Source organism: Lycium ferocissimum, chromosome 6 (genome assembly GCF_029784015.1).
Source record: "Lycium ferocissimum isolate CSIRO_LF1 chromosome 6, AGI_CSIRO_Lferr_CH_V1, whole genome shotgun sequence".
Lineage (NCBI taxonomy): Eukaryota > Viridiplantae > Streptophyta > Magnoliopsida > Solanales > Solanaceae > Lycium > Lycium ferocissimum.
The window spans coordinates 22836048-22908136 of record NC_081347.1 but is presented as its reverse complement, the minus strand read 5'-3'; the positions used below and the strand labels follow the sequence as shown (position 1 = coordinate 22908136).

At 36.9% G+C, this 72089-nt stretch overlaps 2 protein-coding genes, 2 long non-coding RNA genes and 1 pseudogene across 6 annotated transcripts; 1 reads left to right on the top strand and 4 right to left on the bottom strand.

Annotated features, from left to right (window-relative positions):
- Window positions 1-24368, top strand: part of LOC132059522 (F-box/FBD/LRR-repeat protein At1g13570-like) — a 27943-nt pseudogene extending 3575 nt beyond the window's left edge.
- Window positions 24369-30087: 5719 nt separating this feature from the next.
- Window positions 30088-34841, bottom strand: LOC132059521 (uncharacterized). Its single transcript, XR_009415614.1, has 3 exons — window positions 34696-34841; window positions 30428-30656; window positions 30088-30344 (listed from the first exon to the last, which is right to left on the bottom strand). It is a non-coding gene; the product is annotated as an uncharacterized LOC132059521 (long non-coding RNA).
- A 2963-nt stretch (window positions 34842-37804) lies between these two features.
- Window positions 37805-38380, bottom strand: LOC132061215 (uncharacterized). Its single transcript, XM_059454067.1, has one exon. The coding sequence runs from the start codon at window positions 38378-38380 to the stop codon at window positions 37805-37807; it is 576 nt and encodes a 191-aa protein (XP_059310050.1).
- A 5948-nt stretch (window positions 38381-44328) lies between these two features.
- LOC132059520 (protein CHROMATIN REMODELING 25) lies at window positions 44329-56606 on the bottom strand. The gene is made up of 21 exons (XM_059452149.1): window positions 56312-56606; window positions 54207-54587; window positions 53654-53740; window positions 53311-53551; window positions 53117-53242; window positions 52965-53021; window positions 52784-52870; window positions 52463-52558; window positions 51974-52024; window positions 51299-51373; window positions 51106-51192; window positions 50007-50098; window positions 49784-49916; window positions 48635-48754; window positions 48445-48558; window positions 48271-48354; window positions 48114-48188; window positions 47988-48046; window positions 45901-46075; window positions 45729-45827; window positions 44329-45349 (listed from the first exon to the last, which is right to left on the bottom strand). The coding sequence occupies exons 1-21, from the start codon at window positions 56461-56463 to the stop codon at window positions 44798-44800; spliced, it is 2943 nt and encodes a 980-aa protein (XP_059308132.1). The 5' UTR covers window positions 56464-56606; the 3' UTR covers window positions 44329-44797.
- A 461-nt stretch (window positions 56607-57067) lies between these two features.
- On the bottom strand, window positions 57068-62069 carry LOC132059519 (uncharacterized). Of its 3 annotated transcripts, none has more exons than XR_009415612.1 (4): window positions 59044-62069; window positions 58783-58929; window positions 58522-58661; window positions 57068-58028 (listed from the first exon to the last, which is right to left on the bottom strand). It is a non-coding gene; the product is annotated as an uncharacterized LOC132059519 (long non-coding RNA). The 3 variants fall into 3 exon arrangements; XR_009415613.1 differs by lacking the exon at window positions 57068-58028 and having other exon boundaries at window positions 58363-58661; window positions 59044-60403; window positions 60548-62069; XR_009415611.1 differs by lacking the exon at window positions 57068-58028 and having other exon boundaries at window positions 58363-58661.
- Between the last annotated feature and the right edge of the window lie 10020 nt (window positions 62070-72089).

The following is a 72089-nucleotide window of genomic DNA, read 5'->3' as shown; positions in this document are numbered from 1 at the left end:
TTGTGTTCTTGATATTCCATTTTGGTTATTGAGAATCTATCTGTAATCCATGAAACCCATAGGTTTCATTCCATGGGTTCCTACATGCAAGTTATAAATCATTATGTTATTTTCAAGAAAACACTCCACATGCTTTACACGTTTTCATGCAAGTATATTATGTAACTATATTGTTCAAACCCGTGTTTTACAAGCTATTTGATATGAAACCGTGTTTGTGTTATATCATTTCAAAACATGCCTACAAGTTATTTCATGAAATCATGTTTACAAGTTATTTCATGAAATCATGATTACAAGTTATTCACAAGTTATTTCACAAAAATCATGGGCTTCTTAGCCAACTATATCAAGTTCATGTTTTTGGGAGTTGCACAAATTACCGAGAAGGCTCAGATAGCCTGAAACTACGTTAGCCATCGTAGGATAAGGATTGCTTATGTTGTATTGATTGGATCCTTTCATGTTATGTTTTCATCTCATACCCCTGGCAAGGTGTGGGAGCTCTGCTGGTCCAGCTAGGTACCAAACTCCACATACCCACGTGGTGATATCATGTTGTTGGTTTATGCAATGCTCTCCCTACTTAATATATTTTACTATATATATCATGCTCATGTCCAGGTTTTCAATTTTTACTTCTTAGTCATGTTATTTCATGTCCCATATCATTTCATTCAATTGCTTTACATACCAGTACATTCAACGTGCTAACATCCCTTTTTATTGCTCGGAGGCCTGCATTTCATGATGCAGGTACTGATTTACAGGACGATGCATCTTCTTAGTAGGACTTCGCACTTATTAGCTTGTTGGTGAGCCCCATCTCCTCCGGAGCTTAGACATTTATTATTTATTTATTTTCATGACAAGATATGCATTTAAAGATATGCTGGGGGCCTTGTCCTAGTGAGTATGTTTTCATGTTCAGACTTATGTTAGAGGCTTCATAGACTAGGCTAATCAGTCATGTCATGTCAGATGTTCAGAGTCGGATAGCCATTTTGGTTCATTTACGATATTTTCGCATTTGTGTTTTAAATCAGTATTTTATTAATGTTATGATTCGCATGTTTTATAAAAGTTCATCACATTCATGTTATATTTCCGCTCATGTATGCCTCATGATGATTCAGCAAGCCATGTGGTTCGCTCGGTCACATGTAGTATGGCACCGAGTGCCATGTTTCGCCCAAGCCATGGTTCGGGGCGTGACAAAGCTTGGTATCAGAGCCCTAGGTTCAAGTGTCTTAGGGAGTCTATGAAACTGTGTCTAGTGTGGTCCCTTTTATATGTGTGAGTGCCCCACACATATAAACAGTTGACCACAAAGACATTCAGGATTGTCTCACTTCTTTCATACTCTAGATCATATAGTTAGAGCAGTACTTGTGACGGTTCACTTTTTCATGCGGGTTTAGTGCGTAAAAAGGCTACTACGAAAGAGCGAAAAAGAGACGCCACCTAATTTTTAGGAAATTAGGAAAATCGGTTTTGAAGGGTTTATTTAAATACCGTGAAAAAACCTTCGTAATCCAGAGTTCTAGGTAAGGGTTCTGATGATCCCCTGGGGAAGGTATTAGGCACCCCAGTATTAAGGATCCATACTATACGGTTGACCTTCGAATTCCAGTGTATGAGTATTTTTTTAAACTACTTATTTTGTGTTTGTTTTCCCGTAAAAAGAACTGTCATAGAGAGGTTTTTGCATATCACATTTTTTTGGAAGAATTTGAGTATATCCCCTTTATTTACAGGGTATCATAGTTTTGGATTTATTATATCTGAGTGTAAATAGTTTCCTTTTATATATATAAGGAATAAGTATAAGTTTATAAAGAAGAGCAAAAGAAAAGCTATTATTTTATAAGTTATTTATTTTGTACTCATACACTGGGGCTTGGGTTGACTCATATTGGTACGTCTCAGTCTTATTCGGAACTTTATATTATGCGTAGGTTCTTTTAACGTTTATAAAAGGGTTTTATATTTGAACGAATATATCCCACCTGAAAATATAAGCTAATTTGGGCCGACTTTGGGCCAAAATAGTGTTTGTGCTAAAAATCCTTCACTTGTTTTCTGTTTTCCAGAAATGAGTTTTCATATCTTGGTAGGAAAAATCTGGTTTTTGTTTGAGTTAAAAACTTGATCCAATATTTTCAAAAAAAGATTTGCCACTTATTAATACAAGTTAAAGCCAATTGCTTCACATTATTCTACTAAAAACAAAACTCATTTTTTTTGGAAATTCAGTCATTAAGTTAATTAACTCATCTTTTGTGAAAGTACTTCTATTATATAAGAACGGGATTGCCATTCAAACTTAGAAATTAATGGTGATTCATTTTTCTTTGAAGGCAGTTTTGAAAAGACCTTGATTTTATACTTTAGTTGTAAAAGGCATTATGTTTGAGACCGTGGTTTTCGAAAGTTGCGTACGGGGACCTAAAGTCGACTAAAGGGCATATGAACTCTTGTCCTAAGGTGTCTAATTCCAATCATAAGTATTTTCCAGTATAATATGAGTTGAATACACATAATTACATACACATAGGATCATACATATATGGAAATAAATTTAAACATGGGGCGTACCAAGCCCCTAGTGCCATTTTCACCCATGGTTGGGCCTTCTGTGTGCCTTGGTATTATTATTTTTTTCCTTCTCGAACTCGATCTTAATTGCATAGAGATCTTATTGGGCCTTTGGCCCAACAGGAGGCTGGTCTTGACCCGAATGGCCATGCAAGTAGAGGAGGGAAAAGAAAAAAGGGACCCGATTAGTTTATAAACACTGAACTTATCACTAAAATAATAAAGACTATGCATGGTATATATGAAAACACAAAAGGTACCCACATTGTTCTATACTTGCCCCCTTCTCCTTGAATGGGTTTGCATTAGTTGGGAATTTCGCAATGGCATGGGGACTGAGTCCAGGTCTTTTACCCTTGATGTCGCACAAGTTCCAAGGGGCTTCTAAGAACCCCAGGCATGGCTAACACCAAGAAGGCCTGGACGACTCCAAACTACCATAGCTTAGCTCCAACCAGTGCCTCTAAACAAGAGGAAAAGGGAGTATGGAACTTGGGAGCAGCAACTTATTTCAAGCAAACTCATATAAAAAAAACAGCTAAATGCCACACTCTAAAGGGAGACATTGATACAAAAATAGTAACAGCACATTAAATGAGACTAGATAACCAGCAAATATAAGCGAAAACGAGGGAAAATCCAGCTCCATAATTAATGTTAATGTATACAACTGCCATAAAAGGAACACAAATGGTGATCTCTCAAGACCATGGGCTAGTTAAGGTAATCACAAAGAAAAGAAGGAATAAACTAAAACACTCCAGATATGCCAAAACAGGTTCAAGGGATTTTATAGCCAAACAGCAACTGGTCTCTTTCTAGTCAATCACTCCATCCAGGACTTCTCATAAATGGGGAAAATAGGTCCCAGATTTCCATGTTAAGGAAGCCTACCCTACTTGTTTATTAAGGTTCAAAGACCAACTGCCCAGAGGAGACAACAGTTGATCACACTAGTTCAATTGAGAGCATTCACCTGGAGTCCGGTAATAACATTATGAAACTGAACCCATATGACAGAAAGCAAAAGCAGCGGGTACGTCTGTTCGGGTTCATTCATGTCTAATAAACTTCAAACAAAAGGAGATTCGGGTATCAGAGATGAGCGGACAGGCGACGAGAGGATGGGAGGAAGAGTAAAGACAAGACGAAAGCAAGAGTTCCGGCATCTTACTTTACTAGTTTCATTTCCGTATAGTCACCCCTTTCTTCTTCGCTCCTTTCTCGATAAAGCAAAGTGAGCTGCTTCTTTCTTTGCCACGCGCCGCCATACCACAAAGAAGTCTAATAGCTGCGCTTACTTCTTCCTTCAACCCTGAAAAGAGCATATGCATCCCAAGATTCACTCCATCTCAGAAGTGGATTCCCCTGCAATGGTACTTGAGTACGACTACGGCTATGAAAAGCTTCTCGAAAGAGGAGGAAAGAGCGTAAACTCGACTCTAAAAGTTTCTCGATTGGCTCCTTTCTTTAATGGAGGGCATTCCTCTTTACGGCGGAGACGCTGGAAGTGGTGTTAGCTCTTCGACAGAACTAAGCCTTCCCGCGACTGAAGAAGAGCCGGGGGGATCGGTCCGAGACCGGAAGAGCCTTGGATCAACTTGAATTGGCCAAGGTTCAAGAACAAAAAAATCGCTTGGCCAATAGATTAGCCCCCGATTGAATCGGAGAAGGCACGCCTCGTTCGAAGGTTGTGGCACCGCAACTTGGGTGACCTCCCATCACCAAGTGAGATGGTCGAAATTCTTATTGAACGCTTCGCCAACAAAGGCGCCTATAATGCCAACAAACCCAATGCCCCCAGGGTGCATTATAGGCACTTGAAGGCTTAGTTGACACGAGCACAACAATCGGCGAAGCACGATGGGGCGAGGGATATGAGTATCCAAAATCATAGTTCTTCCATAATTGAAGGATATTTCAAGTAGAAGAGCTGACTTATTGTTTCACATTTGAATTTCTCTTACATTCTACGTTCCCGAAATGGATCCTATCAAATATTTCACATTTTCTATGATTATCTCTATTTTAGGTATTCGGGGAATCCTCCTTCATAGACGAAATATTCCTATTATGTCAATGCCAATTGAATCAATGTTATTAGCTGTGAATTTGAACTTTTTGGTATTTTCTGTTTCGTCGAATGATATGATGGTCAATCATTTGCTTCATTGGTTCCAACGGTGGCACTCAATCAACATAGTTTCCACTCATTCCTTCTCGACCGCCTCTTTTCTAGTCACTTTTTAGCAAATCTTTCTTGTGATTTTCTATTCTCTTATGAGAAATGGTTTGCTTTGTTTGAGCCGTCGTCGCTTAATGCATGTAGGGGGGCTGGGGCTTTTCCCCCACGACCCCTTTTAAAGGAGAACCAGAAGAACAACAATGGACTCAAAGCTAATGAAGGAGATCCGCAACTTGAATAAGGTAGACGGGATCTTTCCTACCCCTTTCTATTTCGACTTCTTTGAAAGGTGAAAGAGTAAGAAGCTAGACCGACTTGCTCAATAATTAAAAGCAGCAAGAGGATTTTCTCCGCAAGAACAATCTTGACTTTCTTTAGACTTTATAATATAAGGCCCTTTAAACGATCGTAAATGGCCTGAATTGTAACGATCTATGAGAGAAGGGTTTTTAGAAAAGAAAGCGTACCAATCCGGCAAACAAAGAAAAACAACGGCTCCTACATAAATACAATAGAATGGAAATGTTGTCACTAGAACGGACCATACAAATAACATCTTTCTAGCTCCTAAAGGAAGTATTCAAAGATAAGATAAGGCTATGCGCACACAAGCTAACTTCAGGTATGCAGTTAGTTCTCAAGCGATTCCTTCGGATCTTAGGTGCGACCTTAGGGAGCTTGTTTTGGCAGCTACTCTCTTATAGTTGTGTCCTGGTTTCCGAGTTCTAGTTCAAGGAGCGGGCAGGACGGGACTCACGTGGGTTGGGGGGAGCCTTCCCCCAGGGAAAACCTAATAAGACTCATTCTAATACTTGCTCTCAAACAAGTACATAATCAAAAAACTCAGTTTTTTTAGAGGAGCGAAAGAGAAAAAAATCCAGAAGGACCCCATAGATGGCCCAAGGCTCATCGCCAACTTTAAAACTTTTTAGAATATATATTCAGAGCTGGCACCCCTTAATACTACTCCTCTTTGTTAACACAACACAGACTGATACATAAAGCTAAAAACCTGAATTAATAGACAAGTGAACTTTGAAAGAACTTTACTAAGGGGAGGGAAATCTCAATGGACAAGCCAATGTAAACAATCTGTCAATAACTCTGATTCCTAAAAAGAGAGGCGTTCCTTTAACATATTTTAGACTAATCCAAAGTTTTCCCAAATAACAGAAGAGGGAGAAGGGAAAAGCAAGAAATGAATTGATAGTGTGATCACAATTTTGGCAAAATAAAGAGACCAAATATCATACAAGGGACAAACCTAACCCAAACATACCAAGTGGCAAGTTTTAAACATCAGTCAGAAATGAAGTAAATTAGAAAAATAGACAAGGGCATATAGCCAACAGCAAAGCAAATGACATACACGTAGCACATTTGGCTTCCAATTCCTCACAAATGAACTCAGGCTTACATAACCATCATCCCTATTTCCTTTTTCACACAACCAATTTCAAACAAACAAGGCTCAGGAACCTACAAACCTTTCAGACAAAAAGGATTTCAAAGAAAAGAGCAAGGTAGGGAACACATGACACTCAGACTTGGCAAGTATTTGCAGTAGCTTATTTGGTTCTAGGTGTATCTTTCCTTCCCTATTAGATATGGTTAAGTTGTTCTCCCCTACCTGAGGCCTTTGTGAGTCCCAGGATCATGAGGGGAAGGTCCAAGAAAATGGAAGTAAGAGTTTCAGGCTCCTGAAAGGGAAACAGGATAGGGTGGGGTCATCACCTCCCCATCTCCTTTTCCTGAGTCTCCTTTTAGCAAAAAGGGATCTTGGGCCCCACTGGTCACTACCTCCAGTTCATGCCCAGGTTCACTTTTTCCTCTCCTAAAACCCTTTCCCCCATCCTAATGCCCTTACCTTAATCGTCCAAAGAACAATACCAGGGGCCCTAGGCAGATTCACAAACATCTAACCCTATCATAACTTCCCTTTAACAAACTCATGCAGCTCTGGTCCAAGTCTAAAGACTCTTTGTGGTCAAAGTTATAAATACTGGGAACATGCCTCTCATAAATACACACCAAGCAATAGCAAACTAACTGATTCATGAGGACTAGGTTCAAGTTTTAGAGACCTTTGTTATCAAATCCAAATGCTAATACTGGGAAAAGACCCCCTTTATAACATGAAGCACACAATAACTGGTTGGTTAAATCCTAAGACTATGTCCAGGTTATATAAGTAACCTTGGTTATCAAGTTAAGACACGATGCACTGGGAACAAGTATTTCATAGACATACGACAGATGGGAACAGACTAGTTTTCCCTAACAACTTCAAACTAAACCCAAGATTATAGAGAAAATCCTTTGTTTTGATCACCTCACAGTTCAAAGGAAAAAGCATACACCTTCTGTTTATCAAGATCAAACAACACAAGGAAACAATCAACAAATTTCCCCACTACAATTGAGCCTTATTACCACTTTCTTTAAAGGAAACTCACCTCTTAATGTCAAGGAAAACACCACAGTTTCCAGGAACAGACCTCACAAGGACAAGTTTAGGCAACATTTGCAACAAAAATACCAGAGATCTTATCATCCTTCTTTCTTTTATCTTTTATATAAACTATCATTGTAACTAGGTGGCAAGTTCTTAAAGAAAAGGTTTTCCTGCACATAGACCTGGCTCATGGACCCCACACATGCATACATTCCTAGCCAACACCATCAACACTAAAATCCTTTCTATGTCTCTTTTATCAAAAGCCCTATTCCATCTGCTAGGTGAGAACAAGCACATAATGATTACTCCCCTGAGCCAACCTGTTGGACTAGGTGATTTGCCTCCCCTACTTTAACTTAAACATAGGCCACTTAAAGTTGTCCTGAACCTAGCTTGATATACCAACCTTTATAAAAATCTTTTAGACTTAATCACATCATAGCCACTCAACCCACATGTCCGACTCAGGAGCAGTCTAATAGATTTCCATATTTTTACCATAAATAGAAACAACCAAATATAAGTTACAACCAAGTGAGACATCTTGTTCAATTTAAAGCTCTTCACCCCAGAATCAGCCCCATTTTAAAACCTTTGTTTCAATATACATTACAGCCCCAAAATGCCAAGTTTTATCAAATAGATAGGGTTTAGGTGAGACAACGAGAATCAGGCCAAACAAATTGCCAAGTACAATAAGTAGGAATCCACAAAGAGACAGGACATTTACCAGTTTTGGAATTAAAACACCATTAGAGAACAAACATGGTCTGACCAGGTCCAGCACATGACTACTTCAAGCTTTCAAACTAACCAAATCATTTGAGGGAAGGCAATGTGATACCTAGACTGAGCCCAATTCTACTTAGACTTTTCAACCTCTCCAACAAGTATATGACCACGTAGGACATTAGCAAACAGGCTGAGGCTCAACATGATGAGTCTTTACCATTTTTTGACACATAACCACATTAAACAAGCAAAGAATCATGTTCGGTTCACACATAGGTAAGCTTAACTTTCTAATGACACTTGTGATTAAGCAGGATAGACCATGATCCACTGGTTCAAGTCATCAAACTCCTAGCTAACATATAATCACACAGATCAAACAATAAGCAAACTTGACTCAGCCTAGCAAGCTTCTGACATGATAGGACCTCACTCATCCCATGACACATGTGATCAAGCAAGACAAATTATGACCAACTGGGTTCAAGCTATCAAACTCCCAACCAACATATTACCACATAAGACAAGCAATCACCAGATTGGGTAACCTACTTCGTACAAACCTCTTGGCCCTTCCCCTTATCAATCCCCACCAGACAAACTCTCACTGAGAAATAACAGGACACAAGGCAAATCAGGTTACTTAATGAGCTTGTGACTTCAAACTAGCCTCATGAAGCTAATTTATTAGATGGGATACACAGGACCAGACCATTCATGCCTTTATCAGACCCATCTTGACCTTAATTCACAACACAGAACTTGCACTAAGCAATACACTAGCATGAGCCACAACCTAGACCCTTACATGGAACAATTGAAAGTATTTAGACAGTTATGATAAGATATGAAAATCCAAAAAAAAAAAAAATCCACATTAGACAAACTCTCTTAACTCAGACTATGGTCTCAAAATACCTTCAAAGGTCTTTAATCAAAACTGAACAGCCAAGGGCACAAGTAGGGAAACTAAATGGAAATATAAATGAGGCAGGTTCATTAGCTTAGTATTCTAGCGCATGTTAGGTGCTAGAAAAAAGGAATACACTAGTTGCGCAAAGCATGAACAAAGATCCAGACTAAGAAGTTAAGTCAAAGCAATCTAATCAGATTAGAAATTATTCTATAACTCATATGAGACTCCCTAATTGAGTAAAAATGCAGACAAGATCAAAGGGAAATCTCAACAAGTACATCAGGTTTGACCTGTTTTAAACCACATGCAATTACATGGACTAGGCACAATGTGGACACCAAGACTAAGAAGAAAAGGAGTGAACCAAACATATTGACTTGGACATCTTATCCTAGACCATACACACACCTTAACCAGATATTGTGCAAGCAGAACCAAGATATATAAAGGATCACTAGCTAATACACTAACTCACACTCATAGACCACACAATTATGCTACCTAAATATCACATCAAACAGGAACTAAGCATACAGAATCATAACTACTTAACCTTCATGACAAACTCTCACATACATATCAACATAAGCAAGATTCAAGCAAGGAAAACAATGAAACTAAAATGCCACCTTGAACAGAATCTTCATTAACTAAACTACTAAGCTAAACACAACATAAAAAAATAAATTAAAGCACTACCCTAACTAGAATCTTATGACATAATAGGTATTTACCTTTTGTGGGTGCAACCGGGGCACAAGCGATGGGTTAGGAAGCCTTTATGCTACAACTCCCAACTCAAAGCCAAAGACAAACACCAACAACAATAAAAAACGGGAATTTTAGAACTCGAAACTTAAAGAAATTTAAGATTAGAAAGAAATTTTTTGACTTTGGAACTCTCAAGACTAAAAATGGCAAATTTTCAGTCTATATATGGCTTCCCACCCCTTACTCGAATGAATGGGGGTTTCTATTTATAAAACCCCAGAATGGCTTTGAAAACTATGACTACCAATGTGGGACTTGCAAATTTATGCAAGTCCTACTCACAAACTCAAACCTACGGCCCAGATCTTGTGGTACAACAACGATATCAACGGCTTACAAGCTCTCCATACCAACATTAATGGTAAAAATAAAAGGAAGGAGTCGTACCTTTAAGGATTCGTTTGGCCCAATTCTGTGGAGAGAAAGACGAAGCATTGAATTTTATGCCTTCTCTCTTTACGCCACCAGTTGTTTGAGATGGGATGGGACTATAAAAGGGGCGGGGCATAGGTGGTAAATAGGAGGCGGCGCTAGGGTTTTGCTCCCTAGCCGCCTCCCTTCTCTTTTACAAACGTATCCCTGTGGTCTTTTTTTTGTGGACGGAGGGGGAGAGTGTAATGCTCCCCCATTTTAACTCCTTATTGACCGGGTCTCCAACTGGGCTAGGCTCCGTCCTTATTTTCCGAAAAGCGAGCCGGGCCACTAATTCTTTATATATATATATATATATATATATATATATATATATATATATATATATATATATATATATATATATATGCATAAAAGGTCAGGGGGGAATAAACTAGTAAATAAATAAGTAAAGAAAAAACTAATTATTAGTCCATTGGGACTTAAAATAATTTAAACATGACTCATAAGTAAAAATAAAAATCATTTTGCAGATACTGCTTTGAATTAATTAACTAGATAAACGAGAAATTAATCAACTACACAAACGCACACAGAATCAAGATTTAAAGGGTAAAACTAGTCAATTCTTTCAATTACTCAAAATACCTTGGACAGTAATATGGAATAAAATCATCTGTTAATCTAATTTTTCCTTGATTTAATTAATGAGACAAGTGATTGTCAAAGAGGGTTTTCTTGCCCCTTTAATTAATTTCAATAATAAAAGAGAATTCTTCGAATATAATTAATTTCTAAAAAATTTAAAATTGTCGTGGAGACTTCTTTATCAATTTAAACGGGTGAGATATTATCCCAAATAATTTCATAAAAAATTACCCCGACCCTTTAGGGTACGCAGCTGATTTTATTTACTACCCTAGGACTCCGAGCACTTAAAATAAATTACGGGAGATCAAAAATTAGGTGTCAACAACCACCCCTTTGGTGTTCGGGGATGGCGGGACCATCCCTGACCAACGAAATTTGACTAACCCTAATTTTTGACCGATCCGGCTCATCTTGCCTTCAAACTTCAAGAAATTCACATATGTGTGGTCGGACCCTGGCTTTCGGGTTTCCTACATATCTTGAGGCGTACGAGAACCTGTGCCACCGTAGTTCAACTCGATCAAAGACTTTGCGTGATTGAGCAGAAAATCCCGAGACTTTGCTTTTGTGATCGGGGTTTCCCTAGACAAGGAGTGAGTGCGGCCAACTCTTGGGTTTGAGTTTGCCCACACATCCCCGGCCTCCAACCGGTGCCTACGTAGTTCGACTTGCTGAGAAGAGCACCCGCTTTTGTCAATCATCCTTCGCATTTTACCTCTGGTGTACCCGACCGGTCGTCGTTTTTTTTTTCGTTAGTAAAAGGGAAAGATGGTGACTGAGTCTGAGATCGGGCGGCTTCCATGTCACGGCCCATTTAGCCTAGGTCGTGCGGGCACTTACCTTCCCAAAGAGGAGATATTATAATGCCTCGTACCTTTAAACTAGGTTACGTTCATGATTTGAGACTTAGAAGACCAGATGAGAAGTGTGAGAAATAAATTGCATCTCAACAAAATCCATTTATACGACCAGTTATACGATCGTGTATTATTATAGGATCGTATAACTGTATCGTATAACACAGTGGAAAATTTCTCAGTCAGCTAAGTTCTAAAACATTATATTGCATCGTATTTGTGCCTTATAATGTTATACGGACCGTATATTCAGTCTGTGAAACTCATTCGGGAAATTCCAGTTTCTAGAATTTTGATCATGGTCAAATACGGCTAAGTTATATGGACCGTATAACTTTATACGGACTGTATAAGTTGAAAGTATAAATTCCCAATGCAGTTATGTATAAATACATCTTGTTCAGTTCTTTTTCCATTTTTCACATTCCCCAAACCCTAAAACGAAGGTGTTCTTCTCCCAACAATTCAAAACACCAAGGTAAGTCAATCCATGCCCTTTCAAATCAATTCTAACATGTGTTCTCATAATCTAACAATGAAATCATTGTTCTTATCATAGGGTTTCCAAGAAAACCCACTTAAATGACTCAAGCCTTAAACTTTGGAATTCTCCTTCCATAAATCAGATTGTTATTACAAGTTTGGAGCATTACCAAGTATATACGATTACTATCTACGTGTAGAAAAATCTTTGTTTTTCCCGACGCCACCTCTTTCATAAAGCATGAAGTTATACGAAAACTAGGGTTTTAGCCATACTCATGATAACCCTAAGTTCACGTGCCATGATATACCATGTTGCTTTAATAGTTCATTATTGTATTCTTGATATTCCATTTTGGTTATTGAGAATCTGTCCGTAATCCATGAAACCCATACTTTGCATTCCATGGGTTCCTACATGAAGTTATAAATCATTATGTTATTTTCAAGAAAACATTCCACATGCTTTACAAGTTTTCATGCAAGTATATTATGTAACTATATTGTTCAAACCCGTGTTTTACAAGCTATTTGATATGAAACCGTGTTTGTGTTATATCATTTCAAAACATGCCTACAAGTTATTTCATGAAACCATGTTTACAAGTTATTTCATGAAACCATGTTTACAAGTTATTTCGTGAAATCATGATTACAATTTATTTGAAATAACATAAGTTATTTCATGAAAATCATGGGCTTCTTAGCCAACTATATCATGTTCATGTTTTTGGGAGTTGCACAAATTATCGAGAAGGCCCAATAGCCTAAAACTATGTTAGCCACCGTAGGATAAGGATCGCTCCGCCCAGTTAGGACGATTCCTTCATGTTATGTTGATTGGATCCTTTCATGTCATGTTTTCATCTCATACCCCCGGCAAGGTGTGGGAGCTCGTTGTTCTCGAGGTACCAACCACACGTACCCACGCGGTGATATCACGTTGTCGCCATTATAATGCTTCTCCCTACTTAATATGTTACTATATATATATATATATATTTTCGCCACTATCATATTATTTCATTTTGTTTTATATACTAGTACATTCAACATGTTGATGTCCCCTTGATTGCTCAGTGGGCTCGCATTTCAATGCAAGTACCGATTCACACAGACGACGCATTCCGCTAGTAGGACTTCACACTTATCAGCTTGTTGGTGAGCCCCATCTCTTCCGGGGCTTAGACATTTATTATTTATTTATTTTCATGACAAGATATGCATTCAAATGTATGCTAGGGGCCTTGTCCCAGCGAGTATGTTCTCATGTTCAGACTTATGTTAGAGGTTTCATAGACTAGGCTAGTCAGTCATGTCATGTCAGATGTTCAGAGTCGAATAGCCATTTTGGTTCATTTACGATATTTCCGCATTTGTGCTTTAAATCAGTATTATTCGCATGTTTTATAAAAGCCCATCACATTCATGTTATATTTTCACTCATGTATGCCTCATGATGATTCAGCAAGCCATGTGGTTCGCTCGGTCACATGCAGTATGGCACCGAGTGTCGTGTTTCGCCCAGGCCATGGTTCGGGGCGTGACAAATGGTTTCATAAAACATGGAGGAATCTTGATAGATTTTCCATTAGAGGACTACTACGATTAAGGGTGTGTTTTGTATGGAGGAAAACATTGTCTCTAGAAAAATAAATTTCTTAAAAATGAGGAAAATGACTTCCATAATAAAAATAAGAAAATAAGTTTTATAAGTGTCATTTCAAGTTTATTGTCTCCTCCCACCCCAACATGCTCAAACCCACTTCCTACCCCATCCCACCTCTATACTATTTTGCTACATTACATATCATTGCCCTTGGATAATATTTTTTTGTTTACTTACTAAACACTAGAAATGAGTAAAAAAACTCACTTAATTTTCAACAAACTAATTTCTAGCATTTCCTTCATACCAAACACACTCTGTATCATCGTCGAGGCGCCTTGATCTGAAGATGCAGGGTTTGTTGACAAACCCAATGATGGAATTAGTCTCCACCAACCCCCCCACCCCACCCCACCCCCCCACCCCCGCACCCCAATTTAACTACACCCTACACTGTTTTGTACTTCTCTCTTCCCCTTAATTTAAGTACCACCTCTTTTTTACGAATATAAAGTACTGTGGCAATTCGTCTCTGATGAACCTAAAATATTGAGCATTACTGGATGGATTGTTGATTAGTTTGCTAGGTGATAGACATTGTCACTCCGTGTTAAAAGTATTTTTACATTAATCGATGTTGTTGTGTAAGTTTCTTTTTATTAGTAATCAATTGTGTTAGTTAAATGTTATTTCTGATATTTAGTAGCCCTTTGGTCATAAAAATTGCTCACTTTTTTTTTCCGTAATGTTTTTATTTTATCTTATTTGAAAATCAGAGTTTGGCCATGAAAATTTCAAAAGTTGAGAAACACCTCAAAACCTCTTTTTACTTTTTTCCATCTAACTTTTTTAACACTTTTTTTCCATCTAACTTTTTTAATTTTCTTTTTACAAATTTTGCCCTAATTTATATTTTTATAAAAAAGACCCCATTTCAATTTGATCAAGTGTGCCATCGGTTTGAGTTTTGGATTGGGTCGGATCGGATCTTCTTAGTTGAGTTTTTATAATTAGAAGATTAAAAGAATATGACATTATCTAATTTTTGAAAGAAAAAAAAAAACTCAATCAAGAAGATCCGAAAATATTTTTTCAAAAATTACATTTTTCATTAAAAGAGAGAAACTGTCTTCATCACTCATGGAGATCTCATTTTCTCTATATCAATTGTAAGGTCATATTCTCTTGCTCCAACGAGTACATAGGTGTTATTTTTATCCATTTCAATACTAAATATTTTCATCACAATAGTCTATTTCTAACATTATTATTAATCTTTAGTAAAGATTTGCTAGAAATAATTTTGCACTACCAACCAAACACCAAATACATACCCAATTAAAAGAGGTCAATCCGACCCAATAACTCTAGTACAGTAACATTTTCTCTTACATTCAAAATATAAGTGGGCAACTCCTCCTTGACGCCCGAAAACAATAGAAATAACACCAATTCTAAACTACGGCACGCGAAGAAATGGCCGCACGAATTAATAGATTTTCCATTAGGGGACTACAACGATTATGGAGTATGTGTTTTGTATCGAGGAGAATATTTCCTTTGGAAAAATAAGTTTTTTAAAAATGAGGAAATGACTTCCTTAATAGAAGTAGGAAAAACAAGTTTCATAAATAACATTCCAAGTTTATTGTCTGCCCCCACCCCGACACCCCCGAACCCCCACTTTTACCCCATCCCACCTCTACAATATTTTTCTAGATTACATATAAATGCTCTAGGGATAATAATTTTTACTTACTTAACAAACACAAGAAATAAGTAAGAAACCCATTTTTTTTTCAAAAATACATTTTCTACCATTTTCCTTCATACCAAACACACCCTATATCATCGTCGAGACGCCTCAGTCTGAACATGATAGGTTGGTTGACAAACCCAATGATTGAGGCTAGCCAGAAAGGGTACCTCCTTTCCGAGCTTTTATCGGAAACAAGCTCTCTACTCTCTTTTTTTTTTCCTTTGTATTGCAGTGATGAACTTGCTAAATTATGTCTGGAATTAGGGGGAAAAAAATTTGGTAATAGAACACAAAACAAATTGACCTGACATACGTCATATTTAGGCAACTCTATAATTTTAGCGTCTAGCGTGTACTGTAACAAAGTTTCTCTCTTTCTCTGTTGTCTTGCTTGTGCATCTCTTCTCGTTGTCATCGCCATCTTGGAGAAACTCGAAATCAAGCGAAAAATTAGACATTAAGGGTGAATCATTTTAGATTATCATAGATTTATGGGCCAGTGAAAATATAGAGAACTTATAATATTATCGTACTATCATTTTACTCTTATTTTTATTCGGTATAATGATGTTACGAGATAAGGTTAAATGGAGAAACATGGTCAGTGATGATTCATATAGCCGACCCCCATTTGTTTTGATCTGAGGCGTCGTAGTTGTTGTTAATCCACATATGTATTTATGAAGTATTGGCGAAAGGTGTCCTTGCTATAAGAATGGAATTAATGGATATTATGATATATTACATGGATTTGTTTATAGGTACACATCCAAGTCGTTATCGTACCATATGGGTATCTCAAGGCAAATTATAATATCTTTATAACATAGATATTAAGAGGAGATAGTTGATTGATTTCAACTAGATTGCACCTTTATTTCTTCTGTTAGTTTGACCATGTGAATAACCGATCTGCTCCGATGGTTTTGACACTCCTTGCTTCGTATTATTGTTTACTAACTACAGGTTCTTGGTGATTATTGTTGGAAATGTTCAATTCGTTTTTATGTTGATTTGAAAATGTGAATAGCAATTTTGTCCCAATAATTTGGAGATTCCTTACTTCGTATTATTGCTTATTTTCTACAGCGTCTTAGTGATTATTGTTATATGATACCTCCTCAGGGGAGAGTGTAGCACCCCCTTTGGGAGGATGCTACTTACGAAACAAAAGCAAATTTCATACCTCAACATTCAGAAGAAATTTATTTGATAAGATATTCACAATAATTTAGTAGCGGTAGAGGCCCATGTAAACAAGTTTCAAAAGTGCATACCTAAGTGTGTCACGTGGATCACGTACAAGTCCCCAAAAGTATGCAAAATGAACATGCTCATGCAAATGTGATCTTCATCTAAGCTTCCAAATAGTCTACCTCAATTGGTCATCCTTAAGTCTCCCTCGGACCATCACCATAAAAAGGAGGAGTAGTGCTTCATATTGAGCATAATCTTCAATAATTTTAGAGAAGTATACAACAGAAGGAAAAGGTTGCGTGGTAACCATATGATAGAAGAGAGTAAGGGCATCATCCAAACACTTGACATACTCAAAATTGATATTCGCCCCAAATTTACCCTTTACTGAAATGGGTTTATTACTATAGCATGAATAATAAGCCCCCAATAATTGAAGTTGTTGAACAAGAAGGGGAAATATGAAAGAAAGAGATGAAAAGATGTCTCTTTTTTTTTTTCAAGACATCCAAATAAAAAGAGGTGGAGAAGGATGGAGTAACTTCTAGAAAAAGAGAGTGACTTCATCTAGTGCTAGAAAAATCTCATGGACCCAATGACTAGGATATAAAGGCTATTTTCTTAAAATTGCACATAACACCTCCTTAATTTAAACTCTATAGAGAATAAACCCTTTGTCTCTCAATTATATAATTGGCTCAAGAAGATATTTATAAGAAAAAATGTAATCAATTGTAATGCACATAATAGATCCAGAAAACTCGGGGTGTTACAAAGAGTGTTAACAACTGAATTTGGAGATGAAATGAAGCACTTATATATTGATAATCAACACCAACAACATCGTTGTTTTAGAGAGAGAAAGTAAACTGACATTCTTCTGATAACTTGACTAACTAAGTACAATAAATGAATTGATATAATAAAAAATACTAAGTCTAATTTTGAAGTGGGTCGGGTCACGTAGGGGCCTCAATAGGCCCAACACCTGATTGTTGTGGAAGCAGCCCAATATCTCCAGCAATCCCCCTTAAGTTGGAGGGTGAAACAACTCCTAACTTGCAAAGAATCCCATGATAACCAGCACCAGACAAAGGCTTGGTGAATACATCCACAAGCTGGGAAGAGGTGGGAACATGAGACAGTTGAATGAGACCATCATGAAGCTTGGTGCGCACAAAATGAAAGTCCAATTCTATATGTTTAGTACGCTCATGAAAGACAGGGTTCTTGGCAATGTGGAGAGCAGCCTGATTGTCACAAAGAAGAGGAACTTATAAAGGAGGATTAAGACCAAAATCAGATAGAAGCCTGGCAATCCAGGTAAGTTCTGCAACTGCCTTACTCATAGCCTTATACTCAGCTTCTATAGAGGATAAGGACACAATAGGCTGCTTCTTGGATTTCCAAACCACTAAATTTCCACCTAGTAAGACACAATACCCACTAACGGACCTTCTAGAATCCGGACAAGCACCCCAATCACTGTCACAATAGACAGTTAAAGACAAATCAGGAGAATCATTGAAGCAAATATCAAAATCAGCAGTACCATTGAGATATCTCAGCAGGTGAAGAGCAGCCTTCATATGTGGCAAGCAAGGCTTTTGCATGAACTGAGAAAGGTGTTGGACAACAAAGGCTATATCAGGCCTGGTGTGGGTTAAAAAATTGAGCTTGCCTACAAGGCACCTGTACCTCTCAGGTTGAGGAAGAGGGTCACCAAAGGTCCAACTTCAATTTGCTTCCAATGTCAAGAGGACAGACTACTGGTGATACATCAATGGAACTGAATTTTACAAGCATGTCATGTAGAAACTTCTTCTGGTGAAGTAAAAGTCCAGAGGGTGTTCTGAGAACCTCAATGCCAAGAAAGTAATTAAGAATACCAAGATCCTTAATCTTAAATTCATCATGAAGAGAAGATTTCAAAGCTGTTAACTCACCCACATCAGTACCAGTCAATATGATATCATCTACATATACTGCAAGAATGCTAGTAGAACTAGGAGAAGATTTGATAAAAACAGAATAATCATTTAATGAGTGATGAAAACCCAAAGAAGACAGAAACTGAGGTAACCTAGCATACCATTGTCTGGATGCTTGTCTCAGACCATAAAGGGATTTTAGCAACTTGCAAACTAGAGGGGCAGAACCAGAGGAAGAAACAGACAAGCCTAGTGGAAGCTTCATGTAAACCTCTTCTTCCAAGTCACCATGCAAAAATGCATTGTTGACATCCAACTGCAACAAAGGCCATTTCTTTTTCAAAGCTATAGCAACGAGAATTTTGATAGAAGACATTTTCACAACAGGAGAAAAAGTTTCCTGAAACTCTAAACCCTCTACTTGAGTATCCCCCCTTACCACTAATCTAGCTTTATACCTCTCGATTGACCCATCAGCTTTGTACTTAACCTTATAAACCCATTAACAATCAATGGGCTTCTTACCATGGGGAAATTCAACAATTTGCTAAGTATTATTGGCTTGAAAGGCTGCAAACTCTACCTTCATGGCAAGCTGCCAATCAGGATTAGTCACTGTTTGAGCATAAGTATGTGGTTCAAAAACATGCTGCTGAGACAAAGTAGACACAGAAGTATGAGATACTGAGGCAGAATGAGATGAAGTAGATGGTAAGGAGTGGATATAGCCTTGAAGATATGTAGGTGTTTTATGGAATCTAGAAGACTTTTACGGTGGCAGCTGGAATGATAGGAGTAGGATTAGGAGGAAGAGGTGGCACAGGAGCAGAGGTAAAATCAGGAGAAGGAAATGGTGGTGTAGGATCACTGAAGGATGAAGGAAGATCAGTAGGTAGTCGTACATGAACAGGAGATGGGGGAACAACAAGGGGTGTATCAAGAGAAACAGAAAGAGGAAAAGAATCAAAGATAGAAAAAGGCAAGGGGCACCCAGATGGGGAAGGAGTAGAGGACTTGTGAGTATTGAGTGCAAAGGGAAAAATGTGTTCAAGGAAGGACACATCTCTGGAAATAAAGCAAGTCTTGGTAGTAAGAGAATACAACTTGTATCCCTTTTTAGCAAAGGGAAATCCAAGAAAAACACAAGGCATTGACCTAGGCTGCAGTTTGTCTCTATTAATCTTAGGGATAGTAGAGTAACAAAGGCACCCAAATTCCTTGAGATGAGAGTAAGAGGGTGGCTTGTGATAAAGAAGTTCAAAAGGAGTTTTGTTATTCAATAAGGTGGAAGGAAACCTATTGATTAGGGAAGGAAACCTATTAATTAGGTAAGTTTCAGTAAGAAGGCAATCCCCCCAAAACTTGAGTGGCAAACTAGATTGAAATAAAAGAGCCCTGGCAGTTTCAAGTAAATGCCTATTTTTTCTCTCAACCATACCTTTTTGTTGTGGTGTGTGAGCACATGAGGTTTGATGAATAATGCCTTTAGCAGAGAAGAAAGAAACACCACTAGAACTGGAACCTAATTCCAAAGCATTATCACTTCTAATGATTTGGACAGTGGTGTGGAACTGTGTTTCTACCATGGAAATAAAAGCTTTTAGTAAGTCAAAGGCATTGCTCTTAGATCCCATGAGGTGGGTCCAAGTAGCTCTTGTAAAATCATCAACTAAGGTTAGAAAATATCTTGATCCATTTGTAGGTGTATGGTATAGTCCCCAAGTATCTAAGTGGACAAGTTGAAAAGGTTTTGTAGTTTGTATGGTGCTATCAAGAAAGGGGAGTCTGGTTTGCCTAGCTAATGGGCATACAGGGCAAGAAATGATTGTTTGGGGGAAAGTAAAGGAGAATTATCAGAGATACACTTCATTTTAGAAAAAGGTGCATGACAAAGTTTGTAATGCCACATAACATCAAGTTTATGCTTGTCATTTAAACCAACAGTATCAATACAAGTACCAGTGTTATTAGAAGTAGGTGCAACATGATCAGGAATTGAAGTTGGAGGAAAAGGAAAAGCATTTGTAGCACCATTACTACAACTAAAAACAGGTGGAACAAAGTTGTTAAAAACAGATGAAACAAAGTTGTTAAAACAGATGAAATAGAGGTGTCATTCAAGAGTGTGACTATAGGAGCGGAATAGAACTTGTAGAGTCCATTGTCTACATTACCCAGCACCAGTGGCTTCTTCATAGAAGGGCCCTGAAAGATGCACACAGTACTGGTAAACAAGACAATACAGTGAAGTTGAGTAATGAGTTTGTTAACAGATATCAAATTAAAATGAAATGTGGGAACATAAAGGACATGATGAAGTGTTATGTCAGATGAAAAGGTCAAGGAACCAATGTTATTAACTTTAACCTTGTAGCCATTAGGTAAAGAGACTAGATAAGGAATTGGGAGTGTTTGAATGTTGAACAGGAGGGATTTATTAGATGTCATATGGTCGGAAGCCCCAGAGTCAATAATCCACACAGACTTATCTACATGTGACAGCATACAAGCTTTGAAAGACATATTAGGTGAAAGCAGCTTACCTACGAAGTTGGCAGAAGCATGAAGGGCAGCAGGTGCAGTATTAGATCCATCACTATCAAAGAGATTAGTATGTTGAAGCAACATCACAAGTTGTGAACGTTGTTCTTTGGTCAGTCCATGAATTGGAGTAACATACTCATGAGAAAACTCATTATGCATTTGTCCCCCAGAATAACCAACAGAGTCTGATGCCTGTCCCCTAGAATAACCAATAGAGTTTGATTTTTGGCCTTTTACTTCAACATTAGCAGCAATTTTCTTAGAATTATTCTTTGTGAACTTAAAGTTTGGAGGGTAACCATGCAATCTATGGCATTTTTCCATCACATGACCTGACCTTTTGCAATATTTGCAAAAGAGATTGCTATTGCTAGTTTTCTATGGATCAAAATTCACCCTAGACTGAAAATTTTAAAAATTCTAGGAATTCTGTCTAGACACTCCTGCATATGTGTTCTGAAAATTCTGTCTAGACACTCCTGCATTTGTGTTCTGAAAATTATGTCTAGACACTCCAACCTGAAATGAAGCACTATTGGAGGGAAATTGAGTGGAACTGGACATTTGCCTTTGCTTATCATCAGATAGCAAAATGTTGTACACTGCTCCAATGGATGGAAATGGCTTCATCATCAAAATGTTGCTTCTGTTCTGAGTGTAGGTATCGTTTAAACCCATCAAAAATTGGTATACTTTTTGCACATCCTCAGCCTTTTGATAGTCAGACCTTGCTCCACAAGAACATGACCTAATTTGAGTGACTGATATGGAATTTATTTCATCCCAGAGCTGCTTGATCCTGTTGAAGTATGAAGTTATGTCTAATGACCCTTGGGAAATGTGTGCCAACTCCTTTTCAACTCATACACTCTACCAGCATCAGCTTTGCCATATCTATCTTCTAACTCATCCCAAATATTTTTGGCAAGTTCAGAATATTGAACACTACGTGATATCTCTTTTGTACATGAATTTGTTAACCATGCTACTAATAGATCATTACATCTCTGCCACTGCCTAAGTAAAGGCGATCCTTCATTTGGCTTAGTAGAAGGGTCACGGATGAAATCTAGCTTATTTCTTACTGAAAGTGCAACTAATATATTCCTCCTCCAACTGTTGTAACCATTCCCATCAAAAAGCTCGAGGAAAAGGGATGAACCCAATACATCAGATAGGTGGACATATAATGGATGACAAGGATGATTATAATCATCCTCGTGATAATGGATGATTTACAAGGATGATTATAATCATTGTTCCTCATTTTTGAAAGACTAGAAACCTCAAAAAATAAATGAATCGATTGATATGGTACCGAGATTATCGGAATTGTTTGATTTAACCCTAAGCCTAGAAAATCAAAGTTTCTCGAAATCAAACACGACTACAATCAATTCTCTACATTAGATGAAATAAAGAAGTAGATAATCAACACCAACTACATCGTTGTTTTACGAATTCTTTTGATAACGACTAACTAAGGATAACTAAAATTTTGAAGGGGTTCACGTCCTCGAGACCCAATATCTCTACAATTAAATCCTCGACGTCTTTAGCAGATTGATATTATCAATGTCATTCTAATGCGTTTGCCTTGGAAAGATGCTGTCAGGACAAGCATCTTATCAAAGAAATGGTGGTATCACTGGTGTAGACTTACAAAGTGACGATTGACGAATCTCGTTGGATAACAAAAGAGGATTTCCTAGACCCCACAATTAAATTGATGGAGATTATCTACCAGTGTCCTACCCTTCATGAAGGACCCATTACTAAGTTTACCCTCGACATTACTAATCTGGATATTTCTCCTGAGATTGACAACTTCGTATATTTCCTATCTAAGAATGACATTCAACATCTTGCTCTTCACCTTCCAGAGGATAGCAAATTGTCTTCTTGACTTTTCGCATGTTCGCATCTGAGACATCTAACTCTTAGTAATTGCTTAATACATCCTCCATCGGTCTTTCAAAGATTTGATAGGTTAATTAGCCTAGAACTATATAATGTCACAATCTCTTCTGAATTGCTCGGAAGTTTAATATCTCATTGCCCATTGCTTAAGCAGTTGGTGCTGGAAATCTCAGAAACTTCAAATTTTATAGAAATTAATGCCCCCAAGCTGAGATCCTTTGATTTCACGGACAGTATAAATTCTATCTTTCTAATGAATGTCCCTCTTCTAGCAAAAGTATCTCTAGCATGTTATGATAAGGCAGATGATCTTGATTTTGCAAAGGTTTTCAAGGCTTGTTCTGCTATCGAGCACCTGCGCTGGGACTTCTCTACTACCTAGGTAAATGCTGCTTCATGACTTCATTGTTATGCACTTCAGCATACGAAACTTCTTTTGGGTTGACTCGTCTTAAATTTTGGTATTTTTTCCTAGATCATTGAAGAAGCTTATGAAGAACCAACAAGGTTTCACTTTGATCTTAAAAGTGTCAAACGATTTTACCTGTCCGAGATTATGCTGGTGGAATCGTATAACCTCTCATATGCTCTTTGCTTGATAAGAAGCTTCCCATATTTAGAATATATTGAAATTGAGATTCTTAGTGGTTTGACTTTTTTCTTCTTTTCTTTCTTAGTTGGTGGCTTTTTTTTCCCTTACTTCTTAAATCCTCAATAATATGAGAGTTGACTTCTTGTTATCTTTATTAGGTTCATAGTGAAGATGAAGAGGATGGTCATATTCTAGAATCCCTTGAGCTAGAACATTTCTCAGGCATGACATTTAATTACCTTAGGGAAGTTGAGCTAGAATACTTTGGAGGAACAACGCCTGAGATGCAGTTTATCAAGCTTTTGTTAGTCAAGTTCCCGGCGTTGGTGAGAATGCTAATCAATCGACGATTTCTAGATCCTCGACCTCTTGACACAAGATTAAAAATATTCGCCGAGGTATCAAATTTTCTTGAGCCGAGGGTCTTTCGGAAACAACCTCCCTATCTTTCGAGATAGGGGTAAGGTCTGCGTACACTTTACGCTCCCCAGACCCCACATTGTGGGATTTCGCTGGATATGTTGTTGTTGTTGTTGCCGAGGTATCAAATTTTCGGCGTGCATCACCTAAAGCAGAAGTAGTCTACATAGATTGAATCAGATCACGTTCTTTGGCTAGAAGTTAAAATTGAAGAGAGATAAACAAATGTTGATGTAGCGGTATAACACTGTGTTTTGCTTTGCCATAACGTCTGCTTCAGAACATGAGCATTGCTAGATGGATGTTTTAATTAGTTTGTTTTGTAATAACATTGCCATTACATGTTTAAGGATTTTTACATTTACTGCCTGCACACGAATGTGTCATCGTATGTGACTTACACATGAATTGGCACCGTGGTGGTTTATTTCAATGTTATGTTGTGGGATCGCAGTGTGTGAATTCTCTACTTGATCAATTGCTTATATATGGCATAGCTTGAAGGTAATTAAGAGGTTGTGCTTTCATTTTGTATCTTCAATCACATATTTTAAGTGGTTAACTTATATACGTAATGAGTACTTGAGAACACATGCATAAATTTTTTCACAATTTGAGCCGAAAATATCTAGTAGAATTACTTTATCATGTGTTCAGGTACTCAATCAAACCATGACATAATTTGAATATCTAAATAAAATTTACTAACAAATTTAAGGGTTTGTCCATATATTCCGTCTTCTTCTTTTGTCCAGTTTTGGAGGGACTGAGAAACCCACACAGTCGTCAGAATTATTTCTTTACAACTTAACCAAACAAAAGAAGTATACACTCTTTTATTGGTAAAAACTTATCTGCATCGGACGTCTACATCGGACTAATAGATACATTAAAATGAAGGTTAGTTGTTACCCTACAAATCCCTTAATTTGAAACTTCTGAAAATTTCGAGTATTACAATTTTTGAAATGTCATTTTTGTGCCGTGAATGTTTAATATTTTTCGTACACACTAAACAATTTCATATTTGATAAAATTACCTTTACCATTGAGCAATATACACAAGACGACTAACCAACCAAGAACAGTACCAACCAAAAAAAAGATACACAAGACGACTAACTAGCACTAGAACAGAAGTTAACATATCTCTGTGTAACCAGACCATGTATACATTTTCATCTTGAATTGGGATGTCTGCATCAAAGATCACAATTCATAAACAATGCAAGAAAAAATAAGGAAATACATCAATTTTGTTGTTAAACCATCGGTGGTCTGGTATCCACTAGTCCGACTAATCATAATTGGTAAAAAATACTTACTTGTGTCCAGCGTTTACACCAAATTAGTTAAACTTACTATGATTAAGTGATTTACTAATGCGGGTCGCGTAACTTACTATGAGTGAAATTGAGATCTCAATCTTGTTGGAGACAAGGACCAAGTTCAATAAGCAGTAACTTGCCTTGCTGGTGTTGCCGATATTAGTTGTATCAGTTGCATTTCTATATCAGCGAATGGTACTGTATTGACATATATTAGTACAGCATGGTCACATTTTATTACTTATCTCATAAATTATACACACGAATATAAGTTACAGTTCTTACAGAACTAACTGATACGGACCTCTAAAGAACTTGCATAGTTGTGTCAATGACCTGTTGAATCTGCTTGGCAGAATTCCCAACAGATTCTGCACAGCCGCGTATATCTATTAGCTCAATTGTGGTAATTTCTGAAAAATCTTGAGGGATCGAATCCAAGCACCGACAACCTATGACGAATAGTCTCTATTAGCTCAAGTGTGGTAATTTCTGAAAAATCTTGAGGGATCGAATCCAAGCACCAACAACCTATGACGAATAATCATTCAAGGCATGAAAAGTGATCACTACTGTCTCTCCAGTACTTGAGATATAGGAACCCCGCTATCAAGAACTTCAAGTTCCGAAATCCTTATTCAACTAATTCGCACTCTCACCTTTGAAGGCATTATCTTCTAGTTTGAGGATCTTGAGTTTGGTCAACTTACAAATAACGCTTAAATCCTTCCACGGCAAGCAGAAATCTCGGCTAAAAGCCAACTTCTTAAGGTTCTTCAGAAAAGCAATTAGTCACGCGTCTCTTGGATAAATTGAAGAAATTGAATCATCATATTATAAGTAAAGAAAACTAAAAACTTCAAGCCAATTTGGGGGAAAATTGAAATTGAATAGGATAACAAGTGTTTTTTTAAAAATCGGCTTGGCCAAACCGCCTTGCGACCGTTTGTCCGCGTAGATCTCGAAAAAATACGCAAGATCAAAAAAAAATCGCGTAAAACGGACATCCCAGCGCAAAGTTATGACCATCTAAATTTTGACCACTTTACAACTAGTTTTTCACCCTATATTTTTTAGAATTGGATTTATATTCAAAATAAAGTATGTCTTGATTAAAAAATAACACGCTTAAATTAAAACCTTAAAAAATAAAACATTTAAACCTAAAGTTTCCAAACAAAACTTACTTCGGGTACCTTTTCAACCCCTGAAATGACGATCCGAACGTTTACGAATCCTTGATATATTGAGCCTACATTATAGTACGCAGAAAAAAATATCAGGTTCTATATAAAATATTGACGTTTCGGAATCTTGACACACGACTAATCATTGGTCAAAGTATGGAAAAAAACACTAAGTGTTGCAAAAAATAAAGTTGGCCAATTTTTTTTTTACTGTTTCTATAACGCAGTAAAATACTGCGTTATAGAAAAAAATTACTGGGTTCTATAACGCAGTATTTTACTGCGTTAAAGGACTTAACCGCGCCGTTACGGTTAAGTCCTTTAGCGCAGTAAATTACTGCGCTAAAGGTACTTATGTCACCTTTTTTTTTTTTTGTTGGGGTATTTTGGTTCAAAAGGTTTTTTTTGGGGTCATTTTGGTTCCGGACTCTCTCTTTCCCACCCACCTAACGCCCCCAATGCCCACTCCCTGACCATCCCACCCCCACCCATAGTGTTTTGTTAGTTACATATAAATGTTATTGAAATAATTTTTTTTTTATTTTTTATTTTTTTACTTACTTACCAAACACTAGAAAAAAAGTAAAAAGCTCACTTGTTTCCCAAGAAAACATTGTCATGGAAAACATTTTCCCTTCATACCAAACACACCCTATGAGTTGATCGAAGTCCTCCATTCTCCCAATCTAGGCAAACTTCTTGCTGAACCTTTTCAAAAGAAATGTATTGAAATGACTGGTAAAATTCACAGTGAATATTCAGAAACATTCGAAAAATGTGAAAAAAAATTTAAAATCAAATTATGAGGACAATACGTTCTAATCCCAAATCCAAAACTTTTGCCATACAAATGAATAAGGGCAATGCCCCATTACACAACTTAGCAACAATGGCTTAGGTAGTAATCTCCCAATTCCTTTTCGTGTGGCTTTATCCCCATCAACAATTTCTTGTTATATGTTTCTAGCATCACAAAGCCTATTTGTATACAATCTGCTCTTTATTTCTTGCCATTCACCAAATCTCATGCCAAACAAAAGAGACAGTCATGAATAACTATGCTTTAAAATGTTGACTTATGATTAAGTCGTATTAGAAACACATTAGCTAAGCAGATTAGCTACCTTCACAATATCTGTAAAATGGAGGAGGTATACACAAGCCCAGAAAAGTCGACAGTAGAAACAAATTATATACGACCTACTGTTTCAAATCTATGATACTAAGTTGACATTGATCTTTTTAAGATGCAGAGTAATGTCATTTCATATTAATATCAACTTTAGCTCCTCTCCTCCTCAAAGCAAAGGTAACAATCAGGAAGAGTGCATTTTTACAGCTTTATTGTGTTCTCTGGTCCTTCTAGCTGGCCACTCTATCAAGAGTCAAGTCTAAGACTCATTGATGGCAGATCAAATATCACTCAATTAAGCCTCAACATGTATATGACAAGAATGTGATGTATGGTAGAATGAGGCCACGACTCTTACAAAGCATATAATCCATGGTAAGACAAAGATAGGCAGCTTTAGGCTACTACATGGTCTCGACATTACAATTCATTTTCAGCAGCTCCGAAGACTGTCAATGGAGCATGTCAAATGTGAATACACGAGTTGAAAAATAACTCGAGCAAAATTTCAAAGAGCTAAGATGAAAGACTAGTGACAAAACTATCTTTCTCCACGTCTTGATAACTATGAATGGCAATAACTATGAATGGGAAGAAGAGTCTGGCTACTGAGGTTGATGAAGTTCTTTCCTTCCTAAAGCACATGTGATGCACAGTGTTTTAAAAGGCGAGGGCGTAAGCGGGACGTTTTAAGCCCCATGGGTATTTAATTTTAAATATTTCATAAAATAATATAATTACAATAAATACTTTTAAATAGGTAAAATTACATTAAAAAAAAAAAATATATATATATATATATATATATAATGCTTGATCCTCAGAAAAAAACTAATCAAAGTAATCCATTATACGCCACTTACAACTTGTAATTATATATAATATAATTTTACAAGTATAAACAATACAATGAAATAAAAGTTATTATGAAATGCAAATCAACTATAACATCTTAACTTTCAAACAATGACAAAATCACAATTTCTTAAAACAATATTGCTATCATACCATTCATCTTATCTCAGTATTATAATTAAAACGTAACTCCTTCATGAATAAAAATAAAATCATTTTCAAATAGCGAAATAATAAAATATGATAATTTTGATACATAGGATAAAAGACCAATGACAATTAAAAATGTACAATTCGGTTATGTATTTTTAAAAGAAATATAAAGTGATATTCACCCTCACGATGTTCTCAAATGTATGCAATACTATGACTTGTTATTTGAGTTACACCCAATCTTCTTATTTCTATAGATGAAAAACTATTAAGTATCATTCATTTGTTAAAGAATTATAAGGGTCAACGATTCTAATTAAGGAATTTAACATATAATTTGTGTAAGAACTGTTAGGCGAGCCCCGAGCGTTGAGCGTTAGGCGTGTTTAGGGCGTACAGTTGGGCGCTTGAGGCGTAAGCCTCACAGGAACTAAGCCCCACACGTGAGCCCCAGGGCATTTGCTAGTGCCCCGCCTCGGGGCTCGAAACTGCCTTTGAAAACACTAGTGATGGACATGCATGAGTTTACCTGATTGATGAATGCAGTGACAAGTTCTTCCCAGTAACAATGAATTTTTCATATGCATTTGGCCATCTAAAGCAACTATATTTTGTCATAAGGGTCTAGAGTCACAAACTTATTGCCTTAAGTTATTGTGCTGGACATTGATGTTCTCACCATATGGTTCAGAGCCAACCTCTGTTATGTCTTACTGTCAATAAATCCGCACTGATATTCCCTTTTGAATTCCGAAACTCCACCTATTGCCCTAAAATTTTGGATTGGATGATTGAGATTCTTTCACAAAATATGAAAGCCATCAACTTTAGAAAGCACTACCAAAATACAAGGAGAAAGCAGAACTTCGGAAACTACACTTGCTCATGAAAGAAGTGCTAAAAATGAAGTCGAGCATAACTTCTCAACTAAGGCCATCGACTAATTTGCTGGTTCTACTTTGTACAACATTCAGGGTGTGTTTGTTACGAAGGAAAATGTTTTCCTAGAAAACCTTTTCTTGGAAAACAAGTAGTTTCTTGGAAAATTCACAGTGAATATTCAGAAACATTCGAAAAATATGAATGGTAGCTCTAATCTCCCAATTCCAGAACTTGTGATAAAAGAAAAAACATACTATTAGAACATTTACATATAATCTAGCAAAACACTATGACAGTGAGATGGGGTAGGAAGGAAATAATTAACTGGAAATGCCATTTATGAAACTTGTTTTCTCTACTTTCGTGAGGAAAAGTCATTTTTCTCATTTTTAGACTAGCTTTCCTAGAGAAAATATTTTTCGAAATATTTTAACCAACCAAACATAAGAAAATCTGAAAACATCTCTGGAAAACGTCTTCCTCCATACCAAAACACACCCTCAAACAAAGATGGTGAAGATACAAATCTTGCAAAATGAGAAAAAGACTAAAGGGTAACCAAGAAACAGCTGAAAAGAGTCAAATAATTCCGAATTCTGTAAAGTAACAATTAAAATCATCATTCAGACAATTCATCAAACACTTAGCATACAATAAAAACATTCTTCACCCTTTCTCCTCCTGAATGAAATCCTCAGAATTCAATGATTGATGATCTTGATCATTGTCAATAGGTGGAGGTGTTTGTTGCTGAGCATTCATGAACTGCTCCATATCCCGCATTCTGGTCCTCACAACACTAGTTACTAAAACTGCAATAAAGAAGAAGAACAAAGTGAATTTTGGGCAAAAAGTGTATTACACTTAGAAAACTGGAGAAGAAGGAAGTGTATACTGCCAGCAGTTCCAATGGCCCAAAGCCAAAGGATCTTCACTCCTGGTCCTCTGTCTTTCCACATTTTCCTCTTTCTACTACTCAGTATTCCACTATTCTGTTGGTTCTGGCAGCTAAAGTGACACTCAATTTGCCTGCTCCTCTGCTCGAGTTATGGAAAAAGCGGCGGATTCGGGTCGGCCCGCAATGGACGGAAAAAATGGGCAAATAACCACCTTTTTAATACCTGCTAACAAATACTCCTGCAGAGGCGGACCCAGGATTTTAAAACAGCGGGACATCATTATCTTAACATAAACGCTAACAAAAATTTTAATGACTACTGAGGGATAATACCGTATTGGACCATCACTAATAGCGTAGCAATAGCGAAAATACAAGTATATAGGACAAATATGTCTAATAAATAAAATTTAACATAATGAAACAAATGAAAGAGATAGGCAGTGGCTAAGGCTGTGCAATATGTGTTGACAGTGCAGATTTGAATCTGGGCGAGCTCATTTAATGCTTATTGTTTTCCTAAAAATAAGCTCAAAAAATAATTAAAAGTGATATTCGAGTTCGATCCGGGGTGACATGTAAGAGAAGCAGGAGTTGCAACCAACTTGCCTCAAAGGCACTTTTTTTTGTTAGAGTGCACAATTAAATATATACTAATTTCTCAAGGTATATACACATATATATACATAATTTTTGCCGAAGCTAACGAGTGCACCTGATCTCCCACCCTTACATTGGGTCCGCCTCTGCTCCCTCACGTTAACCAAAAACACGGATATTAAGAACTGAAAAGGGTCAAATATACCCGTGTACTATTAAAAAATGGTCAAATACTCGTTATACTTTAGGTCCAAATATACCCTACCGTTATATTCTGGGCATAAATATACCTCTCCACTGTTAAAGTTGACCAAAGTGACATGTAGCATTGACATTTGGGTGAGGTGGACGCCACGTGGTAATGCCACCTCACAATCCCCTTCACGTCTTCACTACAACTGTCCACGATGCCCCTTAAATTATCTTCACCATCTTCGCCGGCACTACGACCCATCTCCACCGTTAACCCATCCAATCTACTTTCTTGTATTGGCATTTAGCACCCTCTAACTTTCTTCTTTTCTTTTCATTTTGTTCTCTTTATTAGATAGGGATGCTCCTACTTTAACAAATATATAACCAAACTCCTAACGACTCCAGGATACAAGAGTAGTTGCAGAAGAGAGAGAGAAAAGAAACAAATCTCAAGAAGAAAACAAGGAGAATTTGAAGGGGTTTGCAGGAAAACTTGAAATTTTAGGCTTAAAGAATCAAGAATGAATGGGTCCCGGTTCATAAAGTGTGTCATCGTGGGAGATGGAGCAGTGGGTAAAACTTGTCTACTCATTTCATATACCAGATAAGTATTGGATGGGTTAACGGTGGCAGCGACGGTTGTGATTGTACGGCAGAGATGGGTGGTAGTGCCGGCGGAGATGGTGAAGATAATTTGAGGGGTGTCGTGATAGTGGTAGTGAAGATGTGAAGGGGTAAGGTGACATGCCACGTGGCGTCTACCTCATCGAAATGTCAATGCCACATGTCCACTTTCGTCAACTCTAACATTCGAGGGGTATATTTGTGTCCAAAGTATAACGGTAGAGGTATATTTGGACCCAAAGTATAACGAGGGGTATATTTGGCTCTTTTTCGATAGTACAGGGATATATTTGACCCTTTTCCGTTTTAAGAAATCAATAATGTAATGTAATACTAAACTACCCTTATATAATAAAAATAAATTACTTTTACCTCTTGATTAAAGCAAGCATGAAAAGTTCTTTTGACATTGGGAATGCAATAATATCAAGTTACTATATGCCTTTTTGTGTTGAATACATAAACTTGATACTTTTTGTCTAAGGATAGAGTTGGAAAAAACTAATCAATTTATGTCTTGGGTTAATAAAGTGACACTTATTATAGAATAAATCTTTTTGGCTAAGGTGACACTTACTATGGGACGGAGGGAGTATTAACTATCTAGCATTTTTAAAAGTTATTATTTCTTCTGTCCCAATTTATATGATATAGTTTGACTAGGAGCCCGTTTGGATTGGCTTATATAAGCTGTTTTCAGCCTTTTTGAGTGTTTGGCTGGCCAACTTAAAGTTATTTTGTGCTTGAAATAAGCCCAAAAAATAATTAGGGCAGTTTGGCTTAGCTTATCTAAACTAGCTTATAAGCTGTTTTTTTTTAAGCCCATCCAAACAGGCTCTAGGCACAGAGTTTAAGAAAGAAAGGAAATTTTTTGAAATTTGTGGTTCAAAACAAGTCTTACATATTTGTGTGGCTGTAAATCATCTCATAAAGTTAAATTGTTTTAAATATAGAGAGACGGTCTTCTTTTTGGAACAGACTAAAAAAGGAAAGTCTGCCACATAAATTGGGACAGAAAGAGTAACATCTATCCACTCTTTTGACACGATTTTTTCTTTTTTGAATAAAAATACGTTCTACTAAAGCACGGAACAACTCCAGCAAATAGTGTTGGAGTTTGAAGTTTTGACAAGTGGAGCGACAGTAACATATGTTGGAGTTCCCAACACCATGAATTATCATGTAATCCAAACCTTTATAAGTTCAAATTCCCATAATGTTTCATGGATTCAAACTATTACGATCTAAGTGAGAAAATTGTATAATTTAAGGGCATCCTATTTGATTGTCCCCATTTAATATGTAGCCACTTTTATCAAAAAGTTTAATTAGTACTAGTGTAGTAACTTTGGAATCCAAACCTTTATAAGTTCAAATTCCCATAATGTTTCATGGATTCAAACTATTACGATCTAAGTGAGAAAATTGTATAATTTAAGGGCATCCTATTTGATTGTCCCCATTTAATATGTAGCCACTTTTATCAAAAAGTTTAAGTAGTACTAGTGTAGTAACTTCAGAGAACATTGCCTCTTCTGTTCTTCTTCTTCTCCTTCTCTTCCTTCTCTTCTTCTTAGTTGTTATACAATATTGTTTTTAAAATTTATAACAATAAATATATAATGCTTTGAAGAAGTGGGCTTGAATTTTGAATATGAAAAATGAGTTTAAATTAAAAGGGTGTTATTGGAAAATCTTGAAAATATTCGCAAATCACAATTGTTGCAATTGAGTTTGTTAGATTTATGAAAATATTCGCAAATCACAATTGTTGCAATTGAGTTTGTTAGATTTATCATTGTTTATTAAATTGATGATTGGGGTTTGTTCTACTCCCTCCGTTTCAATTTATATGAACCCATTTGACTGGGCACGACATTTAAGAAAGAGGGAAGACTTTTGAAACTTGTGGTTCAAAATAAGCCTTGAAAATGCAACGTATTGTAAATCATTCATAAAGTGAATTTGTTTCCAAATTAGCAAAGAGGTCATTCATTTTGGTACGGACTAAAAAGGAAATAGGTTCAAACAAATTGAAACAGAGGGAGTATATGATTTTTAATCTTATATTTTAAATTTGAGCTCATTTGGAGTAGTTCGAGTGTTGAATCATGTGTTAGATTATTAAAATTCATAGAACAAGTTGTTGTTGCAAGGCAAATTTTTTCAAGCTAAGCTTCGTTAAAAAATGTTTGAAGTTCAGCATTATATGCCTGAACTCAAATTTGCTTGCATGTTTTCCCAAACTTCATGTAAAATGTATGAAGTTGGCCTTGTCAAGCCGGACCAAACTTCAGGCAAAAATGTTCTGAGTTCGGCTACACAAGGTGATGCAGGCTATGCGTCCACCAAATAATGTATGAGGGACCTGGTTGTGGACCAGTTTCCTTATGCAATGCAGTATATAAAGGACACAGAATGTTACCGTGGAAAACTCCTTGCGCAAAGGATTAAAAATCACGACCTACCCCAGTAGGATTTCAACTCCACGACACAGCAACTTCAGGTTACAACTCTATCGTAAGCTAGGAACTAACTCTCATAATCCCTTACCCTTACAATAACGCTTATGCAACCTAGGAACTAACCCCTTTAGTCCCTCTACACTTGCAATACTCCGATCGCAAGCACCTCCACTTGACTAACTCTAGCCAAGGACCACTAATACACCTAGACTAACTCTAGCCTAGTGTACCACTCAAAGGCTTGCAGAAACACACTTCCAGCAAGCTGACTTTGAGACTTTTGATCTACATACAAATAGCTTCCTTTCAAGAGAAGAGTAGGTACAATTGAAGCGCAAACGAACAAAAACTCACAACAGTATAAAGAACTTAGACTAAAACTTGTGTCTGGATCAGGTTCTTCAACTTGTAAGTGACTTTGTTCTTGAGAGATCTTGAGAATTTGTGTTGGTAGTTGTGCACGATTTAGATTAGGTTTTCAAGTCTACGAAATATGTTTCCATCATGTTGTATATATAGTGGGAGCATGTGGGGTGAAAAGAGACCACTGTTCAATTTTGACCTAAAGCATGGGCCAACCCACAGCTGTACTTATGTGCAGTAAGTGGCTCGGCTTTACAGTTGTCTCTATCGACAGTGCAAGGTACACAGAGAGCAGATTACAGGCCAAGTCTCTATCTGGTTCTGAAATAGTTTGACAATCATCAAAACACAAATGCACTTGGAACTATCAATTTCCCCTTTTTTGATGATGAAAACTCATAGACAATGTTCCCCTTGAGAACCAGCTTCCCACTTGTTATCCCTACGAAGCAGACCATCATTGTCAAGGCACCTGCAACATGTTAGCAATATAATACCAATTTCAACTGGAAGACAAAAATTGTCACAATATCATCACATAACAATCTTCCAGTTCTTCTCCCTTGCTCAGCATATCTTCCCCCTTAATCACCGCATGTTCAGCTCTTCACTTTTACCTCACAATTATATCTTCCCCCTTTTGGAATCATCAAAAATATTAAAGCATAGCCAACAAGAAGTTCAGATATATTAACTCAGAGCCACAGGGGCAACAAATCATGAGTAATGTAGAGGAAACCAAGCTAGCAATAATGCACAAGAACACAGCAATATGCCACTAGAAAGATCAACACAAGTGTAGATAGTAATCAATTCAGTATACACAAATGATAGTTAAACTGCAAGTCTATCAAAATTCAGGAAAAGGTGACTTCAATTTATGCAAAAGGGATGGGGGCTAGGAAGATTTTTCTAGACAATAGAGAGACTTGAAGGGGCTGAGCAAGTATAGGTCAATTTCTATGGGCTTGGCGATCCTTCATCATCTCATCTCTGAGTGCGTTAACTTGAGTTCTCAACTAATCCCTATCTGTCCGAAGCTTCTCAATCTCTTCTTCTGCTTCTCGATCGGAACCTGATTCTTTCGGTCATTCAGCCAACTGGGCTCTTAGAAGGGCATTTTCCTCCTTGAGTTGTTTGATTTCTGCATTTGCCGCTTCTTGGGGTTCAATTAGAATTGAAATAGTGGATGGACTTCCAGCACTTGGTCCCTGTGGGACAAACTCACACTCCTTCAGAATGGCCAGAGAACACATAGTCCTTAGTTTCCAAGGAGGCTCTACCAATTCTTACATTAAGGTGCGCAAGGACTTTCGTTAAGAAAAATCCATACGGGAGACCAGGTCCTCTTTGCACAATTCACGCCACCTTACTCATTCTCTCCATCATGATAGCAGGCAAGTTGATTGGTTCAAAAGATGTAAGAGCTTTCATTAGAACCAGGTCTGCAACCGTGACGATAGTTCGTTCCTCCATCCTTGGCAAAAGCACTTTGCTGACAAACTCGAAGACTAGTTGATACTCAGGCTTAAGCTCATTCTTACAGAGACTAGCTTTTGTTGCTGACCTTGAAACTTTGACGATGACCTTTTTCAAATATGGAGATCTCTTGTCTACTACAGCTCTCAGTTCCGCTGTACTCCCAAGATTTCCCCAAGTATCGATTTAGTGAGCACAAACTCTGTCAGATTCACTGTTAGGGCCAGAGCATTATCATTTATACAGAGCAAATACTCATAGGATTCAGCCACTTCGGCTTCATATACACATGATGGTGGTTGAGTAAAGAGATGGCTCCACTTCTAGAACTCCACTATTTCCATCAAGTCTTTCATGCCAGGCTCCTCTTTCAGATTGACATCAAAGATTCTTCCAAAGAGAACCTTTTGATTTTGTAGGTTCTATTTATACTTTCTTCTTTCTACTTCACTGCTTCTCCTCTTGGAGGAACCTTCTCTCCCTTGTACTCATCTTTCTTTTCTTAAGTAATAATAGGGCACTTGGTTCCTCTTCTCTCTTCTCTTCTCTGCTTTAAAGACCCATACTCAAATCACCTTCCAACTTTGGGTCAGACAAATGCTTATTTTCATTCACTATTTTTTTCTTTGAATTTTTTCGTATCAAAGGTGTCTCCACTTCATCTTCAGAATCCTTAACGCTTGGCATTTCTACAGTACAGCGAGAGCTTGAGTCATCGGATCTAGTTAAATCACTACCGAGTGACCTTAATTTCCTTTTCTCAGCCCATTGCTTTCCTGAATCATAGTTTCCCCCTTTTGTTTTCACTGATTTTCCATTCTTGCCATCCATGTGATCATATGTTTCCTTTTGATCAAAGATAGTCGATAGGGATGCAAATTTCCTAGTCATTCTACGCTTGCTGGGTTTTAAAGGAATGGGTATAACAAAGGATGAAGTTGCTTCATTTATGCCATGATAAGAGGAAGTTGAGTGCTTTGAGGGTGATGATTTGGACTCCATTTGCTCAGGCTTGACAAGGATTGGTGATGTTTGATAAGCACTTGGTGACAAGACAGAAAAGTGAAAAGTTTAGGCGAGTATTGTGCTAGAGATATGTACAAAAGAAGTCCTAATGTTCAAGATTTGGGAAGGTAATGAGAGAGAAGGATGAGGAGGAATTTCTTTAAAGAGATAGAGGTAGCGCTTTAGGATAGGTGCAAAAGGGAACAACTGATTTGTTCAAGAAAGAAGTGACGATTTAGTATAGACATTCTTTTGAAATTTCTTGGAAGAGGAAAAGACACCATCATGGACAAGTCCCCTTTGTCATTTTCGTCCTCAGACTCACTTGAGGAGTCTCCCCAGGCTACAAGTGCTTGCTTCACAATCTCACTAGCGGCCTCTTTTCTTCTGAAACTCCTGTCAGGGACCTGGTTCCTTTTGGCAGTTTTGTCATAATTGTCCTGCCTGGTTTGAGGACAATCCTTTGTGAAATAACTAGGTTTCCCACACTTGTGACAGGAATAGTCGTTTCTGCTAGGGTTTTCTGTTTTGGGGAACATGCCTTTTTTCTTTATCATCTTATGAAACCTGTGTGTGAGATAAGCCATTTCGGAGTCGTCATCACTAGACTATCCTTTTGCGAGACAGACTCTTCTCGCTTGCTTCATTCTTTTCTTTCTACCTTCTTCGTAGTCATCTTCATCTTATACGTCTTGAAGTTTCCAATAAGCTCATCGACAGTCAACGTGTCTAGATCTTTGGCTTCAGAGATAGAATTTACCTTGCTATCACAGGAGTTAGGTAATACACCAAGCATCTTCTTTTCCAGCTTAGTAGTTGTGATGACTACTTCGAGAGAATGGAGCTCATTGATTATGGAGGTGAATCTGGTGTGCATCTCATGAATAGATTCACTCTCTTTCATTTTGAACATCTTATAATCAGTGGTGAGCATGTCGATCTTAGAGTTTTTTACCTGAGTTGTTCCTTTATGAGCAGTTTGGAGAGCTTCCCAGATCTCTTTTGCTGATGAACAAGCTGAGACTCGATTGTACTCATCCGGTCCTATTCCACACACAAGAATCTTCTTGGCTTTATAGTTCTTCTCCACTTTCTTCCTGTCAGCTTCATTGTATTCTTTTCTTGTTTTGACAGTGGTCTTTTTACCATCTTCACTTGTGTGAACTGGGATATAGGGACCATCACAGATGATATCCCAAAGCTCTGAATCTTCGGCCATGATGAAGTCGTGCATTCTTGTCTTCTACCACCCATGATATTTTCCGTTAAATCTGGGTGGCCAGGTGAAAGATTGACCTTCTTCCATATTTGGTGGGGCTACCATTTTATAGATTCTTTCTAGGTGTTAACCTTTTGGAAAGCACCTGTTCTGATACTAGTTGATGCAGGCTATGCGTCTACCAAATAATGTATGAGGGACCTGGTTGTGTACCAGTTCCCTTATGCAATGCAGTATGTAAAGAACACTGGATGTTACCGTGAAAAACTCATTGCTCAAGGGATTAAAAATCACGACCTACCCCAGTAGGATTTCAGCTCCACTACACGAGCAACTTCAGGTTACAACCCTATCGTAAGCTAGGAACTAACTCCTATAATTCTTCGCCCTTACAATAATGCTTATGCAACCTAAGAACTAACCCTCATAGTCCCTCCACACTTGCAATACTCCGATTGCAAGCACCTCCACTTGACTAACTCTAGACAAGGACCACTAATATACCTAGACTAACTGTAGCCTAGTGTACCACTCAAAGGCTTGCAGAAACACACTTCTAACAAGCTGACTTCGAGATTTTTGATCTACCTACAAACAACTTCCTTTAAAGAGAAGAATAGGTTTAAAATTTAAGCATAAACGAACAAAGACTCACAACAGTATAAAGAACTTAGACTAAAGCTTATATATGGATCAGGTTCTTCAACTTGTAAGTGACTTTGTTCTTGATAGATCTTGAGAACTTGTGTCGGCAGCTAGAAGCAGGTTCTTCAACTTGTAAGTGACTTTGTTCTTGATAGATCTTGAGAACTTCTGTCGGCAGCTTTGCACGATTTAGATTGGGTTTTCAAGTCTACCAAATATGTTGCCATTATGTTGTATATATAGTGGGAGCATGTGGGCTGAAAAGAACCACTGTTCAATTTTGACCTAAAGCATGGGCCAATGGGCCAACTCATAGTTGTACTTGTGTGTAGCAAGTGGTTCGGCTTTACAGTTGTCTCTTCCTACAATGCAAGGTGCACAGAGAGCATATTACAGACCAGGTCTCTAACTGATTCTGAAACAGTTTGACAATCATCAAAACACGAATGCAGTTGGAACTATCACAAGGTCATACTTGAAGCAAAAATTATTCAAAGTTTGCCAAAATTAAGATACAAATTTTTGCAATTTCAATTCCGTATGTCTGAAGTTGTTTCGAAGTGGATGAATTTGCAAAAAAAAGTTCCTCTTAAAGGATATATACACCTCTTATACATTGTTATACACTGTGTATAGTCTCTAGGACTCAAAAGTTCCTCTCAGACACCATCATATCTCCATCTTTACACCACCATCCTATCAGTTTAATGTTCCCATGAATATCCCTCACACATGAGAAAAAATATTAAAAGCTCTACTGAAATCCTCAATTGGAAAAACAATATACTTTTCTCTGTTAGAAAAATCTGAAAAGCTCAAAATGGTAAGATGTCACTACCTCAAGGGGTTTCATCATAGTAATAAATAACAACAATGAACAAAATTATAGGCATGAGATGTCACCAAACCGAAGAAGTCTCTACATAGATTTTACTTCATCTAGTTTTACGCTCCGTGAACTTGGGATTTATAATGTTAGCCAAAATGTGGGGATTCTCATAGGTATCAAAGGTTTTAGTAGCGGGACAGGAGTTCTGCGGAGAAACTCAGTGGACAGCTATGGAGGATGAAAAGGGAAGAAAATGAAGAATAGAATTCAATAGGAACACTGTAGTATATACAATTGATGATTGAACCGGTCATGACACAATGCCTTTTATAAAGAATGAGAAAGAATCTAATTTGCTAACTGCTTCTAACTAATTCAACAGCCTATAACTAACTGGTGACATGGCAAAGCTAACTAACTAACCTGATAATCAGATCCCATTTTCGTGTAACGATGTAACACCTCGTACCCCTAACTAGCTTACATTCATGATTCGGGACTTAGAAACCAAGACAAAGGTGTTAGAATTGGAAAATTTGGCCCCAGGACGTCAATTGTACATTTTACGACCAAAGTACGAGCGTACAATGATGTACGAACCGTACAATGGTGGACGTACATAGAGGGGAACTAGCAGAAAGAATTAAGACCTTTTAACCCAAGTACGGGCAGAAAAGTATGGCATGTACTTTGAAGTACAGGACATACCTTGAGCCGGTACTTCCCCCGTCGAAATTAAATTATCACTGGAAGTTTCACCTAACAGCCACGATGTACGGGACGTACATTTAGGCCGTACTTCTCCTACGTCGGCTAGAAACTATAAATACGAGGGTTCAATTATATTTTTCACTTTTCACATTCCCTCCAGCTCTAGGACGAAATCTTTTCCTCCATCCATTGAAATTCACCAAGGTAAGTTATTCCAAGCCACCCCAAGTCAATTCTAACATATATCCATGATTCCTAAACAAGAATTCATCCTTTTTAACTTAGCGTTTTCAAGAAAATCCATTTAAAGGTTTCAAGACTAAAGCTTTGGGATTCTTCTACAAAGTTCAGATTTTTATTACGAGTTTGGAGCATTACCAGGTATGTAGGGTTACTATCTATGTGTAGGAACATTCTTGTTCTTCCCCATGCCACTTCTTCGATAAAATATGAGGTTATACGAAAACTAGGTTTTTAACCATGCCCCTGATAACCCTGGGTCCATGTACCATGCTATACTATGTGTTGAAGTATTATTAATCCATTATTGAGTTCTTGATATTTCATTATGATTATTGAGAATCTGTCTGTAATCCATGAAAACCCATACTTGCAATTTCATGGGTTCTTACATGTAAGTATATAATTTATTATGTATATTTATACTCTACATGTTTTACAGGTTTTCATGCAAGAATATTATGAAATGATATCCATGTACATGCAAGTTATGATTTATGAAGCCATGGGCAGCAAGTGCCACCTATTTTCCATGTTCATGTTTTTTGGAGTTACACAAATCACCGAGAAGGCTCAGATAGCCTGAAACTACATTTGCCACCGTAGGATAAGGATCGCTCCGCCCATGTTTAGGACGATTCCTTCATATTTTCTCCATTGAGGGATTTGGATCCATTCATGCCATGTTTATATCTTGTACCCCCGGCAAGGTACAAGATGGCTTAGCTAATCAGGCAGAGATCAGGCGTCACGTGCTAACGTGGTGGTTATATGTCGGTCATACTAATGCTTTCCCATAGATATTTTTATTCATGTTTATATATATATATATATATATATATATATATATATATATATATATATATATATATATATCCTCACAACCAGGTTTCAGTTTCACTTCATCTTTTATCATTGTGATTTCATGTGCCATGCTTATTTTTTCAGTTGCTTTACATACCAGTACATTCAATGTGCTGACGTCCCCTTTTATTGCCCGGGGGCCTGCATTTCGCAATGCAGGTACGGATTTAAAAGACGACGCATCTGCTCAGTAAGACGTGCTCGTATCAGCCTATTGGTGAGCCCCACCTCCTTCGGGGTTCAGTCAGTCATTTATCCTATAGTAGTTATGCATTAAAGGTATACTGGGGGCCTTGTCCCAGCAAGTATGATTTCCATTTCAGACTCATGATAAAGGCTTCATAAACTAGACCAGTCAATTATGTTATGTCAGATATTCAGAGTTGTTTTGCCATCTTTGGCTTGATTCATGGTATTTCCGCATTCATGTTTTAAATAAGTATTTTATAATATATTATGACTTCATGTGTTTTCTTAAAGCCCGTCATTTTTCATGTTATATTCCGCTCATATATGCCTCGTGATGATTCAGGAAGCCTGTGGTTCGCTCGGTCACATGCAGCAAGGCACCGAGGGTCGTGTTTCGCCCAGGCCATGGTTCCGGACGTGACACAGTACTCCCTGCTGCAAAAGATTCTTGTCCTCAAAGATCAAAATGAGGAAAGCTTGTCATCAATGCATTAAGGAATTCCCAAAGTAGTATGATCTGCTGACTTTTGCTTGGGTAGACCATTAATAATTGATTCCACAATGTTGTTCAAAAGATCCTATTTTCCCACCTGCTCCACCAAGGTTAAATCAATTTTCACAATATTCATGTGTCTGTTCCGAGCTGTGGATGACTGCAAAAGGTCGTCCATTCTACCTAGAAGGTGTAGTTCCTTCAACTGTCGGACTCATGTTTCTGAAAAAAAGGTCAGTAAAGTGGCTTAACAGAAACAACTAATTGCATCCATTCTCCTTAACATCACGCTTATCCTCAAGGGTGGAATATGGACTAGAATCTCGATAAATGAAGGCTTTAACTATGCAGCAATGCAACAGTTCACCAGGTACACAACATGATGAAACATTCTCATCCTCAATGTGTTACCTTCTTGTTCTCAACCCACACTTCTGCTCCTTACTCTGCAATTAGTTTTGATCTTTTTATTGTTATTAGGAAGAGTGATTTACCAAACTCATCCCATCGCCAAGTTTTGCTCCAAGTTTTCATATCACTCTCAAAGTTGAACCATACATCGTAGGAAGTCAGGACCTTGAAAAGAATTAAATCAAAATGAGCTTGCCATGAGATCACTTCTTTCCAATCACAAAGATCTTGTATCCATATCACCCTCATCATCCAAGAAAAGCCAGCCAAGATGCTTCTACGTCTCTCTCATTATCTTTAAAGAACGCATCAAGAAACAAGTCTTCAATGGCTTCAGTTTCATCATTTCTTTTAATAGTACTCTTATATGGAGAATCGGCATCTAAATCTCTTTTAGGCATTTCATCGAGAACCTTAAGTAAATAATGTCTTCTTCATTGAAGTATCTTTTGAGTGGACATGAGAAAGATTAAAGAGTTCAAAATTAACCAACTCAATTGGGGAATTTACCAGTATAGATTTCTCTTTAATTCCAATCATTTTTTACGCACAAGTATTGAAAAGGGAAACATAAAGAGAACAAGGGAAAAATATTATAGTTGTGAGTAAAGAAAAATTAACCATTCCATAAAGAATCAAAGTGAGGTTGATCAAAGATTGTTGCTGGTAATGCTTTGGTACTGTTTTCATGACCATCAATAGGGTTTGATACCTTCAAGCACTCCAATTCTTACTTGTGATCAAAAGTCAATTGAGATTTCACAGCCGTTACTACTTTGAGTTCTTCACGTCGGTTCGCTTTTCTAATCCGACCATCATCCTTTCTAGTCCAACCCTGATTATTTCTATCCCCTCTTCAATCCTATTAATGGTCTCCTTAATTTCTTTACCATCTACTGGTAAGGAGGAGGGTTAAGCCATGGTGACAGTTGGTCCAAGGAACGATAGCTCTGATACCATTATTAGCCAAAATGCAGGAATCCGAGGTTTTAGTAGCTGGACGGGAGTTTTACGAGAAACTCAAATGGACAAATATGGAGGATGAAAAGGGAAGAAGATGAAGAATAGAATTCAATAGAAAAACTGTAGTATATTGAATTGATTGAATCTGACATGATACAATGGCTTTTATAGAAAATGAGAAAGAATCTAATTTGCTAACTGCTTCTAACTAATTCAACAGCCTATAAGGCTGTAACTAACTGGTTACATGGCAAAGCTAACTAAAACTTGATAACTTGATTCTATTTTTGTGTAACAATAAAGAAGAGGGTTTGAAGAGTGAAAAAAGGAAAAAACATCAAGTGAAGCAGAAGATATTCACAGTGTGGCATAGTAGGTAAAGCGATGGTGTGAAGAAGGAGAACAAGGGAAGGGGTCATAGAGAAGATAAAATATCGACTTTGAATATGTAGGGCTAAACCGGGTAATAGTTTAGAAGCTGGGCCAAAACGAATAATTATTTTATTTTGGACTGATATGCCACATAAATTTCCCCTAGACAAATAAAATCCTAAAAGTTCAGCTTTTTTTGTCCATTTGAAGATAACAACCTAAATCCGTAAACTTTTCTTTCTTTTTTTTTTTTTTTTTAAAAAAATATTATACATAGCCACACACAGGGAAGGGAAGGGAAGGGAAAACAAACGAGATTACAAAGTGGGAACCAAAACTAAAATTCCCATAAACAAACTTCTTTTTCGGTACATGTAAACGTCTAGGCATATGAAGAAGTGTTTTTCAAACATGCCATGAGGGTAGAAAAGAGGAAATATTTGCAAAACATAAAAATTGACTTATGCCAGTGTTTCCCTGAACTGAGGCCAGAAGAATGAGCCAAACCACCAAATTTTACCAATGTCTTCAGTGCAAATGTTTTCATTAATCAAACTTAGTAAGAGCTATTTCAGTTCATTACCGAGGACCCGATATAATGGAAACATATAGCACTGGTTTGATAGCTTCGGAAATTGCTAATGTGTGCAACCACGTAAAAACGAAACAAAAGAAGGAAACAACACAAAGGAACCAATATCTAGGCAAAATCATCATCATCATCATCATATATGTTATCAGGAGACAATCTCTTTTTGGGCAAACGATTCTCGGAAGAGAGTTTGATTTTCTCGTATATTGTAGTATCCTCTAAAGGTCTATTTAACTTGCTTCTTGGATCATAGATGTTATCAGGAGATAATCTCTTTTTGGGCAAACGGTTCTCGGAAGAGAGTTTGCTGTTCTCGTTTATTGTGGTATCCCCTAAAGGTCTATTTAACTTGCTTCTTGGCTTTTTCAAAGGTTTGAAAAATGCAGGTAATGTACTCATAGAAATTCCATTAGGAGTTGATGCTGAAAGTCCTTGAGCTTGTGATATTATATCCCGTTTTGGAAATGAGTTCTCTTTCTCACTGGATGGCTTGCTTGATGACAACGTTTGTAGTGATGGTGCTTGACGTGGAGATGAAAATGTGGACTTCATAAGTTTTCCTTTGAAATGAGGCGAATCTCTATTTTCCACCTGTTGTTTTGGCTTTGATTCAACAGGCACGAGCTTCCCATCCACTTGGCAAGTGAAAACAAACGAAACCTGGAATTGCAAAACAAGTATTCCAGCTTAATATAATGAAAAAGCAAACAAGACCCCTAGAGATATAGAGGGTTAAGTTTTTGTCCTTTTTCTTTTGACGCCATTATGTAGCATCATAGTATCATACAATGAACTGTCACAGAATAGTATATCTGCCCATATACGTTCCACTGGTCATAATAATCTTTTTTTCAACATTTGGAGTATGACATGTGATTAGCTTTTCGTAGATCTTTAAGTACATTAAATTAGAACTCAGAAGTTTTGACTCTCTATTCTTCCCTTTAATTCTTCATTTACTTTTTTGTTGCTCGGGGGCATGAGAGGACGGGGGGTTAAGCTGAGCTCAATGCAATAGCAATTTAAACCCTCTACTTACCTCATCTCCTGCTGCGGACTGGAAAATTACATCTGGAACTGATTTTGGGAAAAAATGATGACCCCAACTGGCTAAGTCCTCTTCCTTGGGAGCTCCTATCTGGAGAAGGATGTTTGTTGTATGAGAACCAAATTACAGAACTGATACTTGGACCATACAAATAAATGCCAACCTGTTTCTCTGAGCTCTGTAATGTATGCAAGCAACCAGCTGCACCTGCAAATCCCCCAATATCCTCTTGATCAGGCTGATGATCCTGAGTGTTGAACTCAGCTATGGTATTGTCATCTGGCATCACTGCATCTGGTTGGCAACGGTCACAGCTCATATTTTCATGAATCTCAGACCTGTATTAGCACTTGAAGTTGAAACAAATATGGAAGACAACAAGCATTTTGGTTGTACGAGATCCGACATTATAATAGAGCAGGAAGATGAGAGCAGCACTCAGTCATAATAAAATGGCTGAAGCTACGTAAATTTTAAACACTGTCAGATCATCGCTCCAACATAAAGGAACATAAAAATTACACAATGTTGAGCTACCAAAAGTTTCTGCCATACAGTTTACCCCTCCAATGTAGTAAAGGATCTTTTTTCTTATCCAAAGGAAGCAAATAAGAGAAAAGATGCATTCTTAACCATATTATCATTATATATACATGACGGTAGTAAGTGAGTATTATAACCATTTTTCTCCTTTAAATGCCCCTAGTAGCACAATAGCTAACATATTAAAATTTGATTCTGTCTTTATACCACAAAAATTAAGCCCAACTCTTTTCTCTTTCTTTCTCTACTTATGGCCCTCTACTGTGCCTCTTTTATTTCTCTTTCAAGAACGTACCCTCAGCTCAGTGATACAGGGGGCACTGATCAAGCCAAGCAGTGTCGCTGCTACCTTTGGCACTATATTTTTTAGTGTAGCAGTTGATATATGCCAACGATGAGGCTCTCAATTTTCTTTGAAATCCAATCATACTCCATAAAGAATAAGCATACAAAAAGGGAATCATATGAGGACATGTGCCGGAAATGATGGAGCTAGCGCTTGCTAAAGAGCCGCTTGTCCACAGAATTTTTTTCCTTTTTTTTCAAATATTATTGTAAAATATTGTATGGTTATACATTGGACTGATTTTTTGATAACTTTTTAAAGATCGTTTGATTATTTTGAAAAAATAGTTAAGACCAGTTTTTCAAGTGAAAAAGCTTTTCCACTCACAAAATTTCAACCTTTTTTTCAAGTGAAATGTATGTCCAAACACAACGTCAATTTACAAATACACTTTTTCAACTTCAAATACTTTTTTTTTTTGTCAAATATCACATTTTTTATTTCCAAACGCCTACTAAGCCATCCAGGAATGAAAACACACCTTGTCAATTTCTATATTTATGCTTTACTTAAAAAGCATGGGTACGGGTAAGGTCTGCGTACATCCTACCCTCCCCAGACCCCACTTGTGGAACTACACTGGGTATTTTGTTGTTGCTGTTGTTGTATGCTTTAATTAAAAAGCACCCTCAATTTCGCAAATGTTGCGGCGTTGGCTGTGTTTTCTCAATTTGTCAATTGTGAGGACTTCTTTTTTCTCATTTTTTTTCAATTAAGTTTCATCCTTTTCTTGAACTTTATCCATAGGGGATGTTGGAAGTAGAGGCGACCAAGAAGGTGAGGAGGAAGCAACGGTGAATGGACACAATTGCTTCTTGGTAAGTGGAGCCAAATTTCCATTTGCTTTCAACCACCAGGCTTCTAAGTTCTAATCTCACCTTCACTTCAGTTGAAGAGGCCAAACGTTGGTAAATTTGCCAAAAAGAAATTGTACGTAATAAGAACAAGGATCTTCAACGTGTTATTTAATGAACGAAGAAATGTAGAAACAAGATGAATTTCGTTGAGGACTCGGGTGCATACTTTTTGAGAAAAGCCAGCTATCCCACTATGAAAAAGTAGTTGTAATTTGGGGATCTTAAAAATGTGTACTATGCCAACTTACTACAGCCATGTGATAGGCTAGCAAAACTCATATATACATACATTACATACATACATATATAATCTACCTTTGAATCCCATTCCATAAACCTTTCTCTATGTCTCAGATGCAAAAACAGAAAAGGGAAGGGGGAAGGTGCACTTCTACACTACAGAATCCCCAACTTCACCATAATTAATAAAAATACTTGAGCTATTTGAAGGTATAGGAGATTTCACATAATGCATTAGCTAATGCATTTTGCATGGGAACATACCTCACACTATCATGAAATGTGAACAGGTCCCGCAGGTCTTCTGCTGAGAGAGAGTTTCCCTGCAATCACGTATTGGTACCACATTTCAGCTGAAGAGTAAGAAAAATTAAGAGACTAAAACATTACCTGGATATCAGAATCTGTTTGTTCCTGCTGAATAACTTTCTGAAGACCCTCCTTTGACATCTGACGCTGGTACACCTGCAAATAAATATAAAACTTCTTCAACGGAACAAGGAGAGAAGATAGGAACTCGTTAAGCAAAGGCTTCTAGCAATCAAACCTTTTCTTCAATAGTTCCAGTACTCAAAAACCTATAGATGTAGACCCTCTTCTTTTGTCCATCTCTCCAGACTCTTGCAGCTGCCTGTGGAAGAGTTGGAAAATCTGGATATTATGTACCTGATATGCAACATATTCTGGCATCACTGGGTAATATTTGGGGCAAAGCTTTCACCTGTTTGTCATTGGCTGGATTCCAGTCAGGATCAAACAAAACCAGACGGTTCCCACCAATCAAATTAAGACCGCAACCTCCAGCCTTGCTGCTCAGCAGAAATGCAAACTCATCCTAAAGGATGGACTAAATAAGTCTTGGTAATTCCAAATCTTTGTAAGAAAAACAAGTGTAACAACATTCCAGGTACCTTAGTTGGATCATTGAAACTATTAACTAGCTTCTGTCTTTTACTAATTGATGTAGTTCCATCAAGTCTTAAGAAGGGATATCTCCTTTCGCGGCATAATTGAGAGAAAAGGTCCAGTGTCTGATTATTCACAACTTACACAGTTAAGACAGACGATAAAAGAAAGAACAGAAAACAACAGAGAGAAATCAGTTATTTACTCATTAAGGAAGAGTAAACAAAAGAGAGATATTCAGTTATACATTAAAAATTGAATGCATGTAAACAAATAAGTAATGCTATATCACAGTGTTCGCATTTTGAAAGCAGGCTGTTAACCTTCGTTATGTTATGAAACAGAAGTTACAGTCACGAAACTAGTCTGACTGATGCTAAAGTTTTACCAGCAGATATGAAACTGGGAGTAACTAAAGGAACTAGAGCCCAGAGAGATTATACAGTCACTTGTCTGCTTAGAAAATTGGAAGCGAGAAAAACAGTAAAACACACGGTATTTAAGATTGATGAAGATCAATGTGGCATGTATCTTACTTCAGGAAAACACAAGAGTACTTGACTAGGAGGTAGAATGGTAAGAAGAAAGCTAGCACATCTGCAAAAAAAGGGACGTGCCACTCCTAGGATGGGCTAAATGTGGATATTATAGTCAGACTGAGGTGATGGACAACTAAACCACTGCTAATAACTATCTTCCAGTTCTCTTCTAACAGTATCCTGACAGAGCCAACCAAAATATATGTAACACTTTTAGCCAGTATAAAAACTGTTTTGATGATCTCAATAGGCCCATTATTAAATACTGGTTTCAAGCCACCCCAAAGCCCTCCCAGCACACATCATGAGTTAAAAGATAACATGCACTTTTACAATCTCAGATACTATTTACCCTTTGAAATCATTAATTCATAATTATGATCACAAGCCATGAAACCATAATTCTACACCAGCATCCAGCAACAACAGATTCATGCGGGAGAAAAAACTGGAGTCATGTCCCAGATGATGCTAAGAGGTCTATGAAACTCAGAAGCTGAAATTAAAGTCACAGCAAACTAAATAAACGTCCAAATCGAAGAAAACTAACACATGTAACAAACAAAACTTGTATTTCACACTTCAGATTCTCTAACTATAGTTACTCCCCGATACCTGTGTATAGTTGGAAACCAAAACAATCCTATCATCTGTTTTCTGACGAAGTTGAGCCAGTAGCCGGGCTAAGACATGCATTTTTCCTGACAGTTCAACCCACAACCCAGCTCCACCAGTCCATGAGCCACACCTAACAGATTATTTGTAAGGCCATTTCTTTATTTGGGAAAAATTAAGTTGAAGACCATCTTCAGAAAGACAGTTGGCTAAAACAGCTTACCTTCCAGAAAACATTTCTGGAGGGAAAAAGCGAATGCAGTCCTCAAAACCAGATGTCCCTGGACTTCCACTTCGTATCGTGTCGTATATCAGCTTCAGATATTTGACGCATGTTAGCAACAGTTTTGTTACTAGCAAATTGAATAAACAGAAGATGGATAATATCATGGTTTGGAAAGTTTGGCATTATATTGTGTTATGGAAGTCATAAGGAAAAGCAGTAACAAGTTAACACAAGAGAGGTGGACCCCAGGGTTCTGATTCCGTGTAAGGATATAGCACGTGATGTGATATCTTTGATATCAAAAAGAGAAAGTTAAATACAAGAACTATCCTAAAAGTTTTGATATCCCAAATTCAAATCCTCGAGAATATTCATTTATTGAGGTTCTTGCAAGCACTGACCATTAACTTTGAAAATTGAACAAATCTAAAATCGATAATATCATGGTTTTTGCTATGTTGGATTATAAACTTCTTACCTCCTATTTGGGATTACATTCTGTTGTCATATGCCAGTAATAAGGAAAAACAGTAGCAAGGTAAAGCGAGGACAATTCAAGAGTTTTTTCTTTCCAAAATTTCCAATCATAAAGAATTAGTCTTCTATGGAAGTCCCTAAAAGGGCAGACCACCATCAACTTCATCACTAGCTTGCAAAGTGCAAAAAGCTCTTTACACCTATTTTTGTATAAAGCAATATTTTCAGATGCATTGTCAAGGTATCAACATGAAGCAATAGTTTCAGGTACATTTCAAGGTATCAACATTAAAGAAATGGTTTCAGGTACATATTATAAGGACCAATTTTCTCTTTCTTTAATCTGTTTTGTGTTCTGTTAAAAATATAAAACTAAAGAGAAGGTATGGGAAAATATATAACATATAATTTTTTGATAAGTAAATAATTTAATGATAAAAATGACATATATAATGGAGTTAAAATACAGAAAACCTCGAAGAGTACACAAAAACAAAAACTCGTAACTTGGTAGTATATTAAAAGAAGACGCAATGCCCGTATACCAGTTTAGAAAATAAGCAGTATAGTTGTTATAAATGAATAGACTTGAAGAAACTATGAGAGAATGATAGCTCACCTTCGGATGATTGCAAAGCTTCTTCAGAGCTGTTATGTAAGCTAAGATTTTTGATTGTTTTGCTTCTTCGGTGATAGCTCGTTTCACCTGTATTTGGTAGTGGTAGAACAAAAACAAACTAAATTATCCAAGAGGCGAGCTAAATGATATAATTACTTCACAGGACAAAAAGCTAGCAAAATGAGAATTTTACATTTTTCGAATGTATAAAATGATTGTACAGCTCTGACTGGAGCGGTGTCAGCTTGCAACAAACAACTTCGATTATCTGCAGAGTAAAAGGGTGCAATCACTCAGAACCTTTTTTGACAATGGTAACATTAATTTATATAAAAAAAGGTTGCAATCACTCAGAACCTTCAGAATGATCAAAATCCTTACCAACATCTTATTATTATCTAGATAAATGAGTAGACATTCTTTTGAGGTAAAACTTTTGATTTCTTATTTATTTATTTATTGCTTTAACAACTTGTAACATTCTTTTTATTTATTTTATTATTGTTGTATTTAAAGTACTGAATAACTGTTCAGCTGTGCTCCTGTATTTGTTGGGTGGAAAAGGTTCCTTTACCATCATAAGAATGAGAACACAGTCAAAAATTAAAAGCCCAAAAGTCACATAATAATTTGAGTACAAAAGGTTAGTACTATTCTACTTGGTCCGAATTTTGTCCGTCAAACATACAGGAGACAAAGGAGTTTGCCATAGATGCCAAAATCAAAACTTGGTAGTTCATCACTTAATTAGTACCTCAAAAAACAATCTGATCATAATAACAGATCTGATGAGTAGCAAAAAGTGCAGTAGGTAACTTCTCATAATACACTATGTTACAATATCTAATGAATTAAAGACAAGGCATACCTTTGGTGGTAGGTGGTTTGACAATAACGCATTTGTCCTCCGCAAAATAAACTGAGACCCATAGTAAAAAGAAAAAAACTAATCAGTGTTGTGCAGAAAAACACTTCAAATCATTGCATGCAAGCATTTGCCAGATTTCAGGTCCCTAACAAGCAGGTTAGACAACAGGCAGACATCAAATTCTGCAATGAGTGTGATATCCTAATCAAAACCAATTTGCACTAATTTAGTTTTGTGCCATGTCTGATTGTAATTCATTTCTTGAATATTTTGGATTTCCCCAATTTAATGATTTAATTTGTTGCTTCCAAAAGAAAAACAAAAAGATTATGGACTGGCTTCAAGCTTTCTAGTACATAGAGTGATATTTCCATTATATCTCTTTCTTCTAAACTGGATTTTGGGTGTGGAATTGCTAGCCAGAGCAGACAATAGACCAATAGACTAGCTGAAATTCTGAAACAGCATAATTTTCAGTGGAAAGCTTGCCTGATTAACTTTGGAACTCAGTTCAGCAGAGCGGTCAGATCCTAATTTCCTCTCTTCCTCAGTGGCAGTGGGCTCCCTACCACAAATTATTGGTGTCTACAAACAGTTGGATCAAAAACCACAGTCAGATAAAGGCTTATATACTGAGAGAAAGAGTGATAACCAATATATACCTCCTTACCCAGAAAAAGAGATATGGATTGTGCATTCAGTGCTGATAAAGTGAAAAATCTTATCTGCTCTTTAAACCCCACAAAGTTGTGGGAAAGAATAAGGACATAAGAATTCACGTAATTTTTTGAATTCAAGTAGCAAGTTCACCTCAAAATAACGCCGAAAGTGTGCAGCATCACCCAAGATACCTGGATTGGTGAAATTAACCATGGCATAAAACTCTTCTAGATCATTCTGGAAATTTGTGGGAAAGAAAAATGAATCATGTAGCGAAAACAAATTATGTTAATAAAAGATATATTAAAAGAAAAGTCAGATAGGATCTCACTTGCATTGGTGTCCCTGATAGCAGAACCCGACGCTTGCATGCTAGAGAAGCCAATGCCTAATCGTAAGTTTTAAATTAGGCTTGACAAAGATTCCAGAGTGCATCCACAAAACGTAATCTAAGTTGTCAAAACAAGTAGAGACATGTCTTACTCGATTAGTCAGTGTTTGATCATTTTTCAATCTGTGAGCCTCATCACATATGAGAAGGTCGCATGATCCAGAATCACTAAATTTTGAAGAATGCATTCGAAATGTCTCGTAGGAAACAATTAATACCTGGGAGAACATTATATTAATTGATACCCCTCAACAATAATGTAACTTGGATAGCTCAGAAAGGTTACCTGTAAATTACTATGAGGATTGATAAAACTGTCTATGCCAGACACAACATCATCTCTGGTGCTTTCACATAAAGCAACAAGTTTAACTCTTTCTCCAACCCACTTACTGATTTCAGCTTCCCAATTACTAACAAGACTGGTAGGGGTCACAATTATCGCCTTCTTGACCATTGGTTTTCCATCAAATCCCTGGCGAAGAAGAGTGTAAAGTAATGTGATTGATTGCAAAGTCTTCCCCAAACTGCACTAAAATGCAAAGAGCAGCCAATAAGCCAAAATGAAACACATAAGATCACTCAACTTAGAGGCACAAAGTCAGGGAGAACAATCAGAAATACTTTACCCCATATCATCAGCTAAAATGCACCCATTAATGTTGACGGTACTAAGTGCACCTGATACACAGTCAAACATGAACTGGACCCCTTCCCTGCAAGTAAAATCATGTATAGACTTTAAATGATTTAGATGCTGCGGCATGTGGCAAACATAGTCAGATTTAAGAGTTTCTGAATGTTGCTTAACTTGATTGAAATTCATTTGAAAGAAAGATTGAATACTACATTGTATTAAAGATATAATTAAGAAGTTGAAGTTTGGGAAATAATAGAAATGATCTTTTTTTGGAGTTATGACGGAGAAGCAAACAGTTTATCAACTTACTGATGTATATCTTTAGAAAATAATATTGCAAATTCAACTTGAATATTATGAAATAAAATGGCACAAAGTAACCTAATCAGAAGATACAAGGAATTCTTTTGAGTGCTTCACACTATGATACAATTTAAATTTCCATAGCTTCCAATTCTAACATTGCCCTTCATCCAATTCAACAGTGCGCCTTAAAATATCACATAAATATAATCAAATACACCCTATATCATGTGAAGTACCTTTGATGAGGACGAAGGAACCTAACAACTAACGGATCCACAATTATAGGTACTAAATTACAGCCTTCCTCCAGAATTTCTTCAGGCTGCCACAACACCAGAGGTTCAACACCAGGTGGCAGCTCTAGATTGTCTTCCACCACATCTATCTCAGCAGATTCTGGGGCTGTTAACCTGTTTGTAACTGCAATAAACACTGGCCTTGTTGACCCCCATGGCACAAATTTTTTACGAGCACAAAGACGGCGGGCTAGATGCTCATTGGTACTACTGTAACCATTGGAACTTGGAGGTTTGAATGGTTTTCGAAGATTGGCTGCTGCATCTGTCACTGAATAGACTCGTGGAAGTAGGGACTGTCTTTTCACAATAAGGTTACCCCTGATCTCATAACAATCAGGATATCATAGATCAATATTATAAGATCCCTAGATAATTTCATTCAGCATTAGTGATTTATCAGAATTAAAAAGTATGAGTAATTCATTTTGAACAAAAAGTGAAATGTGCATTCTAATACATTAGAAACTTAAAAGACAATAACTTTGCAGAAAAGACATGGATTAGAACATTGGTACAAAATTCAAATTGTATAGTGCAGCACTCGGAATTTCCCCTAATTTGGCTTAAAAGACAAATTTATTTAGTAATTGGCCAAATCCAATAGACTTGATATAGAATATTCATACAATTGCCCTAACTACTTTGAATTTAGGCATAGTTAATCCATATTGACTACTGCTCTTAGAACTCCTTACTGAAATGAGACAGTGCGATTGACAATTTAACACCTTGTTTGGATGGTTGTTACCTATTGTATTGTGTTGTGTAGTTAATTTAAATACAATGTTTACTTTGATTGTTACTAAAATTTTATTATATCGTATCGTTAAATCCATCATTATGTATAATGAGGACAAGTCTCATTTTGTGTAATGACCGACTTGGTGTGATCCGAATCCTTACCCTAATTTTTTTCACATTTTATCTTTGCCTATTATCTAATAATCATATTTTATCCGTTACCCTACATTTTATAGTACCTCTACCCTATACCCTAATTTTCTTGTAGGTTTATCCTTGAAATTGTTGATGTATGTAACGACAGGAAACGATAGGATCTACCCAAACGTTGTATTCATCAAACTGCCCCCAGAGGATGCGATACAATACAATATAATAGAGCACATTATGAAACAATAGGCAACAACCATCCAAATAGAGTATTAAACAGCTTCTGTCACAATAACATATGAACAATTGTGAAACCCTAATTTAACCAAAGTTCTCCACCAGCCTCTTAAAGCAGTTTTAGTGTCTATAGGAGATAAGAGGATCCAGAAATTAAAAAGAGTATATTCACCACTAAATATACATAATTTTTTAACTTAAGTTTTCTATATACATATAATATATACAGTTCTCTATCACCTAGTCCCTCGTTCACCGACTGAGGGTTTCTTCTCTCTATTTCGATGAGAGCTTTGTCCTCTTAAAGAGTTTTCAATCCTTGGAGAGAATATCAAATATGCAATAACCACTTCATCCTCACTTCTCTCAGCACGAAATAATCCATCAACATGACAACAACAATAGTATACCCAGTGTAATCCCACAAAGTGGGGTCTGAGGAGGATACAGTGTACGCAGACCTTACCCCTACCTTGGAAGGTAGAGAGGTTATTTCTGATAAACCCTCGGCTCAAGGAAAAACAATTAAAAGCAGTTTGGAAAAGGATAAAGCAAATCAAAGCGGGTCAAAAAAGAAAAGGAACAATAACTATAATAAAATAATATGCTAGTGAAGAACAAAATACCAATAGTCAGTAACATAAATCGACGGACACGGAAAAATAATCCATCAACACCTCTACTTTAATCCTTTTAATTTCTGCAAATTGTCGATTTCTCTACTAAACGCTAAATCAATTATAAGTACATCATAAGGAACCAATATTTTAGGGCAATTAGGTGACAGATACTGGTGAATTGAATTCCAACCGGAATGAAATTCTTATAGATACGAGTACGAGACGGTGAAAAATCATTCACCTACTACTTATATGCTAGGTTTTTTGCAAGAACAGAATAATTCAGTACTGTACCTCAGAAGAGCATCAACATTTTGCGATTTACGGTCTTCATCGTCGTCATTAGATTCGCAATCGATGTCATTATCCTGTGGATCGCAAACGAATTCGTCGCTCGAGTCGTCATGTTCGGATGATGATGAAAGAGCTTCATCCTGGTCGTCCATTACTCGTCGCTGCTCTCTTCTGCTTAAGGCATTTTGAATCTTTGGATTTTGGCGGTAGGTTGAAGAGATGGGGCCGGGAAGCGTACCTAACAAGGTTTGTAATTCTAAAATTGATCCCCCCAAAATTTTCAAGTTGATCCAACAGTGTAGTATTGGATTTAATACAAGTTATGCAGGGATTAGTATGCATGTATTAATTATACAAAAATCAATCATGTCGCAATAATTTTATGGTTTAATATATTACAAATTAGTCTACAGTGTATAATTTTCTATTTAAACAAAATAAAACTTTTCTTACTGCTGTATACTAGTATAGTACCCGCGCGATGCGCGGAAAGGTGTGAGAGAAAAAAATTATATCTTATTTACTTGATAATATTTTTTTATTTTATTTTATCAATTGTGAAATTTAAATCGTTTTATACACGATAAGAAAAAAAATTCATTCAGATTATTGAATAGAAAGATATGAATATTTCTCTTGATCTTAAGCTCTTCTCATAATCTCATTATCATGTTCATATTTCTTGTGAATAACATTAGCCATTTATTTTAGATCCTGCAAAGAAAAAATAATTGTTCGTAGGAATAGGAAGACTTATAGTTTAACTTCTAAAAAGGAAGCTTTTTAGTTTTAAACCTTAATAATAAAAAAAGGATAAAAAATTTATTCAATGAAAATCCTTTTTTGGCAAATAAAATGTATCCTTTGATGAAGAAATTAGAATATTGTAGTATGTTCAAGGACTCTAAGGAATTTTATGCATGAATTAAGTTATACTATTCATGTTCACATAAACAGATGCAGGTAGCTATATATACAGACATCAAAATCATCAAATTAGTAAAGATTTGTAAAATTTTCTTGCGTAATATCAAATGTATCTCCTATAAAGATCGAATGAATTAAAGTTCTTCAGATGCGACAGGTGATGTTTATAATTTCTCTGTCCAGTAACTGATATATAGAAATTATATAAGACAGTTAAACTCAGCAGAATAGTCCAACCAAACAAAATCCGACTTAAGCAACAAAATATATTCAACGGCAAGCAAATTATTACAGCTACCTAATTAAAAATATTGATTTTATAAGAGTTAGATATCTATAACAGAATATATACATTAATGCCATTAAATCTTGGAAACATAAATTGAAACGAATATCTTAACTTTACCTAACATATTCCTTCAAAATTCGATTCGTCCAAAAACTAACATGTTGTATTAAAAAATCCTTAACAAAAAGAGTCAAGTAACTACTGAATACAGTCATGATTCTTAAAGACATCAATAATAGTACAAACTAAAAGTTACTTCAATGTCATACCTAAATCTAGTTGCTAGAAAGTAAACATGCATTTCACTATGTTTTCTTTATTAAACTCTCACAGATGCAGTTCTTCAGGGATTTTTCTCCTTTTTAGTCACCTTCTTGGCCTTGCTGTTGGATAGTTGTTCATCATCTTCAACAACTTCTGCTACATATCCTCTATTTTACTTTCTACTTCTCTCGGCAGGAGCCTTTTAGAAGCCATCATCTTATTATCGGTCATTAAACCCTAAAAAAGGAAAATAGTGAAGAGCAACAAAACTTTTTCTAGTAAACAAAAAAATTATAAAATAGAGAGGTAAATATTTACTCTCACCTAAACGCGTATCCGTTTAGATTCTTATCATCTTTCCTCTGAATGTGAATCCGGGTAAATAATTATAATTGTGATTGAAATTGAAATTTTTAGTCATATCGTTACCATTATTTTTAGTCATAAAGTTTCTTACTTTTACCAACTTAAAATCAATTTTAACCAATTATTAAACTTATCAAAGATGGTCTACTCTCAACTCAAACATCTTCTCAATATTTAGAATTTACTATTTATCTGAGTTCTCAACTTTCCAAATGCTTGTATTATAATAGAGTTGTACATCAAGTAACATAAAATGAAAATACAATACAAACCCACCCTTCATATCTTCTCTTAAAACAACAAACAATTCAAATAAGCCAAAATTCTAAATTTAGCCGATATTTAATCATACTTAATAACTTACACTAAGCACAACAATACATTTGTAACCAATAATACTCAAAGTTAGTCATCCGAGAACTGGTATATCTTTTGTTGAGCTGTCGCATTTAACTCCATTGATATCTTCCATTATTACACTTCGCAGACTTTGAAACGAATAAGCTGATGGGAAGAGAGATCGATTCAGCTGTCCAAAATGCTAAAATCAAAATCAGGACTGAAATAGTTAAATAATGAAGCAATAAAAATACTAATAGAGAAATTCCAGGGAGTTTGCCTTAACCTTTAGAGTGAAAACTTTCATAAAATTCAAAAGAAGCCATATAAGCACTATATTCAGGCAAACCACACGAGGCACGCCGGAATTCAGAGTTTCCCATTTGGCATGTGACATGCTGGTCATCAGTTAATTCCCAAGTTCAGTAGTTGGCTGATGGCACCCGCATGTGGATTGAAAAAATATGTTGTTAGACATGATAAGCAGGACTTAAAGGGGAAAAATCATAATGGAGTCCAAATGTATGGAAAAGCCTTAATATACTACCTCCATTATCAGCCTTGGAACTTAATTCCCCTTCATATGTCCTCTCCATATCTGCTTAGCTCAAAATTAGTGTTTGCCTCCCTTCCATTGTACTTTATAGCAACCTTATCGTACACTTGGCGATCACTATTCTAACATAAGTGCAAGACTAATATTTAAAGAACAAATTAGACACTTAGCTCTCATCATAACTCAGTTAAGCACAATAAATACTACCAAAGTTATTGTACCTTGAGCTGTTAATAGGCTGAAACATTAATCTCTTCCTAGGAACTATTTTCTAACAAACTTCAGATATAAAAAGTGCTCCATGGGGAAAAACCAACTAAGGAAAATAATGTGGTTAAAAGATAGCAGAAATTGATTTATTTAGCCGGCCATGTCGAAAGTACTTTCAATTTAATCACATACCAATAAAGCTTTCAACAATCAGTTTTCCAACTTCTACAACTTGATGGAACAACTCTTCCTATGATAAAGCATGCACACTTAGCTGATAAGCACCTAATATAAGGTAATTACAAACAATATAAATTTGAAAAGTCACTATGACCATTGTTTTATTAGTTCTTTGAACAGTTACTATGACCATTCACAATGAATACATACATCTAAATGAAACTATGGTTTCACTTTTCTCAGTGAAGGGAATTCCATATTAGAGGTTACTACTACTTGCACAATCATAATTTCATACATATATTAGCATCTTGTCCAGATAATTAGAGTAAAAAACAGCTTCACTTATTATCTAAAGCATAAAGATGATTGTGCTGAATCTTCATGATGAAAAACTTGGGCTTCTGGTTCCCCCTATTGTTAGTATAATTCTGTAAATTTCAGTAAAATTTCCTTGCTAAATAGTTGGGTGTTCTGAAGCTTTGAGCAAAAGAAAGCTAATTTAATTTACTTGATTTGATGCACCTATAATGGTTTTTGCTTTATTCCTTGTTTGTTTCATGAACGGAATGTAAATGTGACACTGCACTTTGTTGATATAGCAAGTGCCATGGCATTAAAAAGATTAAAAGTCCAGTTCTCTGTTTACATCAAAATACTGGCATATAGATATCACACAAAACATCAAGCAAGTTCAACTTCCTTCACTGGAGTTGTAAGTGTCATTCATATATCATTCTAACATCATATCTAGCCATAAGACATGATTACCCAAGTTTTAAATGAAATATGTGATCTTGAAAGAGCACATCGTGGATATAAGTTTATAGAGAATCTTGATTGTACTCTCATATATACAATGACAAACAGACTCTGCTCTTGGAAGAGAAGAATACCTGAATCTTCAAGAGCTTAACATCATTTTGGTCTTTTTTCAATGTGCTTAGTAATTAAAGAGCTTCTGCGAAATAGAAAAAGTAGAATATAAACACAATGCTAGAGTCACCCTAAAAAAATAATTAGTTAATAAGACTAAGTTATTCCACATACTAACGCATATGTAAACAAAGCAAAATAGAAGTAAGTCTAAAGTAAAAAACACAACCTTTTCGTCCATCAGAATAACTACAATTGAAAAAGGACTATCAGCTTTGTTACGATCCGGATTTAGTTAATTTTGCTAATGAAATTACTTTCAGTAGCGAAATTATTTTCCCAAAGCCTAACAATATGAATCTTTAACAATCAGTTCATTGACTTCTTGTTAATTTCGCTAATGAAATTACTTTAAGTGCGTGCCAGTAAGCTTCTCAATTGCTGCCTACTGATTGAATAAAACCATCATTTTCGAGCATTCCCTGTTATACTAAAAGAAGGGACACAATCAAACATCTCTGTGAAAATTTGTCAATAAATTGATATTCCTCAAAAGTATACTATGCTTAAAAAAGCCGGTCTTTAACATGGATGCTATGCTTCTCGCAGGTTCTATTCCACTCCTTAGACACAGCAATAGTGCATTGTGCAGGAAAGATTGCAGCTGCTAGCATTGATGGTGGGAATCCAAGGAGATCAATCAACAACCTTTTCAGCAGGAACCCATATGCACAACTGAACAATAAAACAAATTCGAGAACTTAATTATCAGACCAAGAATGCTATAATAGTCACTATTTTTACTTGAACAGTTACTACAATACATTGAATGTGAAGCCTACAATCAAACTCTAAGGAAGATATAATTATAGTAAGAACCTATAGCCCATAGCTTTTAGCCTATTTACATGTATTAGAAAAAAGGGTGGCTCGTCATAAACAAAAGAAGCCACCAACTTTCGTCACAAAGGCAGTAAACCACCCACAAAAAAAGAGTAACGAAATTTAGACATTCCATGAACAACTATGGTTGTGTCTAATGAACTACTCACTCATTCCATTTAGGCCTAGCATTCAACGACGTCACAATCATGCCTTTGAACGGAAGTTGAGAACAATAGAGAAGTACCGAACAACAACATCGCAAAAAAAAAGAGTTAGGAAATGCGACCCAAAACTCCCCTCATAGACTAATAGTTTAAATCTTGCATTAATCTTTTAAAAATATAGTCCTTAGATAGTGGTAGATTAAGAAGATATGCACTATAACAGAAGCTTCCCTGTCTATTGAACTCTCAACCACCATAGAAATTCAAATTGCACCGTTGATGCAATTCACGACCCAATAACATTAAGTTTTTTTTTTTCCGCTTTCCTGGTAAGTGACTAATATCTGATGCATAACACTGCCAGAGTTGGAGATTGTCCATCTGCAGTAAGACCATGTCCTGCAGCCTCGTGATATGCATGGGAAGAGACCTGCAAGACCATATATAACAAAACGTTAACAACTATAAACACTAAGATAACTTATATTCAATAATTTTTGTCAACATAAATATGACATGGATTTACTTATAAAAAGATTCACCAAATAAAGAAGCTTCAAGAGCAGCGAAGACCACAAAGAGACTGAATTCTTTTTAGAAACTTGGAAATAGAAGAGAAGACGAATGGTGAAAGAGTAGGAAATCTATCCGATCTTAAAATTGTGAATACAATACTATACAGAAAATCCAGGATAAGAAACATCAACATACTTAAGGACTTCGACATGGACATCACCAAACTTATCATAGGCTGGATGTTCTCATCGACGACAGTTGTTATATCCCGTATTTTGTACATTGGGACATTCCGAGCTAACCATGAAAAGTTAAGGACTAGACTATTCCGGGATGCGAGGTTGAGACTTTCGACCTTCGATTTTGTTTAAAGGCACAAGTTGCTTACAATTTTATTGGTATGGAATATTAAGAAAAATTTGGGGTTAAAAGTGAATTATGGAAAGTTAATTAATTCATGAAATAAGCTAGGTGTGGCCATGTGGCATATGTGGGGTGCCACCCATGACTTGGCTAATTTTAATTGATCCAAGCCATGTGTGGGCCATGGTACACTTGTATAATTCATATATGTGCACATTAGATGACAAGCTAGACATTTGTTCATCATTTTATCACTCTAGAAACTTGGAGAAAATATGGAGAAAAAGAGAGAAGGGGGTTCGGCCAAGGCTGGCCGAATATGGCCATGGAAAATTGATCACAAAAAATTATTTTCTTCTAGTTTTTCAACCAATTGGAAGGTCCTAATCAACGTGGAGTAGTTGTTGAAGCAATCAAACCACTCGTTTGTGCCATTCACAACCCTAGCCAAGTTGAAGAACTAAGTGAAAAAGGTAAGGTTTAATCTTCTTTTCATATGTTATGGATGGTTTATGCGTGTTGTAGTGTGTGGAAATGGATGAAATTCATGAAAATTAGGTGTATTGGGTGCTTGGCCGTAGGGGCTGTTTTGGTAGGACATGATGAACAAATTTTATTTAATATTTTGGGTTGCTGTTGTTGTGGATTCCATGATGAAAATGAAGGTTTAATGATTTAAATTGAAGTTGTAATCGTTTGTAAGTTGTTGTAGAAGTTAATGCGATTTTAATATAGTTTCTCGTATTTATGAGAAGGATGTTGTTAATGGGTGGATTGTTGGTGTAGTATATGAATTTGGAAGAAAGAGATGTGTTGTTGTTGTTCCTATTGAATTGGAAGGCTTCGGATTATGTAGTGTATTAGTTGGGTTGTTTTGATTATTGTGCGGATTATTGAATGGTTTCGGATTAGTACTTGAATATGTGTGCATTGGTGTTGGCTTGATCGTGTGTAGTTAATTTGAATGTAAATGGAATGTTGTCGAATTATGTAGAAAAGAGTTATTGACGTTGGAATGCATTTTGAATTAATTGTTGATGTTGTTAGTATGGTTGTTGGTATTGTTGTTGAAGATTTGGCAGTTGAATTCTCGGGTTGTTGAATTTATTGAAATGCTGCCCAAATTTCTGTAGATAAAGTGATAGCTTGGGATTGAATTCCTAAGTGCCCATGGCTAATGTTTGGTATCTAATGACGTTGTTGTAGATTTTGGGAAGCCCGAGACTTAAGTTGGATTAGCTTAGGAAGCGGACGAGGTATGTAAAGCTCACCCTTTCTTTCTTTCTTTTGGCATGTCTTAGTTTTAAATAGGCTATGATACGAGCCTCGGGGTAACTCCCTTCTTGCGATCCGGGCATGTCTACGATTCTTATTCACTTCTTGACCTCCGCATTTTTAATATAGTCGAGCTATGATCTGTATGTCTGTTGTATGATTGGATTTCAATATTGCAAGAAGAAATTTTGTTCTTAAAGGATTCTATGTCTAATAATGGCCGTAACTTTCGTAGACAGAACCGGATCGCCTCGATATGCTCGCAGTAGGTTCGGTAGCGTATAATGACTCTAACTTTCGTAGGCGGGCTCGGATTGGGTTGATACTTGTCCGTGGGTCCCGCGACTTTTCTATGTTTGGTTCTAGCGACTTTCTGAAAGGACTTAATAGGGCGATCATCCCGACTCCCGAGTATTGATTACTTACTTATCTTTTGAGTCTGTAGTAATGATTTTTATGCATATGGTTACTCACGACTCTGCTCGTGCATCCGATTGTTATATCTTTCGCCGAGTCCCGGGCCGGTTATGTGATCGTGCGCACTATGATATATTCCGGAGTATGATGTGTTATGGTTCGCCGAGCTCCTCGCTAGAGGGCCGGGTTCCGTATATATTATGGTGTTATGATGTGTTATGGCGTTATGATGTGTTATGTGATATGTTGGGTTACGGAGATATGAAATCCTCTGGTGTTATGCTGTGTTATGGCGCCAATGACGGGTGGGCGACCATATTCCCTGAGCCCCATGCATGATTTGTGTTTCAATCAGTAAGCATTTTGGTATTCTGGATTTTGCACTTATTTTTTGTACTTTTTGTTCCGATTATGATCCTGTTTACTGTACTTCATGCTTTGCATACTCAGTACATATTTCGTCGACCCCACTTTCTTCGGGTCGCGTTTCATGCCCGCAGGTACAGATACTCGTTTTGGTGATCCGCCAGCTTAGGATTTCCATTCAGCTATCTTGGAGCGCTCCCTTGTTCCGGAGCCTATATTTTGGGTACAGACACCTTTGTTATATATGTGTATGTATATGTCTATTCAGGGGTACGGCGGGGCCCTGTCCCGTCATATGATTCTGTTATTATTCTTAGAGGTCTGCAGACACATATGTGTGGGTTATGGGTAGTCATTGTTCAGTTGTGTCTGTGTGATTTGTGTTTTGGACGTCCCCCTGTATTCTGATAGCCTTGCTGTCTTATGTGCGATATCATCTGCTAAAAGTTGTGACAGCGATATGTATATATATTTGTGACAGATTTGGGGCGACGTTTCACTTTTCTGTATGTATAAGATCTGGTTATGCCAGCTATGATCTGACGTCTGACCTTTGTATATGTATAAGCTGTTTGTACGCTGATTATGGTTAATAGGTGTGTATGGGTGCCCAGCTCGGGCACTAGTCGCGGCCTACGGGGTTGGGTCGTGACAACAGTTATCTTCTCCTCTGATGGCTTCTCCGATGCTTGTTTGTCTGAGTTGGGGCCGTCAGTCTGAACGACATTAGGAAGAGAACAAATAATTTTGTCGGATGTTCCAAAATTCGGAGCTTTGTCATATGCACATTTATCCTTGTTCTACATAGAAGACGGAGAAATTGAATTCTAATAGGAGTAATTGTTAGTGGTTCAAACAGACCGATCAATTTCACCAACCGGATCAGTGAGTCATCAAAATTTTACCCGGTACATGACATCTCCATTATGAAGAAACCCTAGATGAAGAGGAACTCATAGGCGAGAGAAGAAAATTACCAAAAAGAGCCTCGCTTTAGAAACTCGCCAGTTTTCCCCGTGCATATTTCTCCGAAGCGACTTTTGCATTTAATTGTCGAAGGTTCTAGCCACTTTTTTCTTTTTGTTGGTAATAACTGTTCAATCTTGCCTCAAAGAACCGTTCGAGAGATTTATCCTCTCAAGTGGGGGCATCCTTTTAGAAGATAACCATATTCAGATAACTTCCACTACGTGCTTATTCAACCCACATTTTTTGGCTTTTAGGCTTCGCTCTATTTTGTGCTTGCTGCTGTTGCGGAAGTTCCCTTTTGCAAGATAATGACATTTCAGGCCTGATATTTTTTTAATATTACTTTCAGTTACCGTGGTTGGTTTTGCTGTTAATTTGGTTTGTTGTTTGTCCTAAAAAAAAGTGCCGAGTGGCTTATTATTAGGCTGCCACTTGGCTAATTGTGGTGCTTCTGCCTCTGCTTTTATATATAGATAGATTATGAGGATTAGGTGTCATTTGATAATTTTAACCAATGTATTGAATTTCATATCATATCCTGCATAAAAAATATATAGATTTTCTGCATAACTTATGCATGTATGATGTATTGTTTACATCAATAAGAAAACAAAGCAAATTAAACATTATATAAGTAATGCTAAATTTTATGCAGGTAGAAAATAAACAACCAAATGGCGTATAAATTAGTATTGCATTTTATGCGGGTATTATACAACTTATGATGCATACTAGACAGGCTCTGAGCAAGTTGTAGTTTTGTGGTCATGAGATCATAATTCAATCATTGTATCGCAAGTTCGTGTTAGAATGCAGATAATAATAATAATATTAGAAAATCAAAATGAAATATGGTTGACTTAGAGGCATGTAAAGACATCTCTTAAAGATAGTTTGAAGTCTCTTCAACAAACAAACAAAAGAATAATAACAACAATATTTTCATATTTCAAAAATTAGAGCCACCCAAGCTAACATTCAAGAACGTTGTTGATCGTTTATTCTTGAATCTAGAATTTTACCTTTTGGTCAATGTTTTTTCAAATGTTTTTAATTGAAATTTGCTTATGATTTTCAAAGAAACCAACCCTCTTTTTAAGCTAAGTATTATTGGAAAACATAAAACATCTGTAACACACCTAACCTCTTTTTTCTTAATATTCACGGCCCAAATTATATTTTACTTTGTACAAGTCAATATTATCATTTTGGATTTGTTGGTGTACTGGTCGGGACTCGAGGGGCTCGAGGGTAATTCAACACTTTGTAGAACAATTTGCAATTGCATATTTTTGTTGGTGCATGTCACCTGCGCGATTGTGGTCGTCTCGATTGCGATCGCCGAGGCGCGATCACGATTAAATGAGATCGGTTGTTCAACGCAATCGTGATCGTGCTTGCGCAATCTCCATGAAGGATGATCTGGTTGAACTTCAAGATCACAATTAACGGCGGGTCCTAGAATTAGTACAGCGTTATCATGAAACAAGATACACGACACATTGAAGGAAAAGTTTGTTAACTGTGATCACGTGGCACCTATCGCGATTGTATAGAAGGACCTGATATATATAAATTCATATGAATAGGGATTAATCCTTCAGATGATATTTGCAGTACTTTAGCAGTAGGCACTTGCTTTGTAGAGGAGTCTCTTTTGTCTTGTGCTTCGAGAAGATCTCTAGGTGCATGACTCGAATTTCCCTCCATCATACATCCAAATATGTCTGTCAACTGGATAATTTGATTATCTTGACCTTGTACATATTTCGTTAAGCCTTCAATTACCTTCCTCAAGCTTACAAGTTATTTTTCAACAGCTAAGGTGTTAGTCACCATCACTTGGATAACCATTGTAGATGACGGAGCAAATCATAAATTGTTCCTTGAACTTAACTTTGAGTGGAACAAGTCACGCGAAGTGACTGGGACAGATCAAATGATCAAGTCATCATCATTCTTTTATTTTAAATGGGTTGAGTCGAGTCTACGTCTTTTCAACTATTTCAACTATATTCTGTCCTTCTTCCAATTTATTTGGAAAGGATATTACCCCCCTTTGAGTATCGAAGATCAAAGACAGGAACTGATGCTGACGTCATTTGAAGTGCTTATTCTCATAGCAAGTTTGTTTTGTTCCTTGTGACGGGTTCCAAACTTGTTAGAACCCGTATTTTTGTACATTGGAATAATCTGGATTAATTATGATAAGTTTAAGGACAAAACTATTTCGGGATACAAAGTCGGGATTCTTGACTTTCGATTCTATTTTAAGATATAAGTTGTGCATGAATTTATTGATATGGAACAATTAGGAAATTTGGGACCAAAGTGATAAAATTGGAAGTGGGAAGTCATCCACAAATTCCATGTGGTGCCCACACAACTTTGTGTCATCTTTTGAGTGGAACAACACATTGTGTGGGCCAAAAACAATAAGAGATATTTTAGGGGACTTAAAAGATGACCACTTAGTCATCTTTCTCTCATTTCACTCTTTCCACTTAGAAAAAAAAAGGGGACAAAGCTGAAAACCCATAGAGGGCTCACGGCCAGCCCCAAGAAAAATCATCTCCCATTTCTTGTTCTTTCAAAATTTTTCCGTTGATGTAAACCCATTATTTTGAGGTCCCTAAGTAGCGTGGAACCATTGTTGGAGCGATCAATCCACTATTTCTCATCTTTTGGAAACCCTAGGCTTGTGGAAGTTGAAGAGGAAAGGTAAGATTTGATCTTGTTTTTGTGTTATGAAGGTTATATTCATGTTGTAGTATGTTAAATTGGAGGAAAATCATGAAATATGAAATGTTGGAAGTGAGTTGTGTATGTGGAGCTTGAGCGTGTAAATGGGTGTTGTTGTGTTGTGATTGAATTTATGAATTAATGCCTAGTTAGTGGATTATGATCATTGTTAGGTGAAGAACGATTGAGAATTACCCATTTATGTATATGTATAGTATTGAGGTAAATGGGTCACATTATTTGACAATGAACGAATGAATATCGCTTAATGTTTTAATCGTCGTCGTTATGAATTCTAGTTGGAAATGAGCATTTAATGACTTAAGATTGATGTTGAGATTATGTGGCTGGTTTAAGGCCTATTGTGCGTTGATGTAATTTGTATATTTTATGAAAATGATATCGTTATATTGTGGATTGTGACACAAAACATGACTTGAAAATGAGGAAAGTAAAAAGGGGGCTGCTCTCGGCTAGGGGGCTGCTTGTTATAAACTTCGTGGCTGTTTCGTAGCGACATTTTGGGGGCTGTTTGTTGTAATTTTCGTGGCTGCTCTTGTTGAGTCGAAATGCAGGGATTATAGTTATGATTATGTACAATATATGTAGTATAATTGAGTATGGGTCTGTTCATGATGGCTGGTCTAACATTGAAAAAGGGCTGGATAAACATAAGGAATTAGTGTATTAATCACTTTGTTGTTGTGGTTGTTGTACTCCATGATGTAAAAGAGAGTTACTATTGTTATTTTGCCTTTTCGAATTGATGATCAATGCTGCTAGGTTGGTTATTGTGGTTGTTGTTGCTGATTTTGAGCGAGTTAAATTCTCGGGATAGCCTGTTTACAGGGGAAATGCTGCCGAATTTTCTGTAGAATTTAAAGAATAGTTGGAATGAATCGCTTAAGTGCCTATGTCTAATGTTTGGTATTCGTTGGCGTATTTGTAGACCTTGGGGAGCCCGAGACGTAGGTCGGGATTTACTTTAGATTGGCCAGTTTGGAGTGCGTACGAGGTATGTAAAGCGACCTTCCTTCTTTTGGCATGCTTTAGTTTTACATAGGCTAGATTAGAGCCTTAAGGGAATTCCAAATTCAAAATCCGAGCATGATATGAACCTTATATAATCCTTGGCACTCTTATGCATGACTTAATAAGAATATGAACCATTATGTCTTCGAAAAAAAAAAGAATCGTTCTCCAAATGTTGCATAAAAAGTTCGTTTAGAGAATTCCATAATTTTTGGATGCCATATCTTTTGCATAAAGGCTCGGATTGCTCCAATAATTTTTTTATAGGAGTTTTCTTGAGGTATAATGGGTATGTTTTCATAGCGGGCTCGGTTCGGGCCTATACTCGTCCGTGGGTCCCGCGACACCCTTTTTATGTGAATTCGATAACTTTGGAACAAAAAGTAATAATTATTTTTCCGATTTCGAATATGACTATTTTATTTATCTCTTGGATTTATGATAATGATTTTATGCATATGATTCCTCACTACTCCGCTCGTGCCCACTATGATATCGTTCGCCGGTTCCCGGGCCGGTTCTGTTGTCGTGCGCATTATGATACATTCCGGTGTTATTTTGTGATTATGGTTCACCGAGCTCCTCGCTTGAGGGCCGGGTTCCACTTATGTTTGGCGTTATGCTGTGTTTGGCGTTATGCTGTGTTGTGATGTGTGATGGGGATTCGGAGATTTGAAACTTTTTACGGTGTTATCTGTGTTATGGCGCCATCGACAGTGCGGGCGACCATATTTCCTATGCCCTATGCATGAATTATATTACGAAGTAACATTTTGATATTTTGAAATGCATTTACTTTCTCGTACCTTTATTTTGATTCAAACTCGATTTGTATCGTATTTGTATACTACATTTCGCTTTGCATACTCGGTACATATTTCGTCCGACCCCCTTTCTTCGGGGTCGCGTTTCATGCCGCGGTACGGACGCACGCTTGGTGATCCACCTGTTTAGGACACCCCCTTCTGCTATTTGGAGTGCTCCTCTCATTCCGGAGCTGATATTTTTGGTATATATTCGTTCATGGGTACGGCGGGGCCCTGTCCCGTCATATGATTCTGTCTGTCTGTGTAGAGGTCTGTGGACACGGTTGTGGGTTGTGCCTACCTCTGTTCAGTTGTGTTTGTATACGATGTGTTTGGGCGATCCCATTCGCCGCGGCGGCCGGTCCGCATATGTATATATGATGCTCTGTTGGCCCTGTGTGGCCTTTGTTGGTATTTTCTGTGCGCAGGGTTATTTTGGTTAGTCAGTAAAACAAAGGAAACTCTGCCGAAATTTTTCTGGAAATTATCTAACTTTGAAACACCGCCTTGTCGGCTTTTGTGATATTCTTGGATGCGTTTGATATTATTCGAGGTAACGTTTGATAGGTGTGTATGGGTGCCCAGTTAGGGCACCAGTCACGGCCTACGGGGTTGGGTCGTGACAAAACTTATTAAAAAGTTGAAGGTCTATCGAAAACCGCTGGCCTCTCTACGTCACAAAGGTAAAAGTAAGATTTGCGTACACCCCACCCTTTCCAGATCCCACTTGTGGGATGATACTAGATATGTTGTTGTTGTGATGGGTTCCAAACTTACCATAGCAGCATTTAATATGCTCTCCACCTGAGAGGAAAACTTGGAATCGACAGCTTTAGCAACAACGAATTTAAAGTTAAACTTCTTAGAAGTCATTTTAGTGTTCTTGAGATTTGATGAATAATGTAAAGAGATGAGCGGTATAGATTGTTTCATTGTCGTGTCAAAAAAAACATAAATAATAAATTTCGTGTCAAGAAAAATAATCACAACAGGAAAATTGAAAACAAATTAAGTATTTTATTTAAAGTACAATGAATTACAATTTCTATGATAATCCTCTATTTCTTCCCAACAATAAATATAGATTATGTTAAACTTGAATATGATTTTAATTCAAGGGTTTGAATAGCTTGGTCTTGAATCTTCATATTTAAATTGATTATGAATTATTCACCACAAACACTTTGATGATCGCCACAAATAATGAACATAGATTCCACGTTACGAATAAATAATCTTCAGCTCATACATGCTTTGAATCTTGAGTCATTTTGTTCTTGATCATTGAACACTTGGGTGTAGTATGTAAATTCTTGAAGATCTGCAACTTCTATGAAAAATTATGGTGTTTGATCCATGAGCCCTTTTCTGCTTCTTGTTTTGAATTCTGGTTCCTTCTAGTTTTACGAAGAACTTTATTTATAGTTATAGGGAGTGATGTAGTTGTGTGATTTAATTGATCGATTTGAACTGACCAATCACATTCATCCGGTGATAAGTTTCAATTTGATTGGCCAGAACATGTCATCTACACGCTTGACACGATTCTATTGGTTGTTTGATTTGAATTGACAGGTCACCTTTTTTTTGCCATGATTATATTGACTCGTGTATTTGATTTGGATTGCCACATCACTTGATGTGAGGCATGAGCATAGGCTATGGCTAGTAGCCCTTTGGGCCCTGGCTAATAAAGTAGGCTCATTATTTATAGGCTCAATTAATTGACATAAATTTTTTTTTTTGTGCAGAGTTCCCTTCAAATGCACTGGTCTTTAATCCCCCCCCCCCCTCTCCAAATTGTTGGTCTTTAATTTTTGTCCTTCGCCTAAAACTCCTAGGTTCCGAGTTCGAACCCTCGCTCAGTCAAAAAATTAAAAAAAATTCTCTAGGTAGAACTTGGATTCGGAAGGCAGAGTTTTGCCTGCAAAATTCTGCCTTCCTTTAAAACTCGCCTTGCAAGGCGAGTTTGAAATCCTACTGAAGCGAGCAAAATTCGCACTGCGGTGCCTAACTTTGGCCCGAATAGGCCTAAGTTTGCTATAAACTTTGCCTTGCGATTTTTTTTTTTTTTACTGAGCCGGGGTTCGAATCCCAAACCTCATGGTATTAAGCGAAGGCCAAAATTAAAGACCACCAATTTGAGGTTGAAAATTAAAGACCACCCCAAAATACGGACATTCCTGCGAATTGCCCATTGACATAGCCCGATACATTTGGGCTCCTATTAAGCCCA

Coding starts and splice junctions, on each gene's coding strand:
- LOC132059520 (XM_059452149.1), bottom strand. CDS start 56,463: ATGGACGACCAGGATGAAGCTCTTTCATCATCATCCGAACATGACGAC. Junction 50,099..51,105: donor AGCTTTGCAATCATCCGAAG/GTGAGCTATCAT, acceptor AAATATCTGAAG/CTGATATACGACACGATACG. Junction 46,076..47,987: donor ACATTTCATGATAGTGTGAG/GTATGTTCCCAT, acceptor GTGCTAATACAG/GTCTGAGATTCATGAAAATA.
- LOC132061215 (XM_059454067.1), bottom strand. CDS start 38,380: ATGGCCGAAGATTCAGAGCTTTGGGATATCATCTGTGATGGTCCCTAT.